The 63,528-nt window shown below is 50.2% G+C and overlaps 22 protein-coding genes across 22 annotated transcripts in view; 11 read left to right on the top strand and 11 right to left on the bottom strand.

The window, feature by feature from the left end:
• BP01DRAFT_365702 (sphinganine-1-phosphate aldolase DPL1) overlaps window positions 1-441 on the bottom strand; it is a gene marked incomplete at both ends in the record, with an annotated part of 1,958 nt that extends 1,517 nt beyond the window's left edge. The window contains 2 exons of the mRNA XM_025576371.1: window positions 1-223; window positions 347-441. The exon at window positions 1-223 is cut by the window's left edge and continues 255 nt beyond it. Of these exons, the coding sequence (XP_025431204.1) occupies window positions 1-223; window positions 347-441 (318 nt within the window). The remainder of the gene's footprint in view (window positions 224-346) is intronic.
• A 269-nt stretch (window positions 442-710) lies between these two features.
• Window positions 711-2,962, bottom strand: hcsA (homocitrate synthase). The gene is made up of 6 exons (XM_025575017.1): window positions 2,861-2,962; window positions 2,663-2,788; window positions 2,369-2,598; window positions 2,220-2,300; window positions 2,091-2,158; window positions 711-2,026 (listed from the first exon to the last, which is right to left on the bottom strand). The coding sequence occupies exons 2-6, from the start codon at window positions 2,724-2,726 to the stop codon at window positions 1,075-1,077; spliced, it is 1,395 nt and encodes a 464-aa protein (XP_025431203.1). The 5' UTR covers window positions 2,727-2,788; window positions 2,861-2,962; the 3' UTR covers window positions 711-1,074.
• Window positions 2,963-4,476: 1,514 nt separating this feature from the next.
• On the bottom strand, window positions 4,477-5,232 carry BP01DRAFT_415862 (DUF4448 domain-containing protein; the record flags this gene model as incomplete). The annotated part of the gene is made up of 1 exon (XM_025579171.1): window positions 4,477-5,232. The coding sequence occupies one exon, from the start codon at window positions 5,230-5,232 to the stop codon at window positions 4,477-4,479; it is 756 nt and encodes a 251-aa protein (XP_025431202.1).
• A 1,186-nt stretch (window positions 5,233-6,418) lies between these two features.
• BP01DRAFT_365699 (aminoacyl-tRNA hydrolase) lies at window positions 6,419-8,542 on the top strand (the record flags this gene model as incomplete). Its single annotated transcript, XM_025576370.1, has 5 exons — window positions 6,419-6,745; window positions 6,842-7,239; window positions 7,434-7,442; window positions 7,678-8,066; window positions 8,238-8,542. 5 exons carry the CDS (start codon window positions 6,419-6,421, stop codon window positions 8,540-8,542), a joined length of 1,428 nt encoding a protein of 475 aa, XP_025431201.1.
• A 986-nt stretch (window positions 8,543-9,528) lies between these two features.
• On the top strand, window positions 9,529-11,894 carry BP01DRAFT_356693 (U4/U6-U5 snRNP complex subunit SNU66). The gene has a single exon (XM_025575016.1). The coding sequence runs from the start codon at window positions 9,696-9,698 to the stop codon at window positions 11,712-11,714; it is 2,019 nt and encodes a 672-aa protein (XP_025431200.1). The 5' UTR covers window positions 9,529-9,695; the 3' UTR covers window positions 11,715-11,894.
• A 1,220-nt stretch (window positions 11,895-13,114) lies between these two features.
• Window positions 13,115-14,684, top strand: BP01DRAFT_296312 (putative aspartate aminotransferase; the record flags this gene model as incomplete). The annotated part of the gene is made up of 5 exons (XM_025571837.1): window positions 13,115-13,234; window positions 13,298-13,376; window positions 13,475-14,115; window positions 14,183-14,470; window positions 14,523-14,684. 5 exons carry the CDS (start codon window positions 13,115-13,117, stop codon window positions 14,682-14,684), a joined length of 1,290 nt encoding a protein of 429 aa, XP_025431199.1.
• A 3,967-nt stretch (window positions 14,685-18,651) lies between these two features.
• On the top strand, window positions 18,652-19,131 carry BP01DRAFT_356690 (uncharacterized protein). The gene has a single exon (XM_025575015.1). It carries the CDS (start codon window positions 18,685-18,687, stop codon window positions 18,901-18,903), a length of 219 nt encoding a protein of 72 aa, XP_025431198.1. The 5' UTR covers window positions 18,652-18,684; the 3' UTR covers window positions 18,904-19,131.
• Window positions 19,132-22,434: 3,303 nt separating this feature from the next.
• On the bottom strand, window positions 22,435-22,726 carry BP01DRAFT_46143 (uncharacterized protein). Its single transcript, XM_025579877.1, has one exon. The coding sequence runs from the start codon at window positions 22,662-22,664 to the stop codon at window positions 22,500-22,502; it is 165 nt and encodes a 54-aa protein (XP_025431197.1). The 5' UTR covers window positions 22,665-22,726; the 3' UTR covers window positions 22,435-22,499.
• A 415-nt stretch (window positions 22,727-23,141) lies between these two features.
• Window positions 23,142-25,313, top strand: BP01DRAFT_365696 (uncharacterized protein; the record flags this gene model as incomplete). The annotated part of the gene is made up of 1 exon (XM_025576369.1): window positions 23,142-25,313. The coding sequence occupies one exon, from the start codon at window positions 23,142-23,144 to the stop codon at window positions 25,311-25,313; it is 2,172 nt and encodes a 723-aa protein (XP_025431196.1).
• Window positions 25,314-26,830: 1,517 nt separating this feature from the next.
• BP01DRAFT_46119 (RMD1 family protein) lies at window positions 26,831-29,321 on the top strand. Its single transcript, XM_025579876.1, has 4 exons — window positions 26,831-27,008; window positions 27,095-28,691; window positions 28,753-28,938; window positions 29,022-29,321. The coding sequence occupies exons 1-4, from the start codon at window positions 26,958-26,960 to the stop codon at window positions 29,291-29,293; spliced, it is 2,106 nt and encodes a 701-aa protein (XP_025431195.1). The 5' UTR covers window positions 26,831-26,957; the 3' UTR covers window positions 29,294-29,321.
• Window positions 29,322-30,302: 981 nt separating this feature from the next.
• On the bottom strand, window positions 30,303-30,696 carry BP01DRAFT_46098 (uncharacterized protein). Its single transcript, XM_025579875.1, has one exon. The coding sequence runs from the start codon at window positions 30,611-30,613 to the stop codon at window positions 30,389-30,391; it is 225 nt and encodes a 74-aa protein (XP_025431194.1). The 5' UTR covers window positions 30,614-30,696; the 3' UTR covers window positions 30,303-30,388.
• Window positions 30,697-30,778: 82 nt separating this feature from the next.
• On the bottom strand, window positions 30,779-32,170 carry BP01DRAFT_382659 (putative C2H2 finger domain protein; the record flags this gene model as incomplete). The annotated part of the gene is made up of 3 exons (XM_025577385.1): window positions 30,779-31,549; window positions 31,614-31,753; window positions 31,807-32,170. 3 exons carry the CDS (start codon window positions 32,168-32,170, stop codon window positions 30,779-30,781), a joined length of 1,275 nt encoding a protein of 424 aa, XP_025431193.1.
• A 3,024-nt stretch (window positions 32,171-35,194) lies between these two features.
• On the bottom strand, window positions 35,195-35,652 carry BP01DRAFT_46045 (uncharacterized protein). The gene has a single exon (XM_025579874.1). The coding sequence runs from the start codon at window positions 35,482-35,484 to the stop codon at window positions 35,251-35,253; it is 234 nt and encodes a 77-aa protein (XP_025431192.1). The 5' UTR covers window positions 35,485-35,652; the 3' UTR covers window positions 35,195-35,250.
• A 3,492-nt stretch (window positions 35,653-39,144) lies between these two features.
• BP01DRAFT_340452 (3-demethylubiquinone-9 3-methyltransferase) lies at window positions 39,145-40,621 on the top strand. The gene is made up of 2 exons (XM_025573404.1): window positions 39,145-39,234; window positions 39,294-40,621. The coding sequence occupies exon 2, from the start codon at window positions 39,375-39,377 to the stop codon at window positions 40,476-40,478; it is 1,104 nt and encodes a 367-aa protein (XP_025431191.1). The 5' UTR covers window positions 39,145-39,234; window positions 39,294-39,374; the 3' UTR covers window positions 40,479-40,621.
• A 7-nt stretch (window positions 40,622-40,628) lies between these two features.
• BP01DRAFT_45771 (putative RING and UBP finger domain protein) lies at window positions 40,629-43,178 on the bottom strand. The gene is made up of 2 exons (XM_025579872.1): window positions 42,075-43,178; window positions 40,629-42,009 (listed from the first exon to the last, which is right to left on the bottom strand). Exons 1-2 carry the CDS (start codon window positions 42,966-42,968, stop codon window positions 40,780-40,782), a joined length of 2,124 nt encoding a protein of 707 aa, XP_025431190.1. The 5' UTR covers window positions 42,969-43,178; the 3' UTR covers window positions 40,629-40,779.
• A 1-nt stretch (window position 43,179) lies between these two features.
• BP01DRAFT_45994 (ubiquitin family protein) lies at window positions 43,180-44,674 on the bottom strand. Its single transcript, XM_025579873.1, has 3 exons — window positions 44,481-44,674; window positions 44,202-44,417; window positions 43,180-44,124 (listed from the first exon to the last, which is right to left on the bottom strand). Exons 1-3 carry the CDS (start codon window positions 44,500-44,502, stop codon window positions 43,445-43,447), a joined length of 918 nt encoding a protein of 305 aa, XP_025431189.1. The 5' UTR covers window positions 44,503-44,674; the 3' UTR covers window positions 43,180-43,444.
• An 8,656-nt stretch (window positions 44,675-53,330) lies between these two features.
• BP01DRAFT_45682 (uncharacterized protein) lies at window positions 53,331-53,808 on the bottom strand. Its single transcript, XM_025579871.1, has 2 exons — window positions 53,563-53,808; window positions 53,331-53,486 (listed from the first exon to the last, which is right to left on the bottom strand). Exons 1-2 carry the CDS (start codon window positions 53,662-53,664, stop codon window positions 53,385-53,387), a joined length of 204 nt encoding a protein of 67 aa, XP_025431188.1. The 5' UTR covers window positions 53,665-53,808; the 3' UTR covers window positions 53,331-53,384.
• BP01DRAFT_45502 (uncharacterized protein) lies at window positions 53,478-54,696 on the top strand. The gene is made up of 4 exons (XM_025579870.1): window positions 53,478-53,782; window positions 53,899-54,049; window positions 54,183-54,227; window positions 54,344-54,696. The coding sequence occupies exons 1-4, from the start codon at window positions 53,678-53,680 to the stop codon at window positions 54,490-54,492; spliced, it is 450 nt and encodes a 149-aa protein (XP_025431187.1). The 5' UTR covers window positions 53,478-53,677; the 3' UTR covers window positions 54,493-54,696.
• Window positions 54,697-56,308: 1,612 nt separating this feature from the next.
• BP01DRAFT_296636 (Hpt domain-containing protein) lies at window positions 56,309-56,813 on the top strand (the record flags this gene model as incomplete). The annotated part of the gene is made up of 2 exons (XM_025571851.1): window positions 56,309-56,478; window positions 56,549-56,813. Coding segments are annotated over 2 exons (435 nt in total), but the record flags the coding sequence as incomplete, so codon positions are not given.
• A 1,742-nt stretch (window positions 56,814-58,555) lies between these two features.
• BP01DRAFT_45469 (uncharacterized protein) lies at window positions 58,556-59,279 on the top strand. The gene has a single exon (XM_025579869.1). The coding sequence runs from the start codon at window positions 58,638-58,640 to the stop codon at window positions 59,145-59,147; it is 510 nt and encodes a 169-aa protein (XP_025431185.1). The 5' UTR covers window positions 58,556-58,637; the 3' UTR covers window positions 59,148-59,279.
• Window positions 59,280-60,053: 774 nt separating this feature from the next.
• Window positions 60,054-61,363, top strand: BP01DRAFT_296324 (uncharacterized protein; the record flags this gene model as incomplete). Its single annotated transcript, XM_025571839.1, has 4 exons — window positions 60,054-60,152; window positions 60,610-60,793; window positions 60,881-61,012; window positions 61,254-61,363. The coding sequence occupies 4 exons, from the start codon at window positions 60,054-60,056 to the stop codon at window positions 61,361-61,363; spliced, it is 525 nt and encodes a 174-aa protein (XP_025431184.1).
• On the bottom strand, window positions 61,131-63,242 carry BP01DRAFT_356676 (uncharacterized protein). Its single transcript, XM_025575014.1, has 3 exons — window positions 62,694-63,242; window positions 62,559-62,636; window positions 61,131-62,485 (listed from the first exon to the last, which is right to left on the bottom strand). The coding sequence occupies exons 1-3, from the start codon at window positions 63,046-63,048 to the stop codon at window positions 61,488-61,490; spliced, it is 1,431 nt and encodes a 476-aa protein (XP_025431183.1). The 5' UTR covers window positions 63,049-63,242; the 3' UTR covers window positions 61,131-61,487.
• Between the last annotated feature and the right edge of the window lie 286 nt (window positions 63,243-63,528).

Here is a 63,528-nt window from a genome sequence, read left to right as displayed (position 1 = left end):
ACCACTTGCAATCAATTTTGACTCTAAGCCCTCAATCGCCGTTGACACTTGCTTGTCGACTTGACCCTTGACACCGGGGAACCGCAGAAAGACAGAGTAGCAGAAGAGACGAACAGCAGAGTAGACATTGCGGATGCTGCCGAAGAGACCGTAACCGCGCAGTGAACGATATACCTTGCGAACGTAGCGAATAATGAAAAGAATGAAAACGATATTTCGGATACTATTTCGCACATGAGTCAGTGGTTAGTGAGACTGAAACCAAGGGTAAAATGCACGCCCCATGGGCTAAGGACCATCCGGAGCTGCAACGCGGGGAAACGCAATGCGGTGCAGATGAACTTACACATCCAGTTGCAGAACTGCTAGTTGCGTGTTTGGAGCCCTGCTATAGCCCAGAAGCTTGTTCTGCAGGGCCACAGGAAGAACAGACGGTGCCATTATGAATAATCAGTTGATAAGAAGATGGAGAGGACCGACTGAGGGCGACCTCCCGAGAGAATGACGAAGGTGGGAATGGGAGGAGAGAGCCTCCCAAGGAAAAGGGCACTGCAGGTAGTTACCGTACTTAGTTCGGTCGGATGATCCAAGCGATAAGGGCGGCCGGCCGCACGGGAGGCTGCCTCGGCTTTTCAGTTCCACATGCCATAATTTGGCATACGGAAGCCATCGTCTAATGAAATACATTTTGCTGGGATTTGAGTCAAGCACTCAAGTCAGTCGTATAAAATGCAGTATGAATATTTGATGTCTGCGTATGTACATGGTCCAAAAATAAAAGGACCCAGAATGTCTTTCCCAACACCGAATAACCTTCTTTTTTTTAGAAAGTCAGGGACAAAGACTTTTAAAACCCCGTAGTAAAAAAAAACAACCAAATCAGGATCCTTGACACATAAACGTGGAAATCATAAGGATGGAGAGTAAAACGAAAACATTTCCCCTCTGAAGGGGAGCCCGCTGCAACACGAACAGGATTAAGAAATTCTAGGACAAAAGCAAAACCTCTAGTCCCATTAAAATCTTTCAATGGCGGCGCTTGCAAATGAAATAATACGCAGTCAAGCCAAGGGCTTAAGCAGTAATTTGCTCAGCAATCTCCTTCTCCTTGGCAGCGAACTGAGCCTGCTCATCGGCCGTGAGGTCAAGAAGGGGCTTGTTCTCGCCCGACTTGAGGTTGCGATAATAGGCGCGGATAATGCTGTCAGCATCATCAACAGCAATGGGACGAATGTCGGCAAGAGCCTTGATCTTGGCAGTGCACTCCTTGTACTGGGCGTCCGTCATCGTGATGTTGAGCTGTTGAGCACGCGACTTGATGGCATTCCAGCCAGTCAGGCGGGAGGCGAAGTGAACGTATCTGCTCATACCAAAATCGGCAGGGTTGATGATTTCATAAGTGCTAGGGTTGTTCAAAATGGCCTTGGCGTGGATACCGGCCTTGTGGGTGAAGGCGCAGAATCCGGTGATGTAGTTGTTGAAGGGGATGTTGACTTCAACGGCCTCGGCCACAAGGTCTTCAACCTCCTTGAGCTTCTCGAGCTTGTACTTGCTCTTAACGTACTCAGGGTCCGCAACCATCATGCGGGCCATGAGACCACCAAGAGGGGTGATACCGTTTCGCTCACCAATACCGAGCACGGAGGTATCAATGTGAGTAGCACCAGCCTCCAGGGCACAGTATGCATTTGCAATGGCACAGCCTGTGTCATTGTGGAAGTGGGTCTCAATATCGCAACCCACGACACCTCTCAACACACGGACGAGCTCGTAAACCTGACGAGGAGAGGCGCATCCAACCGTATCAGCGATACCGACACGGTGAACACCGACCTTGTCGACAGCGGAGTAGATGGACAGGAGGTCGACCAAGTCGGAACGGAAGGAGTCCTCGCTGGAGAAACGGATCTCAATACCCTTGGACTTGACGAATTCGATGACTTCAATGGCGGTGTTCTTGATGTAGGTCATATCCTTTCCGTGAGAGTGCTCACGGAGGTAGGAGGAGGTTCCAATGACGACATCACTATTTTTCAGGAAATTGTTAGGGTTGATTCGCTCAGTTGAAGAACGCCTTGAAAGCAGCTTACACTCCATCAACACCGGTCTCAACGGCAACTCTGGCATCGTCCATGTGGCAACGGATGTGAGTGAGGATCTAGGATGTATTAGACTTGCACGACAAGACATTGAGCCATAAACGATCACTACGAACATACCTTCGCCTTCAGGCCAAGCTTGCAGATAGCCTCGCAGTCCTTTCTGGACTGTTCGGAAGCGCAGGGGCTGGTGAGTTCAATCTATGAGATATGGTCAGTGCACATGCTCCACGACGGCTCAGCCTTCTCCACTACCCAATGTGACTCACGTAGTCAACACCGAAGTCATCCAGAGCCTTAGCAATTTCAATCTTCTTCTCGGTGTCAAAGAAAGCGTTGGCAAACTGCTCTCCCTCACGGAGAGTGCTCTCGATGATCTTGAAGCGGGAGACGTTGCTCAAGAAGTCGGTAACGCCGACGTTGTGGCCGTAGGGATTGCGAGAGGCGGAGGGGTGGGGATTTTGGCGAGTCTCAATGCCGGTGAAACCTGGGTGGTCACCTTGAAAACATGTCAATGCTCGATGGTACAATTGATAGCAGCAGATAATGCGATCTCAACTTACCATTGGCATTAGTGGCAGCGCCGTTGGCATGCCCATTGGGCTCGTTGTCTGCACCAGGACACATTGTGGACGAGGGTATGGCGGGGTAGGTTTAGTAAATAAATTGAAGTATGTAGAAGATAGAGGCTGCGGAAGGTAAGAGCAAGGCCAGACGACAGCAAGGATCTAGGAGGATAGGAGTGAAAAAACTTTACTAACAGGAAAAGTTATGGTCAAGGTAGGATGAGTTGAAATAGTGAAAAGATCTAGTAGGGGAAAGAGAATCAAAGTAAGAGTCATAGGCTCGAGGTCGACTTAAAAGAGGCGGGCGGTCTGGTCCTTGAGAAAGTATGACTCTTTCTTCTCGGGCGGAACCCCCCTTTGCTGCTGCGGCAATGATGAAAAATTCCTCGCACTAGAACTACCTACTACGCCTCAGACCGTGAGTACCTCTTTTTTTGCCATCTCCTTCCTGGCTGGATGTGGGGAACCTTGACCCCCGGCTGGCCGTTCACGACGCCTCCGACCACCCCAATTGCTCAGCGCGAGGATCGTCTCCAGTTTCCGATGGGGTCCAGTCAATATGCAGTAGTCATCATCGTTATTAAGGTGGTTCCTTAGTTATCCAAACGGGCCTCTTTACGTAGGTTGGTTCATCTGGACATTTGCCACGGAGAGAAAGAACCATGTCAAGTGAAATACTACTGCTGCCGTACTTTGGGTGTGTCGCTAATTGGGCTCCTGATTGAAAACCCAGCTGAGGCAGATCTTCGTTTATGCACCCTATCATTGCTCGTGGCCCAGGGTTTGCCTCTAGGGCACTTCCTCGATTGATCGGGGCCATCCAGCGCCGGATTCGGGTTGCATATTTAGAGGGTGGCTGCAACCGACATCGGCACGCGGCCATTTAGTTATGCTTGAGAAAGCGCCCGCATCATGATCTTTAGCGTCGGCCGCAGTGGACAGCCAGGCTCGACCGACACGAATTGATAATCAGATCTCAACTACGTAGTCATTCTTTCTACCAATTATACTAGTGGCTCTTTCTATAATGGTCTTTTCACTAGCTTGGCGTTCTTGTCATGGTAGACGACATTTCACTTCATTCAACAATATGCACGGCTACTTCTACACCTTAACTATGCCCGGCCGCCGACCGCTTGTCCCAGGCAGACCCTCCGGCATCGCTCCTGATTTTCATTTCCTGGCTTCTTGTTGGTCAGCCTGCTTACGTGTTACTCGACTCCCGCCCTTCCATTGGGGGTCTGCGGCCGCGGATCTCCGAGTCATTCTCCAGTACCGGTGGCCTGTGCGGCCTCAGGTCAGAAATCTTGGAAGGTCCTGTGGCTTGGCTAGGCTAGAATTAGTAAGGGTTGAAATAGGCTTGAAATTGTGGAGTGCCTGTGTCGTCGGAGTCATATCTCAACTTGGACGTGTTGTTACTATCAATTGACTATTAGAGTAATAGTGATACTTAGTACTTCGCAGCAGTAGATTGCTGCAAGGTGTAAAAGAATATACGAATAATCTATTATCTACACTAAAGCTTGCATTTTGCCCGTTACTGGGTTCTAGAAAGTGAAGACAATAAAGCGCTGTCAAGTATATTCGTAATTTTCCACTTGCGCAATGCTGCTAACCCAACCTACATTGGACCTAGCACCGAGCATCAAGCATAAACAAATCGACGGGCCGTCTCTCCAACATGTTAGTTAGGCACGAATGAGACCACACCATCTTTGTCAATGGCAGGACAGCACGGGACCCTTCCTGCACGTAGACCCACAGTTCGCTGTCAAATGCTCCATAAGAATGCGCCTCTCTGACCCGGAGGCTCAAACTTGCCAGCTCCTCAGCTTGGATGAGTCCCGCCTGAATGTAAAGCTCGCACTGTGTTCAAGATCGCAATGATGCTCGGGCTGGAATATCTCTGACATGCCAGTGTCAAGGTCATCAGTGTATCTTCCAATTCCCGAGGACGCTTCTGATCCTTCGCGAATGTCTACCTTCGAACCCAGACGCTGATCTTTGGATTTCGCAATACCATAGCCTTTCCCACGGGACACCTTTATTTTTGCAAGGTCAATCCGTCTACTCTCTCGCATTCCAAAATACAGACCGGCAACCACAAGTACAACAATCCCAAGGCTGACAGGAAGACCAATGTACAATGCGAGTCTGTTAAATGGCAGCTGGGGAGAAGGCTTGTGGTGCTCCGTGGGCCGAAGGTGGAGCAAAATAGTTGGTCCTTGTCGAGCACTGGCTCGCTTGTCTGACACGGCATCTAACTCGATGATATAGAGCGTCAAAGCATTCCACTGCTTTCCTTGCAGCCATTCTTCGCGCATATGTATATGGGTATAACCATAGCTGTTGTCAATTCTCTCGGATGTGTATGCCGAATCGCCTTCTGAAGAATTAAGGTATCTCAGTTCAATGGTGATGGTGGCATTCAAAGGATAGAAATCGGCATTCCAGGTCACGTAGTAGGTAGCATCCACTGTCACTTGAGTTCCGTTCCTTGGAAGACAAAATGGCCGAAAAGAGGCACCGAGATCAGTACAAATAGGAAAGTCGGTGGATGATGCCATGAGGGATCGCTTGGGGACGGCTGTAGGGGTGGCTTGACTGCATGCAAACTCAGTGACTAGAGTAGTTACTGCTTCCATGGTTAAATATGCTCTTCATGATCCTTCAAGCGTACGTTGATGAAGCTTCCAGCATACCGAGCTCAGTATTACTGCTTGCCAGGGCGCTCATGCTCCATAATGACATTAATAACAGCACTGCTGCCAGGATAGTCCTAGAAAAGGATGATACGCGACCATAATGCATCATTGTAATAGTTGGCGGCGCGTCACAGTTTTAGTAAAATCCAAACTATAGTGCAGTTTTCGCGATGTATCTATACAATGAGAAGTGAAGTGGGAGATGGATGAGGAGGAAAGAGTCCATGGCTACCTAGCAGTATGATATTACATTATGTGCTACGGAGTGCTTCGCTCCACTTGAGGTCTAGCAGGTGCAATGGGTAAACCGAAGGATGAATTTGGAAGCAGCAACACTTGGGGATGTTAAGTCCAGCAGCTTCATAGTACGGAGTAACTACCGGAAGGGAACTTCAATTGCATTTGGAAGCTGCAAGAAATTTTAGAATTGTTCTAGAACGGAAGGTCGCAACCCGGTCCCGATCGCGTCTTCCCCGAGTCACTGAGACACTGATATTTGCTAAAGTAATTGTCTCGGTAAGCAGATGATCGAGTCATAAACTTAACACATTCCAGTAGCATCAGGATAGCTGCCAGCGCGCACACAAAAGACTTTTGAGGTAAGGTATTGAAGTAGTTAGACCTCTCCGTACTTTGTCAGCGAAAGGGATTCCGAAACTTGAGGTGAGGAAGCGAGAATTCCCCGCTTCCCGCGGCAGCTCCAATTAGACCTTAGGCCACCTGTCGCGGAGACTTTACTAGTCGTAGCAGGACTTAAGTTAGGACTAGGGACAGTACTGTCAGTCACTTCCGTCCATCGTGGCTGTTTCACCCTAACCTCTTGTCAACACAGGTTGCCTGTTTCCCTCCGCCGCCTGCTGTCCGCTCCCTGGCCATACCATCCTCTCCAACCTTTTTTCTTCCAAATTTGAGGTGCGCTTGTCGCGTGATATACATAACAGACCATGTATGTTTCCTCTCTCCCTCACTTCCCGGCGGTCGCGGCTGCGAGCTTCCTTGTCATCCACAAATTGCCCTAGTACTGACCACGCGTCGTCTTGTCAGCATCATGCGTCTTATCCAGGTCCTCGCTCTCGCCCCTGCGCTCGCCGTGGCACAGGAACAAGTTCCTCTTGCGGATCGTTTTCAGGGTTGGCTCGACAAGGCCAAGGCTTATCTGCCAACTGCTACCCCCGTAGTGCCTGCTGCTGTTGAGAAGGTCCAGAAGGTGGTTGAACAGAAAAAGATCCAGGAGAAGCCCGTCACTCAGCTGAACCTGACCAACTGGGAGTCGATTCTGGAGCCAGCCTCGGATCCTCAGGACTGGTTTGTCTTCGTCACTGGTGGCAATAAGACATGCTTCGGACGCTGTGATCAAGCGGATAAGTCTTTCAACGTAAGACAGCCCCGAATAGGAGAGGACATAAGCGGGACCCCCCCCTCTCCGAGGCTCGTGCTCATGGCCACTAAATATGTCATGTCAATCTTCTAGGAATCCGTCATTCTGTTCTCCGCCGATCCCACCTCTCCGAATCTTGCACGTCTGGACTGTGAGGCGAACCAGGTTCTCTGTGCTGCTTGGTCTGCGAGTGCTCCCTCAATTTGGCACTTTGAGGTTCCCCAGGCCCAGCTGGGTGAGGGTCGCGCTCCCACCACTCTTCACACTGCACACCTCAACACGACCACCGTTACTCCTGAGACAATCTATAAGCTTCACTCGGAGAAGCACTTCGAGACGAGCCCGGCCTACGAGGGTGTCTTGCACCCCACTGATGGCTTCTTCGCTAAGAACGGGCTTCTTCTTCCGCTTGGCTATGTCATGTGGGGTTTCGGCTCTATCCCGAGCTGGCTCTTCATGCTCTTCATCAGCTTCTTCAGCAGGACCTTCATGTAAGTCTTCTGGGCTTGTCTCCGGAATGAGCAGTCACTAATATATTTGACCAGGGGCCGTCGTCTTAACCCCAGCCCTGCTGCTCGTCCCAACTAAGCATCGCTGTTCATGAAGTAACGATGGTGGTACTTCATTTTTTCGTGGATAAGGATATATACATATATATAATGAATCAGCAGTACTTCGTGTCTAGTCAATTGGAGTACGTCGGCTTTTGGGGTGGACCGTACATTTTGTAAAAGGCATACAAATATCCTGCGCTGCGTAATGACAAAACACTCAGAAAGCTAAGAGATTTATCTGCCTTCACACGGTGTATTTAATGTTGCTCTGAACCGAGGCTGTTATGGTCATGAAAATTACCCTACTTAGACTACGCCAGTCACGTCTCACGTCACCCGCCCACACCTCAAAAAGTAAAAAAAAAAAAAACACAGCTTGTCCATCTGCCATACAATTAACCACTACAACCACGTCACAATCCCCCCAAATCGGTCGAAAACTTACCATACAATGGCCGACTTCGAGCGCGCAACCCCTTCAACGGCAGCTTACGTCGTCGCGACGGCCATCGTCGCCGGAATTACGGGCTACTTCATTGGCCAAGGCTCCTCGCTCGGCCTCTTCTCCAACAGAGAGAAAGAGGGGTGGCCGAACAGCTACAACGTGAAAGTGCACCGCGATTCGTCCGATGAGGAGTTCGAGGAGGATGAGGAGGAGGAGAGTGAAGATGAGGGCGACGGCTCCGAGTTGGCGAGTTTTGACGACACCGCCGAGGAAATCAAGTTGGTATTGGTCGTGAGGACGGACCTGGGCATGACCAAGGGTATGTCTCCTCTTCACTGTCTTCATGCAGCTTGAGTAGCTGCTGCTTGGCTTCTCGTTCGACTACTTTGTTTGTCTCTATCCTTTGTCTTTATGTGGTTGCCTCTTCATTAGCACTTTAGTTCGACTTAGAAGTCCTTTAACTGACATGCCATTCTGGTGCTTGATGCAGGCAAAATCGCCGCTCAATGCTCACACGCCACGTTGGCTTGCTACAAGTACCTCACTACGCACACACCGAACTCGCCCTTGCTCCGTCGGTGGGAATCGCAGGGTCAAGCGAAGATCGCGCTGCAGGTCAAGTCCGAGGAGGAGATGGAGATGATGTATGCGCAGGCGATCAGTCTGGGACTTTGCGCGCGCGTGATTACGGATGCTGGGCGCACACAGATTGCTAGCGGAAGTCGGACGGTGTTGGGTGTCCTGGGCCCCAAGAGTATTGTGGACGGGGTGACGGGGCATCTGAAGCTGTTGTAAATCTACACAGCACTATTTACTTGTCGGCGTCATCGTGGAGTTTGTGGTGAGGAGGGGCAGAAGAGCATGGAACGAAGCATGTGCAATACGATCCTTTTAGACAACGTTGTCGAGCATGATAGCTGGCCAGCGTGGGATAGCTATGGACGGCATCAGCCAGCCGGAGTGGTTTTGGGTGACCCAGTCTGAGCGCCTCGATACTGAATGCTTCACGAGGGGCGGGCGTGGTCACTGCACGTAGCTCCATATGCTCGTCTCGTAGCGGTCTTGCGCTTGACAGCTTACAAGATGGCTGCAATATTGACCTGCACGGCACAACACAAGACGCTGAACAGGCAGTATGTTTCTCGACAGAGATGGGCTAACATTCCACCAGCGTAATGAATTACAAATGAGGCTACAACTGCGCGGACTCACGTCAAAATCCGAGGCTATACATGTGGAATGTTGGCTGGTCATGGTTTTTCCCTAACCTCATCGGCCGACGGCCAAAATCGGTAAAGAGAGTAGGAATATGACGCCGTCAGCAAACCGGGAACTCCGGCCGAGCTCACCAAGTCCTCTCCCTCGATGAGGGAAGAGAACAAGGGAGCTCAAGACCAGAGTGAACCCCCAGTGCCGACTTTCAATCTGAGATCTGTCGACCGGATAATGTAAGACCACCAACTAGACAAGTGATGGCTCCTTAAGTCGTCGAACTGTCCGGTAATCAACCGTAACACAGAAAGAGAAAGAGAAACAGCATGCTGCATTCTTCCCCCTCCATGAACAGGATCGCCTGACACAGATCCGTGATGTGTTGAAGAAAGAAAAGAAGAAAACAAAAAAGAAGAAAATCGACACACGGGTTTTATTGGTGGCGCCAAGCCCGCACTAAGAGAATTGCTCGCGCTAAACCTTACCGAGAATTAGACTGATTATGTAACTTACTGCAGCTCACTCGCCGCCTTCCCTTTCCCTTTCCCTTTCCTGCTGGCGGGAGGCGATTGCGCGGGACGGCGATTGAACCGAGTTGTCTTCGTACTGCTCCAAAAACCGACCAAGTACCGTATCCATATTTGTCGCCCTCTCCCTTACCGGTACTTCGACCTTGCGCATACATTCGTCTACGTTCTTCAACCTTAACTCCCAGCAGTCTCCCGCTCGCCTCAAGATGGCCGACGCTGTGTCCATCGAGCAGAACAATAAGATCCGAGCTGCGCTCGGTCTGAAGCCCCTCCCTGTCCCCGGCGCTCAACACGATGATGACTCGGATTCATCTTCCGGAGATGAGGAAGAACCTGGAAGTACCCTTGAGTCGCGGGAGGCGATGGCCTCGGAGAACTGGAAGCGAATGCAAGACGAGGCCGAAGCGAAGCGGAAACGCGAGGAACGCAACATCGCCATCAAGAAGGCTAGGGACTTAGCTCAGCGGAATGCCAAACTCGAGGGCGCCACACTCGGAGAGGCAGAGACAGAAGATACTAAGACCTGGCTGATGCAAACCAAAAAACGCCAGAAGAAGATCGAAAAGGAACGGGCACGTCGTCTGGCGGAAGAGCTGGAGGAACGCGAACGGGCAGCGGAGTATTCGGCGGCAGATCTCGCCGGCATCAAGGTCGGCCACGAAATTGACGACTTCGGCGGCGGCGAGGATCATATTCTGACGCTCAAGGACACGACGATTGACGAGAACGAGGAGGAAGGAGATGAGTTGGAAAACTTAGATCTGAGGGAGAGAGAGAAAGCCACGGAGCGGTTGGAGCTGAAGAAGCGGAAGCCAGCCTACGATCCTACGGCAGAGAACACTGGAATCTTGGCACAATACGACGAGGAGATCGAAGGCAAGAAGCGAAAGCGGTTCATCCTCGACTCGAAGGGATCAACCGCCGAGGAGCGAGAGGCCAAGCGCCAGGAGATAACGGAGAAGCTCAACAAGAATGTCATCAGCTTGGATCTTGATATGGAGACTCCCACATCCGACTATATGGACATCAGCGAGGTCAAGATCAAGAAACCGAAGAAGAAGAAAGCCAAGGCCACTAAACAGCGGGCTGTTCTGGATGACGATGACATATTTTCCACACCCGCGTCGACAGCTACACCAAACGAGAATGCTATGGATTTGGACTCCAGTAATGGGCAACCGGTCTCTGCACCTGCGCCACGAAAGTGGGAAGATCAAAATATCTCCCTCGTCGATGATGATGACCTACAGGCCTCTTTGACTCGCCAACGAAGGGCTGCCTTCAAGAAGCGGCAAAAAGTTCGCCCAGAGGACATTGCCCGGCAACTCAGAGAGGAAAGCTCGCAGACACCGATGGATACCGGAACACCTGCTGAGAACGGGGAAGAACCTGGCCTTGTCATTGATGAGACCTCCGAGTTCGTCTCCAATTTGCAGAAACCTATGCTTCCCGAACGCGCCGAAAGGCAAAGCATCACACCTGCCGAAGAGCTTCGTGCCAAGAGCGAGGGACCTAGTATCAAAGAAGAGGTCGAGGAGGACGGCGATGTGGACATGTCTCGGACATACAATGATATAGAGGATGAAGAGGATCTCAAAGAACGCATCAAGCGCGAGGAATCACTGGCTCAGCAGCAAATCAGCACTACTGGTTTGGACGAGGAAGCTACACTTGATCAGGGTCTCGGTGCTACGCTCAATATGCTGAAGCAACGTGGCCTAGTCAAATCATCCGATGCTGCAGACCACAACTCCCTCCTACGCGATCGTTCACGTTTCTTACAGGAGAAGATGCGCATGGAGACCGAAGCAGAGAAACGAGCCCGGCAGCAGCGTGAACGCGATCGAGCATCGGGCAAGCTCGACCGCATGTCTGCCCGAGAGCGAGAGGAGTACGCTCGCTGGGAGAACAAACAGCGTGATCAACAAGATGCGCGCCATATGGCGGAAGTGTTCAACCGTGAGTACAAGCCTGACGTTCAGCTCAAGTATGTGGACGAATATGGCCGAGCAATGAACCAGAAAGAAGCATTCAAGCATCTCAGTCACCAGTTCCACGGCAAGGGCAGTGGTAAGATGAAGACGGAGAAACGTCTCAAGAAGATTGAGGAGGAGAAGAAGCGCGAGGCCATGAGCGCCTTGGATAGCAGTCAACACACGGGCATGAACAATGCCATGGGGGCGACTGCTCGAAAGAACCGTCAGGCCGGTGTACGACTGGGTTAGGGGCTACATCTTCGATATAATTTCTGCCATGGTTGTCGTCGTCGTCGTCGCCGCCGCCAGTTATGATACTATTCAGCTCTATGGCTGGAGATAATTTGATGAATGGTGTGGTTGAGAACGCAGCCACTCGTTATGCTGTATGTACAATTATATTTATACCATTAGAGACAGCGTGGGATTTTCCATTGAAAGGTCATGAGGAATCAAGCATCACTACTGCATTCACTCAGGAACCTATTTCGAGGTATGGAGACTAGGACACCAATCTGGTCTGATGCAAGTAGTCCTTTGCAGCCGTCTGAGATCGGAGATCGTATTCCGGAGTAAGGCTTACATGGTGTGATTACATGTCAGACTTGGGAGTGTAGGGGAATTTAACCGACTACCCAAACTGGTTTCTTGCCGACACCGGCTAGAGACCACTCACGCCGGGGGGGGGGGTTTCCAAACCCGCCGCCGCCCGCAGAAATGAGTTTCTTGTTACTCCATAGAAGTACGGAGTATCGTACACACAATGAGATCATTGACACTGTCGGGGCGATAGTTAACATATGCATTGAACCACATCTGGAGGCGAATGACTGGGGATACTTGTGCTCCTACGGTATGGTTTTTTTTTCTTGCCTTTTATTGTCTTGTTTCGGTGATTGAACGAAGGTGAAGTAGTTACAATGATTACCCCAATTCTTCGTGAGGGGGAAAGCAGGGCCTCAGACCATTCCTTCTCAAACAGTTCACCGAAAGCGGGACGTGGTCACGGGAGAGGGGAAGCCAACATCATCCCGAATCTACTCCGGAGTATGATCTGTCACCTCTCAAGCTGGCAGGGTAATGCAGTAGTTACGTAGTCTAAATTGGTAGCCGGCCCGGCATCTACTGCAGACTGACCACCGCTATCCGTAACTGTACGGTCTGTCCAGTTTCCTCCGCATCGGTTCTATTAATAAGCACCACTACGAATGTCAAGGGGAGAGATGAATAAATCAATGAATTGTAATGGTAAGGTATAGGTATAATGTACGAGTCATTCAGATTGACTTGACTTCATTGGCATGCCATGTTGATATGGATGTACAGTTTCCCGTAATAAGGTAGATACCCAAGTCAGGTTAGTGCTGCAGTGGGAGGCTGTCCATGCGCTTTTCCCCAACCGGCTGAGGGTGCGGAGGACAGGGCCAATCCGAGCCCGCCCGCGTTGCTCCCCGGAAACTCCCTAGTTAGTTCACATGAGTCAAAAATAAAACACATCATTGCCCATTCTTGAACCTTCCTATTTATCCTTCATCACCTGTGCTCCGATCTTCTTCGATCCTGCATCTCTCTCAAGCCTTCCTGGGTGCTTGCTTGTCCCCTTTCTCTCGGTTGATTACACACCTTTGCCTTTATCACCATACAGCACAATGTTGTCCACTCTCCGAGTTGCCAGCCGTCAGGCTGTTGCGCGTGATGCTAATATGCGCACCGTTGTCGTCGGTGCCAGACATGCCTCCGCCTGGTCCAAGGTTCCCCAGGGTCCTCCGGTAGGTGCTCTGACAAATGAGAGGCTGTTACTTAAAGCCATTGCTGATGCATTGAGTCCCTAGGATGCCATTCTGGGTATCACCGAGGCCTTCAAGGCCGACACCTTCAAGGAGAAGATCAACCTTGGTGTTGGCGCTTACCGTAAGCAATTCCCCGTTATGACCGACTTCGCCATCATCCATAGCCCCACAAATCAGCATCGCTGTGCAGCAGTAACTAAAATCCGGTGTTTCGCCCAGGTGACGACAAGGGAAAGCCTTACGTGCTTCCCTCGGTCCGCGCCGCTGAGGACAAGGTTGTTGCCTCCCGTCACGACAAGGAGTATGCCGGGATCACCGGTATTCCTTCCTTCACAAAGGCTGCTGCCGAGCTCGCCTACGGATCCGACTCCGCCGTGCTCAAGGAGGACCGCCTTGTCATCACTCAGACCATCTCGGGTACCGGTGCCCTGAGAATTGGTGGTGCTTTCCTCCAGCGCTTCTACCCTCACGCGAAGAAGATATACCTCCCCACCCCCAGCTGGGCCAACCACGGTGCTGTTTTCAAGGACTCCGGCCTCGAGGTTGACAAGTACCGCTACTATAACAAGGACACCATTGGCCTCGACTTCGAGGGTCTCCTTGCCGATATCAAGGCTGCTCCTGAGAACAGCATCCTCCTCCTCCACGCTTGTGCCCACAACCCTACCGGCGTCGACCCCACTCAGGACCAGTGGCGCAAGATCAGCGATGTCATGAAGGAGAAGGGTCATTTTGCTTTCTTCGACATGGCCTACCAGGGCTTTGCCAGCGGTAACGCTGACCAGGATGCTTTCGCTCCCCGTCACTTCGTCAAGGAGGGCCACAACATCGCGCTCTGCCAGAGTTTCGCCAAGAACATGGTAAGGCTCGAAAACGTGTTCTTTTTGGATAGCGATTGTTCATTGCTGATGACTTATCCACATATAGGGTCTCTACGGAGAGCGTGTTGGTGCTTTCTCCCTCGTCTGCGAGTCTGCCGAGGAGAAGAAGCGCGTTGAGTCTCAGATCAAGATCCTCATCCGTCCTTTTTACTCCAACCCCCCCATTCACGGCGCTCGCGTCGCCTCCACCATCATGAACGACCCCGAGCTGAATCAGCAGTGGCTGGGTGAGGTCAAGGGTATGGCTGATCGGATCATTGAGATGCGTGCCCTGCTCCGCAAGAACTTGGAGGAGCTTGGTAGCAAGCATGACTGGTCTCACATCACTAGCCAGGTGAGTTTCCAAGGGAAGTTTAACACAACAAGCGATGGCTAATCCGGAATAGATCGGTATGTTCGCCTACACTGGTCTCAAGCCCGAGCAGATGGATGCTCTGGCTAAGGAGCACTCCGTCTACGCCACCAAGGATGGCCGTATCTCTGTGGCTGGTATCACCTCGGGCAACGTCAAGCGTCTTGCGGAGTCCATCTTCAAGGTGACTGGCTGAATGGTTAGTCGGCTAAAGAGGCCGGGCGATCATATACGTAGATTTACTGGGGATGACAATCCCTCTGTACTGATATCCATGTGTTACATTAGCATATCTAAGCATTGAATTGTATAACGAATTATTTTGCACTAGATCCTCTTTGCAACGGAACATCCATAAGAGGAGCGACGGCCTCTTGTGTTGTTGCGTCTCATGCATTCACGCCGTGAGCTGCATCAAGGCATCTAGCGGTGAAGCGGAGAGGAGTGTGCCAGCGACTTGGGGACACGGTTCAAGGTTATCTGCATGAAAGTGCCATCTCCTGGAGTACTCGCTACCGCTTCTGGAATTTCGTGTTGCAGGGAATGTGGTTAGCTGTCACTCGGTGGCGTGGTTGACCAGGACTAGTAATCTTCCAGCACAGCCAAGCCAGTGTGGTTTTGCCCAATGTGGCAATTAGTGAGTATAGCTGGAGCTTATTGTAGGGTATTTGAAGTTAGCCAGCGGTGCTGTAGTCAGATGGTTGTTGATCTGCGTACGGAGTACAGGGGTCGGCCACAGCACATTTGACTAGCGAGAGATATAATCAGAGACTACGGAGGGAATAAGCCCTCTTCCCCTGCGTGCCAGTGAAACTACCCACAGAATTACTGTAATGTACTCCGTACTTCCAACAGTAGCTTACTGAATCCTGATTTACCGGTAGCTCGTGGAATAGCTACCGTCTATACGTTACCTTCCTGTCTCTCTCCCTCTGCTTTATATTTTCTCTAGCTGCACTTCCCCTTTCCATAACCCTCAATGCATGGGATGTAAGTCTAGTGTAGTACCTATGAGGTGTAGTGGCCGACCTTGCTGGGCCGAGCCCCTCAATTTCCCCTAATTCTCAACCCTCTCACAATTGAAGAGTACAGTACATACAATACACTCCCTACTCCCTAGTAGCCTACGGAGTCAAGGACTACTCCGGAGTACTGCCACCACCACTAGAGCCTCTAGACTACGTACGTGTCATAGCCACTCAGCAGTACCAGAGTACCAGAATGGGGCCATCCGAGACAGAAGCAACCCACAAATTCACGGACGGGAGTCCCTCATCCGCGGAATTTAAGCTAGGGGAGGTTTACGGGCTACGGAATTGGGTGGGTGCAGTGGGGAGTGGAGAGGTGCCCTCCTCCTCCTCCTCCTCCTCCTCCTCTCCCTTTCACACACACACTCTCTCTCTCGGCGATGTCTCCGTACTGGCGTGAACTCCACTACTCGGGATAAGAATAAAACGGCACCGACTACCTATCTAGTCTTACCCCGTCTATCACTCTGGTAACATATGGTTGTTGTACCGAACGCGGAGGTGAACGGGGCGGGAATCAAGAAAATTCCCACTTTGTTCACCACCTAGTTTTGAGTGTAACGAAAGCGACAACGGAGGAAATTAAAAGGCCTGGATGAAATCATGTGTTGTTGTTCTAGATCTCTCGCAATGCATGCATACATACTACTACCTCCATGTAACGGATTTCTTTCTGGTGATCTGGTACTGGACGTTATTGCTGCGGTGGCGATGGTGGCGTAGCGCGGCTGTGTCGCTTATTCCAGTCTGATAACTGGGCATAGCTGCTGACCACTGACTACGGGTTCCAGCCCTGGACTGGGGCTTGAGGTTCCTGTCAATTCATCTTGTAGGCTCTTGGCTGAGCAGCTCGATCCTCGACATTGGCAGATTTTATGTATTGCTGAAATAGACTACTATGATCCGATACTTTTTCCATATTTCGGAAAAGGGACGATGAGAAGTGACAGGCGGCTGGCTACTTATGTTACTGCGTACAGTCAGTCAAATTCTATGTCTCCACCAGTCAACCAGCATAATGATGTTAAGTTATCTACGGGGTAGAATTGCTATTGCTGGTGCCAAGTCAATACTGGTAGTCCCAGGTAGGATAGCCAAAGAGGCGCAGAGAACGGAATCGGAGCAGGTCAACCATCGTAGGTAGTAGTAGCAACTCTCTGCAGCGCATAGCCAGTCCGATAATAGGCTAAAAATGGAGGAAGATCGTTCTGCCCAGTCGTGAGGCGTGAACTTGATTGAATCGACAACCGCGATCGTGCTGATGATGCACCACCGCAAGCGTGCAGCTTGCAGAGCGACTTGAGAGCATCAATCCACTCTCAGTATAGGCCACTCAATCCTATTTTCCCAATCTACCTTCTTCTTCTTCTTCTTCTTCTTCTTCTTCTTCTTCTTCTTCTTCTTCTTCTTCTTCTTCTTCTTCTTCTTCTTCTTCTTCTTCTTCTCACAATGCTGCTTGCCGGCTACTGATAACGACACTTTCTTGCGGACATCGCGGCCCGGGGGGAGTGGGCGCAGGAATATTTATTTATAGAGTTTGGGCCCAGGTATGCTGACTACCACTACAATCGTGTGTAAGCTAGACCAAAGCCATCTATCTAATGAAGACGATTGTCTGTGGCACAGAGTCGTTTGAGATCCTGTGGTGGCTTTTTTTAGTTAACTCCAGATCGTGGGTCGTAGCAATCTCAAAGGAACTCTGATCAGCGACAGGGTATGGACAATTACTGGAACCTAAATACTTGTAGATTAGGGAGGGGGATGTCTTCAAAATCTTCAACTCCTTGAGTGCTGGAAACATGATGAGACAGGGGGAAGTCGAAGTGATTTGAGCTTTGAGGACTAGGCACGTTTCAGCTGCTTCCTCCCGGCTCGAACTGCGAACTGCGAACTGCAGAACTTCAGGTACGAGGTTAGGGGAGGGGAAAAAAGGGGAGGGGGGGGATGGAGGGCAGCGGTTGACTGCCACTCGGGATTGTACTTTAGATTGCTGTATTTCCGTTTCGCTGTCAACCAGATGATGACAGGCAAAGGTCTTGAAACTCGGGAGGGAAAGGATTACCTTCTAGTGGGGGAACTTTTTTGTTGCAGTTCACATACTACTGTTGTTCTAGGAAGTGTATGGTAGGAACCCAACGAATAGACAGAGTACGAAGTACTGTGTAGGTGTACTGAATAGATGTGTTGGCACCGGCAGGTAAGCCTTGTATCGTCCATCTTACTGTATGATGCTGGGTTTGTACACCATAGCAATACTGTACCACTAGTAACTGGAGTGATACGAGACATGTTTTGTAGGTAATATCCTGTCACCAAAATACTGAGTACAATACTTTTCAGTAGACATCGGTCGGGAGTCCCCTTCCTCCCTCGCATAGATCAGGCCCACAAGCCAGCCAGCCATCTGGTAATCAGTTCCAAGTCGCTTCGAGCATTGCCCATTTGTTGAGGGTTCAGTCAAACTGACAGGCATGAGTTTGCTTGATCTAGAAGGCAAGACATTAACAAAGACTGGTTGTTCGTGCATCTTGAACATCCACTGAACATCGCTTAGGTTTAGCGTATAGTATGTACGTGAGTCCGGTACTGCGCGCAATCAACATTCAACAGTACATAACAGTCCTGTCGAGTTCGATTCCCAGCCAGCAGTAAAGGAGGAACCCTCTTCTGAGCAAGACTTCTCTGCTCATAATAAGGCTGCCGTCAGACTCGAGTGAATATTGGCAGTCAGTCCGTCTTCACTAAGAATGCGCGCCCTAGCGGTAGAGGTGAACACGCGGTGAGGCCAAAGTGCTATGCGAGCGACCCTCACAAATAGAGCGATCTTTGGCAGGGCAATTTCGGTTACGTCACTTGTCCTCGTAGTTTGGCCCAGGTTACAGAGTAGAGAAAAAAGGCATTGAAATACGGTATATGCATGAATTCAGCCACTACAGTATATATGCTAAACTGTCAATTTCTTTTGTTACGGTGGTAGGCACGGTAAGACGGGCAGAGTGTGTCTGCCTTCCTCCTGCTGCGCTACGCATTGTAGTAACTCCGATAGTAACTAAGGCGAAAGCTCACGGCAGGGCCGGATTTCCCTGAATAGTGTGGCAACCGTTAGGCATTCTCCCTTGGAATACTGCGACTTGCCTGTACACTGCATTACCCATAGGTATTGATCCCATGTCTCTCAAGGTTCCCTTATCCCATTTTGCTGTGCTGCCATTGTTCGTTTGTCCTGCTCGTCGCATTGCAGGTCTAAAACACGTGGATCGCCTCGCCAATCATCGACACGCAGCTCAGGGACTGTTCACTTGTCCAGCAAGGTGTGAACATCGTACAAAGCTGATGCGAACCAAGTACACCTTCAAAAACCATACCATAAGTCTGTCTATCGGGTAATAGAAGGCAACCAGGGGGGCTTATCGAGGTATGCTCAGGTAGCGTATATGCATATTCTGGAGGCTGACAATTCAAGACGGGGAAGGATTTGGGGGTCCGAGTGCCTGTGCACATAGTGTTTCCTCACCTTTCTCTATTCTCACCCTATCCCGTACACTTAGCAAAGTTAAACCATTTCACTGTTTCTGGATCTGCCTCCATTCACCTTGATAACTTGAGCCTGATCTTCTCGAGTATGTGGCAATGTGCACAGTTGGCAATAATGGCCTTGTACCTTGACTGAGCATCCGATTGTCAGCTGTCATTATTTCGAAGGGGAGCAACTACCGGTATCTTATCGACTCTTCGTAACTCGGTATTTATTAGCACTTCACTGTAGCACTAGTTAATCTTCCATCCCTTCATTACTGCACCGGAATGGTCAGAGACTGGCACATCCGGTTCTGGGCAGACGCGAGCCAGGAACTAGGCTCATCCATCAAAGAAACTCTTCTGTATTATTCAGGCTTTATTGCCCTAAGCCTTTTACCGTGAGGCTCTCGCCTGACTGGAGCAGCTGGAACCATATTGCCATTACAAGTCTTCAGCAGCACAAGTAGAAGGGAAGACCTGCTGTCCAATAAATCTCTAGAGAGCCTCCTAGACGAAAGATCAGTCGGTTGGTCTGTCTTGGTTAGACCTCGGCCGACGTGCTGCAAGCTGAGGCTGGGATCCTTGTCTACCTGGTGGGAAAGTCAATCAATGAATCTATTTCCGCCCCACGATCTACGGAGTACCTAGTGACTGTTGCATTCGAACCATCAATGCGACATCACTCGCTCTTTGGCTGTAACGCTGCCTGCAATTCTTAACTACAATATGCTCTGCCAGACTATCATATATATAAACTAAGCCGTAGACAAGTTTGTCTAACCCGTTGAACTTGGTCCCGGGTCGGGTTGTTAACTCGTGTGGTTTTATCCTCAGTCATCTGAAAGTCCGAGAATGATCACCAGTGAAACCCGAGCTTCCGCGCTAAAGCTATCGCGGATGCTCTGTCTCTGTTCCCGCCTCGGTCTGCACGAGATGAATCTCTAACATAGCTCTTCTTCAAGCCCTCCTCTTGATCCTGCTCTTGATCCTGCTCTTGATCATGTGCGATGTTGCGCGCGTTTCTCAGATCCCTTTTCAGACTTTCTGAGAGGGGCGAATCCAAAAAAGCTTGGAGGGGAGAAAGGGCGAGGCTGGTCGGCGGATGATCTACCGTCATGCTAAACCAGTGGATCGAGTGAGGTTATGTGATCCTGTGACAGCATTGGTACCTTGTATTAATTTATCATGGGATGGCTGCCGATGACGACCGGTGATGATCCGTCAATTGACCATGGAAACCACAATCAATCTCAATTCTGAAACATGTCTCCTGAATGAGTAGCACCAACGACTCTCTGATTGTAGCCATCAACTAACAATCCCGTTGTGAGGGTTTCTCCCAGAAGGGGAGAAGTACTAGTCAGTCAATTAGAAACCCACTCGATGCATTCGCATCCATACTTTTGTTCTTTCTCACCAAGTTAAGTTAATTATTCATTTGCCTTTATTCCGTGTCACCCTAACATAGCTTTCCAGATACATTGACATGTATTGGCCGAACATCCCTCCTTCTTTGCCAAGAAATGGAAAGACGTCCCATGGAAATCATGCTACCGCTCGATCTGGACTTCGGCATCTGGCCCCCGCGCCATTTTCGAGTAGGATCCTGACTTTCCCTGGGTCATTCAGTGTCGATATCAAATAAAAGTCAAAACTGTACAAGGAGGAGGCTCTCAAACATTGTTCCCTTAAGAGAGTACAAAGATCCATTTTACCAAGGCATCCAGGCAAAGGTTGATTTGGATTATCTGGAGACCTATCATTTTTGTCGTCGGGTGGTGGTGGGGACGCCCGATGGCCGGAGACATGGCGATGGCATACAGTCACTAGTAAAATATCTATAAGTTACCTTACGCTTGGTTCCCGGCTGAGTTAGCAACGGAGATCCGAAAGTAGTCAAGGCACAGGTCCTTTGATTCCGGGCAGCACCGTTTCATTCCGTACATGTACCACACCACCTGAGTTGGCTCGCTGTACGAGCCGGAGTCACGACACGTCTGGTCATGTATGGTAAACCCATCTCCGTACAGATCATCTGCCAAGATAGGCTTCTTGCCCAAGGGAAACGTCAGAAAAACAGAAGGGATCCGAAATCAGTCATTCGACCTCTGAGTGATGAGATCATACATTCCTTCTGAATGAGCTCAGAGAATCAGGAGGGAAACAGGTTAGATGGAGGATGTTCTAAGAGCATGCATACAAAAATGGAAGGAGGATGCACTGTTGATGGAAAAAGAAATAGTACTTTTAGAAGTATTAGAAGAGGCAGAAGAGTAAAGAGAGGGAAAGGCCTATTGAATCAAGTCCATCGACCAATGTAACTTGGAATCCATCCTGTCTTGCCCGATTGATTGTTGGTAAGGACCAATTGTTCCAGAGCCCCGACCTTCTATTCATTCATCACCTGAAGCCACTTCAAATCGGGATGGCAATGTAGACAGTACAGTATTACCAGTAACCAGCTCGTAGAACCTTGTTAAGTACGATACGCATGGTTTGCATACCCACTCTGCCCAGCCAGCAACGACCGACTTCTAACATACACGCATCCCTTCTCCGCCAGTTCAGGATTCGACTACCGCTGTCGACTTGAGAGATCAATTTAGACGATGGCCTACTTACCGGTACTACTTCTCACTGCTTCATCTGAGGGGCTTGGACGATAGGCGGGGTTGAGACGCCCATGATCCGTATATTCATCCTCTTTTGTCTTTGAAATGATTGTCTTCCAGCTTACGGCGTAAGGAGACAATCAAATCGATCAATGTATGTCATCTGGAAAGATGAGTTATTGTGTCCAAGGACCCCGTAGCCAGCGCTCACAGACGGGCTTAGACCTTTCTACCCCCTCTCAGACTTTATTGGGAATGCCATAGTAAAGGAATGAAAGCCTATGGTTCTTCGCCTTGCGTTGAGGTGCTTCCCCACTTTTTTCCTTCCCTCCGCCTCTTTTGTCCTCCCGGGATTGTCTTTCGGGTGCTTCTTTGAATCTTGCATGCGATCAGACTTGACAATAATTTTGGCCAATTTGATAGCCCTTCTTGGAGCACTGGATATTTATCAGATTGGGAGCATCATCAAGCTATGCTCCTGTCTAACATACAGTCTCATCATCTGCAGCACAGATTCAAAGGTCACTGAATATTCAATTTAGATTGGTAACTCGTATAATGGATGGATGGCTCCTAATTACCTATGCTGTTGTGCTCTAGTTCGTACCTAACCTTCTCCTAGTCTCGACTTCTCAGGCGTAGTGGTCTTTTTCCTTTCCTTTTTCCTTTTTTCCTTTCAAAGGAAAAGAAAAAAGAAAAAACCAAGAGAAATAATAATATTTTCAATAATAATAATTATTATTCTTTCTCTCCTTTCCCTCCGACTACTACTATTATTAATGGTTCTGTTTCTTCAGACCTCTTTAATTAATTCCTGATTATTGTTCTTTGCCGGGTGAGATTCGTTAATCTTCAGTGGGCCTTACCCTCCTTCACTCTCTTTGAATCCCCAGTTTCTACACTCCTTGTCCCAAAGAGTAATAAACAAAAAGGGAAAGGAAAAGGGACAGAAAAGGTACAATACCTGGTTTCCATTACCATACCGCCGTCCGCTTTCTCCCCACTTCTTAGTTCCATCTGGTCCTGACGCTCTCTTTACGCTCTCCGCTCCAAGGCCGCCTTACACTCTCATCCCCGTTCCTTTGGCATCATCTCAGCTCATCTTTCTTTCTCTTTCTTTCCTGCCCCCTCCTCTCCTCTTTTCTTCTCACTTTTGACGCTCTCTACATACTCATATACAGTTAATCCAAGACCATCTTTCTTGCCATGGGTCTTGTTAACTTACCATTGCCGTTTGCTCTCTAGCCTGCAAACTACTCTTATCCTCTCTTCCCACTCTTTGTTGCTCAATCTATGGCGGATTGTCCTGCTTCGCCTTCCCGTGCATTCGGCCGCTGACCTGCAGCGCCCTCGCTGCCATCCGCCTCTATCTCGGATCCCAGGGCAGCTCGCTCCCTCAGTGACTACTTACCGTCAACAGCTGGGACGTCTCTTGTCCCGTTGAACGTCGCTTGCCTCTCCTTATCCTCATTGCTTCTCCGATAGCGCCTCCTCATGTCCGCCCTGGAGGTTCCCGAGACTGGGTTGTCTCTCTGCAGAGACAACCACAGCAATGATCCGACAGCCAAACCACCTCAAATCATGCGATTGAATCTCGCCCAGAGCACCCTTGACGAATTGATTCAAAGCCTTCGGAACGATCAGACAGCTCGGCTTCGCCTCGGAAAACATCCGTCCCTCCACTACGGCACTAAATCCCATTCGTTCCATTCCCGTCCTGAAACGCATCGATCCGAGTTCTATACTGGCAGTGCCGCTGATAAAGAGAACCTCTACTTTTCGGGTGTTTTGAGCCATAGCTTGGAGGTTCAGAAGGCTAAGGAGGCTACCGCAGCTACGGATCAGGCGCTGGCAAATCTCGAGCAAAGCCTGAACGCTTTCGAGAGGGGGAAGGGCAAAACTCACTTCATCAATGGTAGTGATGATGTGCGAGCTCTCCGGGCCGGTGACAATCGGACCAGCACCGGCAAACAGGCCGCCCGCCTGGCTCGTATGCCTGCTACCAAAGTGGAGCTGGAGAAAGACCGATTGCTCACTGCTGCTAATCGGTCGGTGTCGTCGAGCCCAGCTCTGGGAGTGGCTCGATCTCCAGGAGGGCCTCTCACTCCCCTCACGCCCACGTCCGTGCCCTTTTCGCAAAACAAAGATCGTGTTCGCCTCGAGGCCCTCAAGGTCCCCTTCATTCACCTCCTCGCTATTCGGGCTGTATCTGCCCAGTTTCTGGCGCGCCAGACCCGCTCCACCCTCGAAGACTGCGAGACCTTGGCTCGGAGATACGGCGTGGAGAATCGAATCAACCCGGAAAAGTACGACCTAAGAGATAAAACGTACAAGGATCTCGATGTCTGGAAATTCCCGTACCCGTCCCAGGAGGACCGACAGGAAGCTATCGAAAATGCCATTTCTGCGTTCGATCGCATGCGCATATCTCGCACTGACAAGCTCTGGCAGATGCTTCTGCCGAAGGAGGAACGGGGCAAGGGCAAGTGTCTGTCGCGGTTGGACTTGCGAATAGGCCCTATAAAGAAGGCCTTGACCCCTCGGATACAAGTGCAACCTTCCGAGGATACCGGCAAGGATGGTTACACCACTGGCCAGGACACCGATAAAGGCACTGCATCCGGCTTTACGCCGAAGGCAGGAGAACCCACATCGGCTCCTAGGTCTGTGCCTACTGTGTCTAAAAAACGAGTCGCTGAAAAGGATGCTTCGATGAAGCGCTCGACCACCAAAACAAAGACTGCAGCCAACAGTACATTGACCGGTCGGGTGACAAAGAAGGCTGAGCGTAAATTCACTGGGAAGCCGGAGGCCAAGTTCAAGTCGGCTGAATTTGTACATGATTCTGACGAGGATGACACGGATATGCCTGAAGCCTCTTCCTCGGAAAAACCTCCGGCGGAAGCAACCAAGCTTCAGCCACAACCAAAGCCTACCACCAAAGCGGCCGAATCAGTTCACAACAGGGAATCCTCACACGTCCCAACACCCAAGGTGGAGCAACCCGAGCCTACCACAAAGCCCGGCCCTTCTCCTCAAGTCGCTGGCAAGCTTCCAGCTGCAAAGAGACCACCTTCGACGCGGCCACCCGCCCAAAAGTCCCCTGCGAAGCCGTCACCGCTCGGATCATCACCCCCGACAAATGTTTCCGATGTTCAAAGTCGTAGCCGCTCCTCGAGCCAGAACAATTCGTCCAGCTCTTCCTCTTCTCCGCTCATCTCACAGATTTCCAAGCCATCCCGCTCACTTACCGCTGCCGCGCCCACAATCCGGAAAGTAACCAAGCCGAACGGTGCGACCAAGGGGACTGAGTTGTCAAATCCATTGAAACGAAAAGCGGAGCTAGACCGACCTCCAGCTCAGGCTCTAGGCCAGGGTCGAACAACTGGAAATCTAGAGCATAAAAGGCGACGGGCAGTAAGCACGTCCAGTGGTAGCACTGGCAGTGCTTCGCCACCACTCAGTCGTGAACTACTCACTCAACAGCTGCACGAGAAGTCGCGGAAGTTCAAACAGTTCTATGCCAAATATTACGAGCTTCATCGATCACTAGCGTCGCAGCCCAAACCGTCTCAGGTCGACCTAGACCGACTTCACAAACAACATGTTCGCCTACAACGGATGAAAAAAGAAATTTGGGATGAGGATCGACAGTTGAGGGATTGACTATAACGACAGAACATGGCGTACCACAGAGGACTTGATGTCTCGCTCATTGTCTTGGTTACAAAGCCCGGATCGTCCACAGCGTGGGCTTCTGGTACATATAGGATCTCTGCTAATTCTGATTGTTGCATGTTGATTGCATGACGAAGCAATATGGTTCCATGCTCCGATGGCGTCTGCAATGCTTGATATTTTTCCTTGCATGGTTCTGATGTTTTTCTTTTTATCTCTTTTTCCTTTGTTCTGACCATATGCATATCTGCATCACACAATCGCAATCTCTTCGAGACGGCGCGCGTGCATGTACTTGAATGATTTATTAATATTATGTGAACCCGGCTGCCGGACTTGTCCTGGCGGCCAGGAAGCCAGGAAGCTGCAAGGGGTCGCCCCTGCGTAAGATGAACTTGCAGCAGCCTCGAAGAGGAGAAGAGGGGCAAACTACTACACGAGATAGGAAGACTCAATGAGAAGACCAATTCAAACGCCAACATTCATCAAACTCGGCGTCGACTAGTAAAATCATACAAGTACGTAGACTGAATATACGCACCAGCGGCCGAGAGGATCGGAATTGTCTGTGGTCATCAGTTCATAATTTTCAAGGCAATTGAGGACGTCCACTCATGCATGTCATTCAGTATGAGCCGCGGGCCACTTACCCCTCGTGTGTGGCTGACAATGGGGGGTGATTGTTGGTTGGGTTCCTCGCAGCTCTTCAACCCCACCACGAAAAAACAGAAGGGAGAGAGGGGTTTCGGGGTACTCTTGTTCCCAGGGACGCACTTGAGTACGTATATTATTGCTCTTCTTCTTTCCCTTCTTCCACCATTCTTTCATACGTACCAGCCCCTATTGCACCCCGTCACATAGGTTGTAAATCAGCTAAGTTATTCAAGTTATTCGCAGTCAATCTTACTTCTGCTGAGTGCTCAGCAGTACGGAGTGACTTACGGAGTGCCTTGGTAACCTTCGAATTTACCCCGGATCAACCCTGAATAATGATGGACCGGAAGTTAGGCTAATCCTGATCAGGAACCAGCCCCCACCCCAATGCACGTGGCGGTCTCATTCGTCTCTGTACTGTCTAACTCTTGGTAATTCCAGTACTGTTATCTTTCAATTGGTGTATATTTTACCAGTATTGTCATTGGTCACAGTGTCTGTCACGACGTCATTCTCCCGGTGCTGCTACCGAGTCGCCGGCCCTTTTCGACAAGGCGGTGAGTGACCCCAGCAGCTGCTTCTGCTTGTGCTTCTGCTTGTGCTTGTGCTGTATCGGCCACTCCAACTGACCGACCACGAATTTATTTCCCGGGGGCAAGCCAATTATCACCATTTCAGTCATCAACCCCATCTATCGTCAGGCATTTCTTTTTGTTACAGCTGAGGTCTATCAGCTGGTTCAGAAGTGCTGTTACTTGGGCTGACTCTTCCACGGGTGATAACTAGTGGCATTGGACTTTCCAGCTGCGCATTGCGGATAATTTCTTTAACCTCCCCTCTTTCGCCCCCGACCGGGCACCCGGTTGTCCTCTACAAGACAATAACCTTCTTGGTTCCAGCTGTATCATCGGCGGACTTTGCAGGAAAGAGGGTCTTGAAGTGAAAGCTGCCTTCAATACACCTCAACCTCGTGATATCATGAATCCTTCAAGAGGCCGCGGGCTGGGTCAACGAAGTCCTCATGTCCTGGTACGGTCATCATCATTTCCAGCTTTGTCAGCCAGCGTCTCAGCTCACTGTAAATACTGACTCCATTGCTTCTGTTATCGGACTAGGTAACCGACTCTCGCGACCAACAGACATCCTCGCAACCCCGCCGCCGGCGCTCGCCCGCAACCCGCTTCATCACCGTCGACAACGTCCTTCAATACACCTCCGATGTGCCCTCCATGCAGCAACGGCATCCGCCTCAGGGCACCCGGACGCGGCCGCGCTCTCGTATCGCATCGGCCGCCGGCGGGCTGATCGGGGCCGCGGCCGGCGGAGCGGCCTCCTCCAGTGGGGGTAGCATCGGCGCAGCCAGCGGCAGCACCGCAGCGGCAACGATTCGACGTCTCGCGGCCCAACCGCGCCTTCCACCTCGTACTACCAAGGTCAGTGAGAAGCTCGTTCTGCTTCCCGAAGCGGACGGGAAGTTACCTGAGGACGACGAAGGCGAAGAAGAGGATGAAGAGGCCGTAGATGAAGAGTTCGTGCAGCGCGTCGCCAAGGATAAAAACCTGGACCCCGAGGCTGTGCGGCAAACCCTACTGGCGCAGAAGAAGATGCGCCTGGATGGGGCAGACTTTGGCGTGGACAACGATATCGCGCCACTGCTAGCGGATGAGGAACTGCTGCGTAAGCGGAAGGTCGCGCCGGAGAAGGCGAAAAGTTATGCGGAGCGCCTGCCCAAGGCGCGCCGGGCCGAGAAGTTGGCGCGCGTGACGGCGTACTGCACCGCGCAGGCGTACAAGATGAGCTCGTTGGCGTCTTTTGTGAAGGAGAGACATGGTGGCCGCACGAAGCTGTATGATGACTGTCTGTACACGGCGTATCATCTGCCGCTGTTGCCGGGGCTGGATGGGTACAGGTTGAGGAGTAGCCCCATGGTAAAGAAGCCGGGAGGGAAGTCGATCTTGGACGAGGAGATCGAGCGCAATGAGCTGCGGGACCATCATGAGGATTACCTGGTGGATGCGGAGGAACATTCGGTCATTGGAGGACGCCATGAGCACAGGTCCTCACATCAGCAGCACAGTGAGGCACCTAGAGACAGGGATGAGGAAGGGCACCACCAGCAGGAGGAACACGAAGAAGAGGAGCATCGATCCGTACCTGGCTCTGAGGCGCAACCTTTCGTAGGTGGCATTGATGGTTCTGGTAATCATCATGGCTCGGCAGACGCTGCGGCGGCGACACCAACCGCAACACGTCTGCCGTACAATGTTGCAGAAATGTTCGTTTTCAGCTACGGAGTGGTGGTGTTCTGGAACTTCACCGAGAAACAGGAGAAGGATTTACTTGCTGATTTGGCGTTTGCGACTTCGTCCGCGACCGGGACACCAATCCCGCTGGCTACTTTGCCCTTGCAGGAGGAAGACTTCGAGACGGAGGAGTTTCATTTCGAGTACTCGACGGAGATCTCTCGCCCGCGCGTCTACAATGATATGATCACTCTGCGTAGCGGTGACCACATGATCAAATTGGCTATCAGCCACGGCATCGCGCAAAGCACCAAACTCTGCTTCTTTGAAGAAGTCATGGCTCGACAGATGGCTGAGGCTAAGGATGTCCCTCGCCGACTGGCCATGACAGGCAATCTCGGCATGAAACGAGACGAAGTGTTTCGCATCCTCGGTAGTCTTTTTAAAAGCCGCGTGGAGGTCAATCTCTGTACGTTGTACCCATATGTTTCTAGCCCCACGCCAAGTATTTACGCTAACGGCCAAACCAGCATCCAACGTCCTTGATGTTCCCAATTTCTTCTGGGAAAGCGAACCGACCCTATATCCCCTTTACATTGCCGTGCGCGAGTACCTCGAGATCAAGCCTCGGATTCAAGTCCTCAATGAACGCTGTAAAGTCTTCTTAGATCTGGCGGAGATCCTGTCCGACTCCATAGCCGACAACAAAACCTCCCGTAAGGCTGCCTTGCCACCATTCTGCAGAATAGCTGCTTCCACTGCTTCATATCTGATGCTAACCTGAGAATGAAAATCACAGATCAAACATGGATTATCATCGTCCTCATCTGCGTTTCCATCCTGGTCACCACCTTTGAAGTTTTCCTCCGGTTCGGCCTCCTCTCCTCCCGCGAAGGAGGTGCCTCGACGGCAGCTACCGCCCCTATCAGCTCCTTCGCAGCCACGGTCCTAGCCCGGGCCCTAGGCAGCAGTAGCAGTAACAACTCGGCCTGCGCATGTTCATGTCCTGCTCAATTACCAGGCAACGGGATGACGAACACAACATCTCGAACAATAGGAATGCTGTCTTAGAAAAGCAACCCTTTTCTGATCTCCGATTCATCCTTTCTGAAAATCTGCCAGTGCTCTCATCTCAATTGGGAGGAGTCTGGCAACCAGACCGTCGAAGTACTGACCCAGTCAGTGTTCCAGCCCAATCCACTGACGGATGCTTCGTTATATGACATTGCCACACCTCTACTGTTCCTTGCTCTTAACTGCACATCACATCCCGATATTATCCGGCAACAAGCCGACTCTGGGCAACTAACACCTCTAATTTGTATCTCACCATCCCCCCAGCCGGTGCGAGCCGTGGGAGCGAACGGCAGAGCAGAAAGGATAGAGTATACATCCTGATAACCCTGTCCGCTTCTCCCCTTCTTCTTATTTCTCAGGCGCCATCTGTTTAGATAACTTATGCTGCTGTAATTCATCCAATCAAGCAGTTATCACAGCCTCTCTTTGCAACTTCTTCTAGGTCTATGAGGATGAGTAATACATTCATTCATCGAATCTGCCCAAGGCGGTGGGTGGTGGGTTGGAGTGGGTCTCTTTTCATCGGTCACCCCCCTGATCGCCGTGCTTTGTTTGACTACCTTGTAGGTAGCACTATTTTTTTTTACAGCGGTGACCGAAGTAACAGGAACCCCCCATGCTTGATAGTACGAGGGCTTGCCGGTACTAGGGTTGCCTAAATATGAAATGACGCCACCATGGACCGTGTAAAATGACGTGTCGCACATTCTCAATACTATTGACTTTTTCATCTGTACAGAGGGAGATTCAATTCAAGCTTCTATATGCTGTTGGATTTTCTGATAGTAGACCTGATATATGTGTTCAGGCTTTATATCTACAAATCGGGGATTGATGCCAATGAGTGGGGGGAGGAGGAGAGGTTAGGGGCTGAAGGAGTGACAAAGGGAAGTGAGGTAGGGGACCACAACAAATGAAACAAGGGTAAAACAAATCTGCAGAGGAGGATTAGGTATACAACAATGCAAATTGGAGGTTGAAGATTCCAGACAGAAAAAGACACAAATGACAACCATAGAAACCCCATACGGCCGAGCCTGAGCCTAAATGATGAAAACCTTTTCCAACTCTATCTATGCTTCGTCCGATTCATTTCGCCATCGGGAAAGAGAACAACAACAAACAATAATCAGAATGAGAAAGGGAAATAACGACGATAACGAACAGCCAGGACTCCATCCAGTGTTCCTTTTCAAACCCACACTGGTGTATGCTATGATGATGTTGATGACAGGAATATCGAGAAACAAACACGTGCCATGATGATGATGCTCTGAAGGATGAAGAACAATGTGAAGATGCTAGGGGATTCATCGGCGCAACAAAGGAAATGTGACAAATGAAAAGGGAAAAAAAGCAATTCAGGATGTTTGACTTCACTTCCTAGAGTGTAGTCCAGTCATCCTTTGCGCGACCTGGTGGCCTCTGATTCCTTCAATTGCACGGCCCTGCCGTATGATGAAGTATCCATTGCCATTTTCAAACTGGAGTGGACCATGCGCTGTCGCCAAGTCTGGGTTTCATTTCATAGTTGTCCGGTTCAGTGCTGGCAGGCCGTCTGAGGGTCGAGTTGGGGAAGTACATGTGGGGAGGCATAGAGCTTGGATACGCCGCTCCGCTCTGCTCAGGGTACCCAAAGTCGGTGGCAGAGCCAGGAGAAGGAATACTAGAATGCGATGGGGAAGCCCAGCCCAAGCTAGTCATATGCGGGCTACCACTGACGCTGTTGGGCCGGTGATCGTTGTTGGCAGGCGGCTCCAGCGGCTGGGGGGGGCCATATCCCGATGGATGCGAGGTCATTGAGGGGCGAATATGCGGAGCACTGCCGTAGCTGGACAAGGAAGGTGATGTAGCCGTGGGAGAAGCTCGGGGGCTGACTTGAGGAAAGCCACCCCGGATATGAGGTGGAATGGAGCCATTGCTCATGTAGTAATCAGAGCGCGGCATATTCAACGGAGGCAGATCGCCAACGGGAGAGATGGGGTGGTGTGCTGGCGAAGGAGTTGAATGAGCAGAGCCATGGTCAGAGAACATATCTCCCGAAAGTCTTGCCCGTTCCTTGTTTTGCCTCAGGTTGGCTTCAGTCTCTGCGGCGGCCTCTTCAATGGTCCCTGTGTGGTGATTCTGATGCCGCGTCAGCGTGGTGCGGCGAGTGAACGTCTTCTGGCAATTTGCGTAGGGGCACTTGTAAGGACGCTTTCCAGAATGGATCCGGCGATGTCTAGCAAGAGACGACGAATCGCTGAAAGGCTACATAAAAAGAGTAGATATTAGCGAGAGTGGGATTTATTCCGGGGGACCAAATGATCCATACCTTGCCACATCTTTCACACATGTGAGGTTTCTCGCCAGTGTGAACACGAGCGTGCACTGTCAGAGCTGAGCGCTGGATGAATTGTTTGCCGCAACCTGGCCAATCACATGCATGGGGCCTAATACCCGAGTGAATGCGCTCTATATTGGTGTTAGGGTCACCGGCGAATTGAGCACTGTCATGATGTACTTACCATGCCGTGCCAGGTCACTACGACGAGCAAATCCCTTGCTGCAAGTCCCACAGTGAAAGGTCTTTGGAGGAGGATCCGCCCGCGCCTGAGGGGCAGTGTTCGGGATTTGACTAGCGCCAGTGTAGGCACCGGGGATAAAGGTATTCTGCAAAAGAGGCAATCCTTGGTGTGGATGTGTCTGTGGTGCATAGCGTATATCTTGCTGCATATTCGGCATCTGGCTCAGTTGCGCATGAGGAGGGTACGAGAGAACCTGCTGGTCGCTAGACTCGGCGCCAGGCTCTGCCTTCATCTTTGGCGAATGATCCATACCAGGATTCGGGACCAGGTGCGCTGGATCGAAGGGTGTGTCCGCGGCAACCATGGCGGTAGAACCTTTCCTGTTTAAGATATTTGTGATGTCCATGACCCGACCCTGCGGGGAAGTAGAGAGATGGTGGTCAGGGACGAATTAAGATCTCCCACGGAAGACCGTCTGCTGCTGAGCCGTAGGTTTTCTCCACGGCGCTTGCCTCTCGAAATGTTTGTAAGCGCTGGTATTTTCTCCACAGACGCCCTGGCGCTCAAATTCAGGTTTTCAATAAGCAATCAATCCACAGGACACGCGCTTGTCGTCAGGGATCGTCAGGGATCGTAATCTAGGCAGCCGCGGTATCCGGAGGGCCACGACAGAGTTCACTAGAGTGCAATATCTAGCACTGATTGGAATCTTTCCTGAGGACTGCAGAGGCACCGCGAGGCTTCAGAGAATTGAATTATGATGCGCAAGTCGAAGAACTTCGAGGTCGTTCGGACACACTAGGTTGGCTTGGTCACCAGAAATTTGTTTCGCCACGTCTTTGCCGCGAGTCTGCAAGGATCCTCAAGTCACCGGGAGAGTTGGCCGGGGATACCCAAGGTAGGCGCACTCGGTTTGTTTCGGCGGATTTCAACGAACAATGCTCACCACGCCTGCAACGAGGGAGGAGTCTGTCGGAGTGAGAATAGCGACGAGGTGAATTGTTTCTGCACTGTGTAACAAGATCGTAATACGTTAGTAAGCTGCGCATAAACAATGATGATATGATGTCAGATGAATTTCAAGCGCCTAACTGGACCAGTCTGCAACATTCCTCGTAAGAAACGCGCGAGTGATTGGAGCTCGTTATGCTGTGTTTCTTTTTTTTCCCCTTCCTTTATGCAGGCAAATTGATGGGGAACCAACAAACCATTGCGCGCCAAACCAAAAAAAGAAAGGAAAAAAAGAAAAAAAGAGAAAAGACACAGCAGTAGACGATGCGCCAGGGGAGACTGCAACTGTGCGAGAGCGAAATCTGGTAAGTGTGCACCTCGAGTATATACACTTTGAGGATAAGTTTTGAAGACTGTGCTTTGGAAGAATTTCCCCCACAGGAAGGCGGCAACGAGCGAGATGGATGGTGGGCGGAGCGCCATGAGAGCGAACGAAGAGAAACTTACGGAGAGAAAGGCTGACGGGTTGCAGAAGCACAGCTCGTTGCCAGCAAGTACTGTGCGTTGAAGCAGGGGTTCGTCGGAGAATCCGTGGGCGTCAAACAAAGTGCACCAAAAGGCGTTCTTGACGGGGCTTCTCGGGGATATTCCAGAAACTGAAGGGAGAGATCGGGGACGATCGCACCACCGCAAATGAGATCACGTAGGGAAGACCTCGATGGACAAGGAAGTAAAAGAGGCTCTGAGTGGTTTGATAGAACTGTGCTGGGAGAAGGAATTGAGGGGGACGGTCAGCTTCGGTATGAAACAGAGAGAAGGACAGGGAGAACGAGAGTGACTGAGATAGAGAGAGAGAGAGAGGGAGAATGAAGTACCAGGTTGATGGAAGTAGAGAAGAATAGAAGACGCAGAGTGGAGGAGGAGAAGTAATGAATGGGTAAAAATGAGTATCCGGATGGTATTGAGTATACTGCAAAACCCGAAACTCTGTATTGCTTGTCCTTAACTAGTATTCTCTCTATCTTCTTCACAGAGCAGCATGAAGCAAAGCAGAGGCGGCGCGTGTCTCTCTTTTCTTATTTATTTGTTACTCGAAAGAATATCCTTTATTCCCTCCCCCCCCCAGGAGAGCCGAATAATAGTGGTAGTTTTAGTTTAGCTGGTTAGTTGAAATTAATGTTTCTTATTATTAGTAGTTGCTCCTAGTGCCCGGCAGTAATAGATTGGGAATACTTTTACAGAGTAGGAATAATTCAGGATGATTTTTTTTGATTATTGTAATTAGTCGACGGAGGCCATAAACCGAGCGGGACTAAGCCCTGTTGGTCGGAGACTACAGCTTCACACGTTTCCACTGCGTGCCCCAAGTGGCTCCAGTAAACTCTCACGCCCGAAGAAGCTGGCGGCACCAGAAGGTCACCGTCAGCGCGCTCGGCTCCACAACGTGGCTTTCATTTCTCCTGGCCGTGCGCGCGCAAAAGAGGGGAAAAAGAGGGAGAGAGTAGACCACTCTCAGACCTCTTTTTATTCTCTGAAATGAAAAAGAAAAAGAACAAGAAAGAGAGAAAAAGATAAGAGAAAAGAGCATAAACATGATGAAAGAAGGAAAGAGAGAGAGAGAGAGAGAGAGAGAGAGAGAGAAAGCCGCGCTCCTTTCCTCTTCTCCTTCTTCCTCCTCCTCCACCTGATGATGGTAGTGGGTGGGTACTGGGTACAGTACGGGTTGATGCCGATCCATATGGACTCGGATAGACCGTTGGTGGTATTGGTGTTGATTTCCTGAATTTTATTTTTATGCTGAATCGAGTTCTCCGAAGGTCACACTCTTTTTACCTTTCTTCTGGCAACACTTAAATCTCCTCATCTCCTCGTTCGCCTTCAAAATCTCCCGGTTGCTGCCATGTTGCTAGACGATTCTGACAGAAACAGGAACCGTGTCGGACAACGCCCTACTCAGGAGATTCGATCCGCTAGGCCCCTAAAGTATCTCGGCATTCTGACCTATACCCTAGCAAAGTATACGATTAACGTAGAGGTCAAGGTGTTCCCGTTCTCAAACCACCCCCCTCCCCCTCCCTCTTTCCCCTCTCCGATCGTGCATGAAATCGAGACTAGGGACTAGACTGGTGACCGCATCACTGTCTCGGAAGCTTAAGTTGTGCTTACCCCGGGGGCGGTTCTCAAGGCAATAGTTCCTGCAGGTGATGACACCTTCACAGGGGGAGGGGGAGAGGAAGGTCCGATTTCCAACAGGTGACCATTCATCGTACAATCTGCAGAAAAGCGCCTCAATTCTGTATTTGGTCGCGATCAGGCATCAACCGCGTGAAACGTTTGCCTGGGATCCCCCTTCTGGCCTCTTGGTCTTTCTGAGGTCATAATCATCATGGTCGGACAAGACAGTTGTGCATCGGGAGAATACAAGTGTGCTCATTTGTTGATGGAACCCCTCCAGGAAATTTCAGGAGAGGGAAAATAAACCGTGGCGGGTGACTAACCCCAGGCGACCCGGCTTTGCAGCGGACGGAGAGTAAGAGTAAGAAGTAAGAAGGAATTCGAAAGCCCCCTTTCAGGCCTTTCGGGCCTTTCGGGAGAGGGTCCCAAACCTGGCCTGTGATTACGGCAGAGCAACGGCTTGAAAGCTAATTTCCTTCTAGAAAGGTTCGAATGAGGGGTGGAAAGCGCCCGGAGACTCGGAGAGGGTAAGGAAAAAAAGGGATCGGGCATGGTTCCCAGATTGGCAGATTAAGCCCAAGCCCAGAAGGAGCTTTGAACACACCATTGCCTGGTTCAAGACAGTTCGCTCCCCCACTCTCATTGCAGCTGCAGGGACAGGTCGCCCTGGACCTCTCACCGATCTGCATGTCACGTAAGACCGCATGCTGACTGTCGCGGCAATGGGGGAGGCACGGTGGGCTAAACTACTATTCGCAAAAGCAGACCTTCTGACGGCTTCATCATAAGATGAGTTGAAAAGGGACTAAAAAATAAGAGCAAAAGGGAGGTTAGCGGCTGATGGGCCGTGGAGCTAGAGTCGACGACTCATCAGGAACAAGTGATGTTTCCTGTTACTGTGTAGTTTCTGCGACTAGTCGCCTAGTCCGCCTTGCTAGTTGTTGACGGACCTGACGGAAGCAGCAGCGAGGCGACTTTCAGTGCTCCAGTTCCAGTTTCCACTGACTGACTGCCTTTCCCTTCTCCTCCTTTTCCGGCTCTTTCTTTTCTGTTACCAATCACTCTTATCCTCCTACCGATATCCCCATGCGCTCGGGAGATGATTTTCGTGTTAGGTGATGCTCCCATTACCTCATACCTCCTCTTTTCCTTTTTCCTTTTTTCCTTCTATTTTTCAGATAGATGGAATTAGTTCCTGTTACCCTCTATTGACATTTGTAACATTGATGCAGGGTATACCATCCCCCAAGTGGCCTCTCCTTCTCCCTGAGTCGGCTTCTCCTTTCCCCTTCTTGACTTGGCCTGTGTTTTCCTTTTCCCTTGTACAGAGAATGGTTCCACTGCGAGACACGCTACTGGTTTGCCAGTAACCGCACGAAGACCAATCCAGCCAATGAAGGAAAAGTGCCAAGGGGGGGGGGGGGGGGGGGACGGACTTCCGTCGAGCTTCTAGAAGGAGTCGGTAGGGGGGCATGGAAGGTCACCAAGGCTTCTAGAGGCCTTTCCTTCCATGTGCCAGTGCGGCTGCGTCACCCACCTTCTAAGCCGGTAAGTGGCCGGTGGGTGGCCATGTCTTTCCTCCTGACGCTCGTGTCACATCCCTGTCTGGGGTTGAATTATCTGTATGATGTGTGTGTGTGTGTGGTGTGCGCGTTCATGTTTGTGGTTGCGGGCCAAGCGCGGATTGTCACAAAGCAACGCCGCCCCCCCTCATGTCATTACTACAAGTTCCAGCACAAATATACGCTGGTCAGAGAGTCATACTGAATCGCTTAGGCGTACCAAAGAATGGGATTATTGTTATGATCCTGATCCGTTCGCATCGTCATCTTTGCCGGTCATCCCTGCAGCGTCCGTGTTGGCCGTGGATCAGCATGGAATGATTTTCTTGGGCCCCACGCTTGTATTTCCGTTTCGGGGCGTTGAGCCACCGTAATGCTGGTATTGCTGGTATTGCCTGTATTCACTCGTACGACTAATCCCATTGCGATTTCGCAGATCGCCCTGTCGCCTCTCCTTTCTCTAGACTTGGCACACGTAGATCAACGAGTAACGACACTCAGGGAGCTAGGTTGCAACAGGAAAGGGAAAGGCAGGCGGGATGAAAAGGATCGATTGTTCGTAGTAAAAGTCGGACACGGGGCATGACGTTCTCTGCCGTTTCAATTAACTAAAGCAAGTCTTGCAGTTGTAACAGGGGGAATCAACGGGAGGACAACACGATTGGGTGACCGGATTCAACTTCATTGCGACTGGTCGATTGAGGTTTCATCTGCTGGTTTGAAGTGCGCCAACTGCGCTCAGCGCTCCACTACCCAAAGCAGAATAGGGGCAGATCTCGTGTTGGCTGGGGACTTTGAGTTCGACGAGGGCAATCTGTCTGCCATCAGATTGACGAGAGACTCAGGGAGACATGCAGAAGCATCCTTCTGGTGGTGCTCTGCGCTTGGACCAGGCAAGCATCAGATTCATACTAAGCAGATGACATTGAACTGCAGACCAGACACTGAGAAGCAATGACAGACTCTCATGCACGACTCCCCTTCATTCTTGTCTCTTATGCTTATCTGTCAAACATCATTCGCCGCAGTTTCCTCGTCCTGACTTTAAGGTAAGTGAGGTCGTTGGGTGCCCTTTAGTCATCTTTACCCAAATGAATTCTCATAGCTTCCCAGGCTCAGTGTTCATAAAGTGTAGCGAAATTTCCAACCGATACACTTAGGTTGTAGCCACACTCTCTTCGTACAAGACCTGGTGTCCAGCACGGATCATTGAGCAGATAGGCAAGTAAGTCATGAGCTGCATTCATGTATGCATGACGTGCCTTGGCAACCTTCGCATTTTACTACTCAGTGGCCGTGATGGCTTTGTACCACTCTGTACCTAGAGAGGTATACGGAAATCAGTCTATTCTCTTACTAATGTGGTGCTCGAGTGGTGACCGCATCATAGTCAGGCTAATTCATCTACTTGCTAAATGCTGTAGTACCAATGCATGACATTCGGCTCCTCAAAAAAGGACTATTGCAGAAGACTTACCTTTAGAGCCCTCGGCTCTCCCACACCGTCCTGTCTTCCATCCTATTCTGATCGACACCATGTTGAACTACCGACTTGGAGTCTTCCTCTACCAGGCTATGGTGCACTTCCCTTCTGCTTTGATCCCCATCTCCAACCATCCATCATACCGACTCTGATCGTCATTTTGACCTCCAGAAAATCAAGCCAACTCAACACTAACGGCTGAGAAGTTAGACACTTAGTCTCTAAACGGTAAAGTGAGCGTGCTACTCCCTGTCCTTTTTTCCAGTCTCCTTTCCATCCTTCACCGTCATTTTCTCGAGTTAGACTCCGGCCGAAGCATCATCATTTCCTCCCCGCCCTCCAGCTCGGAGACATCCACGTACAACATTCTTCCGAGGCATAAGTCACCAAAGAAGGAGGCCTCGATTCGATTCGACCCTCTTTGAGCCGAATCTTGACTTGACAGCTCATCCACATTCCCCATTGACACGAAATAGGGGAGACCAGAGCCCCATAACCCTACTTACCCGGGTGGAGGACTATGGTGCTGGACTCCATAGCGCTAAATTAGGAATGTTTCTGGAAGCAGCGTAGAAGACTTTCAGATTTAGGGGAAGGAGGGCTTACGGAGAGGGATGAGCAAGAGAATGGGCTTTTTGGATCTGCTTCTTTCTTCCAATTTACGCCACTATATGTGGTCTGATTTGGGGGTAAAGAGAAAAAGGGGATGAAGATGTTGCTGGTTGAATTGCACATGTTACACCGACACCCACGGAGGTGGCTCCTCTCTTAGGTTTGGCTTGTTTAGTTAGGGTTGAACCAGGAAACTGAATGGAGTCTACTAGCAACGAAAGAGCGGTGGACGTGGATGGACAGAACTTCGCTGATCGAATAGCTGACTCGTCCCTCTTGTGGATTTGATTTTACGGACTAGACAATACGCGAGAATCATCTGTCAAAGAGAATGCTGTGTGTAGCCGAGAGGTCCCAAAAGTGGCTTGCGCAGAAATTCATGTACATGTGGAGGTAAACATGCAGCAGCAGAATGCCGGAGGATTTGCCAACTGGTTAATGTGTAGTACGTGGTCAAACACGAATCGGCTTGGCATGTTTGTTGAATTCGCCGCCTTTCGCAACGGAGACTGTCCCGCAAGCCAAACTTCGGCTTCAATTCTGCCCATTGCAGCAAGCGGTCATCTCATCTGTCCTCTACATCCTAGATACCCATTGCCTTTTAAATCAGTGATAATGAAATTTGTCTCCAGTCAGACTTTATAGGTACGTCTGACACGTCATCAAATTCAGTCTCTCCCAAACGCTAATCAGTAACCGGAAAGTCAACTAAGCACCTTTCCATTTCACCATTACCTCCCAACACTCGATAATACTCGACCTCTCCCAACCAATTGTCAGGGATCATGGCGACCCGTCGCGCTCTACGCACCCTCAACCACCTCACTACCCGGCGCGCTCACTCTACTACCTCTGTCTCCGCCAATGAGCTCTCCCATTTTTCGGCGCTGGCCAGCAGCTGGTGGGATCCTCAAGGCCCGTCGCGCGTGCTTCATCTCATGAACCCCCTTCGCCATGACTTCATCGCATCCTGCCTATCCGAAGCCCTTCCTCCTCCGTCTGCCTCCGCTTCCTCTTCGGCCTCCACCTCCTCAACCATCCCCGCACCGAATCCCAACACCCTGCGATACCTCGACATTGGCTGCGGCGGCGGCATCTTCGCCGAATCCCTCGCGCGGAGCATCAGCGCCTCCCCGACCACCACTACTGCCACACCGACCCGCGCCGCCTCCATCACAGCCATCGACCCTTCGACCACGCTGATCAAGATCGCTCGCGACCACGCGCGCCTGGATCCCATGGTGGACGCGCACCTCCGCGCCGGCCGCTTCGAGTACAAGAACTGCACCTTGGAGGATCTGATCGCATCATTATCATCATCATCATCGCAACAAGCCTCTCCTTCTCCTTCTTCTTCTTCTTCTTCTTCTTCTTCCTCCTCTCTCCCCAGCTCATCTCCATCTATCTCTACCCCCATCGTTACCGCTCCTGCTGCTCCTGCTCCTCAAAAATACGACATCGTCACCCTCTTTGAAGTCATCGAACACATCGAATCCACCCCATCGGCGGGGATTTCGCCGCAATCCTTCCTGACGGACTGCCTTCGACTCGTCCGGCCGGGTGGCTGGCTCATCGGTTCGACGATTGCCCGCACCTTCCCGTCGTGGCTGGTCAATCAGGTGATCGCCGAGGCACCCTGGCCGATCGGGGTCGTGCCCCGCGGGACGCACGAGTGGCAGAAGTTTGTAAACCCGGATGAGCTGGAAGGCTGGGTGCAGGAGGGTTTGATGCGCGGGGCGGACGGAGTGGCCAAGGCGGGCGCTGCGGTGCTGGATGGCATGCGATGGAAGTGTGTTGGAGTGGTGTATGTCCCGGGGCTGGGGTGGAAATTAGTGCCCGGGTCGGAGAGCTGGGGCAATTATTTCTGGGCGGTTCGCAAGGGGATTTGAAGATACTACGAGTGCAGAGGAGTGCCAATTTATAGGAATCCTGCTTGGACTCATGATGTCAGGATTTGATATGTGTGATAGATGGGGTCTATCTATGTATGATATGTATGAATAAACTACTAGGGTTCACTCATGCGACCTTTAAAGCGCGTCTTTCTTGTTCTCCTTTCAATCTCAGACCTTTCGCCTTGCATCTGGAAAGAATGCTGTCTGATTACATTTAGGAGTTGTTCAGAACATGACGAAAAAGACAAATCTGAAGTCAATCTCAGCAAGACGAAAGATCATCGTGTGCACACGGCTATTTCCTCCTCCCCTTCCCCTTCTTTTTGGCGCCACCACCACTCGGCGGATCAGACACACTAACCGTTCCCTCCTGCACATCCTCACCCCGGCCCTTCAACCGCTCTGATCCGCTGATGAAAAAGGTCAGGTCGCGATTCTGCTCCGTCAGGTCCGCGTTCGCAAGCTTAAGGCCCTCCACCTCGGCGCTCAAATGCTGAATCCGCTCCATCAGACTCTCATTGATCGTCTTCTCCTCGCGCCACTCTTTCTCCAACTTGCGTGCCATGGCCTCAAAACGCTCCGCGCGCTTCTCCGCACGAGATTTGTCTCGCTCCAGCCCCGGAATCGTCTCCGTTATTAGTTTATCGTACTGCATCTGCAGCCCTCCCAGACTAGTCACCGCTTGCGACGCAGCTTCCTGCGCGGTACACGCCGCTGCACTAGCCTGTGACGCTTTGTCTACGGCGCGCTCGACTACTTCCTCGAAGTAGGCGCGCTGGCTCTCCAGCTGGCTGGTGAGAAGATGCGTGTATTCCACACTCATGTTCTCTAGTTTCTCGCGAGGTACGGCGTCCGTCCAATCCGGAGGGTCAAGGGCACTGTGGTCCGCCGCGGGGAGCTCAACGAGTTTGCCATCCGTTTTGTTCTGAATGATGCGATGCACGTAGGCATCTCCAACGTAGTCCCAGACGCGTTGGGTGGCCAGGTCCATCGCGAAGGCGTGCGTGGTCTCCTTATAGTGCGCGTAGGCGTGGGCGCCGTCGTACCGCCCGCAGCCGACGCTGCCGCAAATTAGACAGATCCAGAGGTTCATGTCGGAGTGGCAGACGATGCACTCGGCCGATTCATCTCCGGTGGCCACGGGCCCCTGGCTGGCTCGACGTAGGTCGTGCTGGGTGTAGCGGCACACTGGGCAGCCGCTGCCTTTCCATTTCTGAAGGCAGGTGCAGTGAAAGACGTGCTGACAGATAATGGTCAGCAGCCCAGTCGTCTCGTCCATACGTTCCAGGCACACGGGGCATGTTGGGAGCTCGATGAGTGCTGGAGTAGGAGGGGCGAGAGGCCGAGACGAGAGCGTTGCAGACGGAGTAGCGGAGGTAGAGGCGGGAGCTGTACGGACAGGACCGAGAGTTGCATTGTGAGAGGATGAAAGCGTCCTCTGTTCACCGTTGCCCTCAGAAAGTGTCCCGGGTTCGACCGCTTGTATTTCAACCGTCTTAACAAACACGACATGGCACGTTTCAGGCTATTGGAAGCAAGAAAGAGCGGTTAGCATCACGATGCGGCTGCACCACAAGACACTAAACTTACCTCCATGCTATTGAATACCTTTCCATTCCAGTCCCTCTGCCAATCTTTAGCCCTCTTCCAACTGCGGAATTTCATCAAAACCATGTATCTATTGGCTCGAGCTGTCCTAATCATCCGGAAATGGCTGACGTCGTTCATCGTGGTCTCGCCCACGAAACCCAAAAGATCTGACGGTGACATGTACGACGGAACTGCAAGGATGCAGAGTGTTGTGCAGTCTTCATCTGGCATGGTCTCCTGCCGCGACACTCGACTACTGTCCCCCTCAGGTTGTCTCGCCGCGGCAGCAGACCCCTTCAATTCAGAGTGATAGTCCTCCTCGACCAAATATGGCGTCTCCTGCGCATCACGGTAAAGATGCACTATACCCCAGACACTTTCAGACGTACTTTGATCCAACGGGATGTATTTCCCTTTCGTGCGCAATCCACCCAAGATGTCCGTTCCGATCCCGGTCGCGATGGGGTTGTCGCGGGATAACCGCCAGCCTGTCCGGTTCGAGGCAGCTGATTCTTGTTCGGACGGAATCATGTCAATGCACTCAATCGAGACTTTATCTAATCGGAGGTCCTGCTCGAATTCTGATACATTTCTCGAAGATGCTGAGTAGAGGTGTGGGTTAGATGCGTTTGGAGCGACAGCGTGAGTAGATTCAGCAAGATGACTTGGTGAGGAGGAGCTCTGGTGTCTTTTGCCATTCGTAGATTGGCGAGCGTAACGGAGGGATCCGTTCTGCGACTGTCGTGGGCGTTTCTGAAACGGATACAAGGCTTCACATGCGGAGTCGAACGATAAGGAAGTAGAGTGCGAATCCGCGCCTTCACCGGTTCTTCTTAATTTAGAATGAGGCCGAGCGAATAGTTCAACCGCAAGATGATAGAAATATGAGGGCATGCCGGCCGTCGCTCACATTTCATCTCTCGCTGGTCTGCGTCTGCGATTGCCCAGCCTTGTCAAGTGATTGCTTGTACTCTAACTGGCCGGCGGACAGTCTTTCGCCGCGCGAAGAGTAGCCCGGAAATCACGTGTGGGTGGTTCGGGGTGGCAAGTGGGACCCGGTGAAAGCGTCTGAGGTCATCTTTATCTATACGGGGACTATCGGCTCAAGCTGATGGGAAGTACAAGTTTATCGTACTACTGTACCATCTTACTGCCTTACTTTCAAGCTCCTGAATATTTGGCCCAGTCTGAAGAACAGCTATAATCCGAAGATTGTCGTCAATTCTTGATAGAGAGAGAGAGCACCACTAAGATGGTGATACAAAGAGGTATGTACTAATTATCAGTGTCATAACAGCCAGTGAAACCATTCCGAACGCCATGCAGTCCAGTCAACCCGTGAATCTGAGACTGTGCAAAGAACTAACAAATCAGTTTCCACCACGAAGTCGGAGAACCAGATGGAGAGTGCTTTCCTTCTGGATGTTGTAGTCAGAAAGCGTGCGACCGTCCTCCAACTGCTTGCCAGCAAAGATGAGACGCTGCTGGTCCGGAGGGATACCCTCTTTGTCCTGAATCTTGCTCTTCACATTGTCAATGGTATCCGATGACTCTACTTCCAAGGTGATCGTCTTTCCTGTGAGCGTCTTGACAAAGATCTGCATACCACCACGGAGACGTAGGACCAAGTGCAAAGTCGATTCCTTTTGAATGTTGTAATCGGAGAGCGTGCGACCATCTTCCAGCTGCTTTCCAGCGAAGATAAGGCGTTGCTGATCCGGGGGAATGCCCTCTTTGTCCTGAATCTTGCTCTTCACGTTGTCGATCGTATCGGATGACTCAACTTCCAGTGTAATGGTTTTCCCAGTAAGAGTTTTGACAAAGATCTGCATACCACCACGAAGGCGCAGAACTAAGTGAAGGGTAGATTCCTTCTGGATGTTGTAGTCGGAAAGGGTACGTCCATCCTCAAGTTGCTTTCCAGCGAAGATCAAGCGCTGCTGATCGGGAGGAATACCTTCCTTGTCCTGAATCTTAGACTTGACATTGTCGATAGTATCACTAGATTCAACCTCAAGAGTGATGGTCTTGCCCGTGAGGGTCTTCACAACTAGAAGAAGGTTAGCTTGTGCTTCGGTCGGCGTAGCCACCTTAGTGGCAAGTCAGCTTTGCAACAGATGAACTTACAGATCTGCATGCCACCACGAAGGCGGAGCACGAGATGGAGGGTAGACTCTTTCTGAATGTTATAGTCGGACAAAGTACGTCCGTCCTCGAGCTGCTTGCCAGCGAAGATCAGACGCTGTTGATCGGGGGGGATGCCCTCCTTGTCCTGAATCTTGGATTTGACGTTGTCGATGGTATCGCTTGACTCGACCTCGAGGGTGATGGTCTTGCCAGTCACTGAAGAGAGAACAGTGGCGTCAGAAGTCGGCCCGACAGGGCTATGAGAGAAGTATTACTTACGGGTCTTGACGAAGATCTGCATGATGGCAGACTTAAGAAGAGTGCAGTAGACGGTGTGAGATGTTATTGAGTTGATGAGTGAAGGTGTGTAGAGAACACAGATGAAACTGTGGGGAGACAAAGGTATACGATTGATGATAGGAATGAATGGGGGAGAGTAGGAGAAGGAGACTTAAGTAGTCAGGCGAAGAGGGAGAGATGAGGGGAGGCGGCGGCGGTGGAGGCGAAGCGCCTTAGTCAGAGCCCAACAAGTCAGTGATAGGCAACCAGACCGATAACGTGATGCAAGGGAAGGGAAGGTAAAAATACTTAATTAGGTAGTGAAAGAAATAGCTTGGGACGTTTTGGGCTTACATAGTACACACCTAGTTACTGCCTGCGCCTCTCCAGTGACTGGTTAATAAGTACCGAGAGCATTCTAGCATCTCCTGGGCCATTCCTGCCCGTCAATGAATCATAAAACATGGAAAGTGAAAGATTGTCATCTTCATGCGTCATTTGGCTCTTCCAATCTACTTCATTCACTGCGCGCTTAAAGAGGGGGAATCTACTAGAAGCGTGCACTGTAACTGTCGGGTACTCAGGACTCGCCCATTGCTTCCCGAGCGGTTGGTTATCTTCCACCTGAACGCAACCATGAATAGGCAAGAAAACTTTGACAGATTCAGGCAAAGAAAGAATTGCCCTGCTCAGCCACACAGTTGTTGAATCAACGGATAGGGGGGTGGGAGGGGGGGGGAGGAATGCCTGGTATCAGTTCCGGCGGTAGTGAGATGGTCTGGGCAGCGCCCGTCCGCACCCGCCACTGACGCCACCAGTCGGCATCTCCCCCCGGACACAAACTTCCTCGCTCGTGTTATTATTTCAGCCGGCTCCGGTCAAAGATCTAGGAGTACGTGAGACGGTCTATCTGCATCAAACATATTTTCAAATTTGGAAATGTACTTTGTTCCCGCTCTCCAAATCTGAAGCTGTGCAGTGCAATCTGGCACATAACCTCGCCTCGCTGGTGTCACAGCGATGACGTGTGGTCAACTCCTTATCGGAGGCTCACTTGCTATCGGAGCTGGAAGCGGGATAGCGGAGAGACACTAGCGCTTCGAGAGGGTCAGGTGATCGGCGCATCCGGGACCGCCCCCGCTTCCTATTGTCGGCTATACTTTGGGGTAGTCCGATGGAGATCACCTCATGGACATCTCGAATGAATGCCATGACTGTCTCGCAGAGCAAGTACCTCGTCTATTTACACCACCAATAGCATCAACGTTTCCTCTGAGTATACTCATGCTGCCTAAGGATTTGAAATCCGCGCCAATGACTCATAATCAAATCACGCTACCGACTCCCAAGGTTCTCCTAGTCCGCTTAGCGCAGCGTTGCTCGTTTTTGGGGCACCGACCGACTCGGATTGCGTCTTATTGGAACTCCATTCTATCACGAATCTTAGCACCTTTTGAACCAGATGGCAAGCATAACCATTCGTCTTATTCCTTTGAAGTATTCCAGCCTTTAATTATTGACGCTCTGCACATCTCATTCAGAGGTCTGGAAGCGAGGCTAGAGTCGCGCCGAATCAACAGACCCGAGTTCTATACTGACTCACAACAACAAAAAGCAGGCTGAGTATGTATAAGTTTGTCTGAGATAAGTTTCTTTCGCCGTAAATGCCTGTATAGTGTATTTTCTGCGGATATTGTGGCTGCCTTAGCACTGCAGGGAAATGTTCCTATCTTAGGCGTTATGGAAACTAAAGATGCAGTGTCAGAGATCTTGATCTTAGTACTTCTTCTAATTCACCGAAGTTACAAAGAGTATTATGGGAAGTATATCAACAAATATCGTAGTGAAAAAACATTGGTACAAGGGCAACTGGTGCTCTCTAACTATGTTATGGAAATACTCTTACTTCAGCTATACTGATATGGCCTATTATTATGCTGAATGACAGAAGACAAGCATACTTGCTCAGGCGGGATGGATTATAGTTGGGATTATGTGTATCAAACCTGGACACATGGGCTAGTATATCTATCTCTCTGCCAGGGATATGAAGTGATTCTAGGCTTCAAGCGTCTCGATCCAACTACTCTATGCTTTTTAACAAATGATATTCACGGTCTACATGCTCGCAACTTGACGGAACGCTACAGGAAGAAATAGACTACTCTTCTCAAGGAAAATGAAGACAGAGCATGCTATGCTGTGCCATTGAGAGATACACGCAAACCTTTCGTCTCGAGTATTCTTGGTCCAATGGAAGACCCAAGGTCTCTCTTGATCTTGAATGTTCTTTTCACACGAGGTTGATTGTCCAAAATACTTGATATCGAATCTAGAAGTTGAATCCAGACATGTTCTTTTAAGGCTTCATATAACAGCGCCGCCGGCTTTATAGGTAGCTCCCGATTTGTTTTACCAGTGTGGGCTGGTCCGCGCCGCTGCAAAGCAAGGTATCTTGATTAACATTGATCTCCTGGACTGCTCCCCGACAGTCGTCATATCAGAGATTGTCAGTCATGAGGGACTCAAGTCATCAAAGCTCAGCTCGGGAAATCGCAGGCTAGGTCTCTTCCAGTGAATGTAATCTTTCTCACTTTTATCCCCTTAAATGCAACTATTCCCTCGGCCGCCTACACCTCGCTACTAACTTCACATACTTCCAGCGAACTTCTTAGCTTTGACAGAAAGAGGTAGATTCTTTCTTTGTGTTACCTGATTCCTGTCGTAGAGCCCAATCGCGATTCACGAAGCTTCCTCTCGTCAGCCATCAACATCTTCGCCCGCGACAAGTTTATCGAAACCCTTTTCCAAATCATCACCCACGATATACGAATGCGAAACATGTTCTCGTCAGCTTCAGTCATGGTCAGCTTGTTGCCAACATATGAACGCAAAAGAATACCGAGAGACTTTCGATTATGAGGCCTGTGATGAGGTCTTTGACACAGAAGAAGAGACAGATGAGCATATAGCCGACTATGGCCATTACGGTCCTCAATACCCTTGCGATACCTGCTCCAGGGATGTTCTTCAGCTCTCAGGCGGCCAGTCAGCACATGGATGCGCTACAGCACTGGGCTCCCCAATCGAATGCGAGACATGCACTGCCATTTTCTATACACAGCAGGCGGCAAGCCAGCAAATGACCGCAAAGGCACCTCGTAGGAAGTACTGTCCCAGCTGCAATATCCGGGTACAAAACGAAAACAATCCAACAGGCATGAATGATCCTCACAGCTTCCCTGATGATGATGACGACAATCATATCTGACTAGTCCTCTACTCCTGGCATCTGAAATCAAAGACCCACAGCAGTAAGAATATGCTTTGTCCTTTCTGCAGAAACGCGTTCACTACCGCTAGTGATTTAACCCATCACCTTGAAAATGGCTCCTGCGCTGCTGCTCCCCATCTTGGAGTCCATCTATGATCTGGTGCGCCGCCTTGATAAGAGCAGGCTCCATCACAAGCAAGCTGCTAGAGTGGCACGCCGGTGGGGCCGCTGAGTATTTGGCTCCTCAAATGCTGATCACGATGGCGTTTGGGGGTGCTATATGTGCCACAAGACTTTTAAAAGTAGGTACGCACAAAATCAAAACCTCAACTCGCCTACGCATCAGCAGAAGATCTATCATTGTCCCAATCCCACCCAATGTGGGAAGCAATCTCCCGCATTGGTCGCTTTGTTCAATAACATAGACAACGAATCTTGCTGTATATGAGATTTGAGAGTGTCCAGAAGCATGCTCATGGTGTCCTCACCAGAAATAGCCTTGTAAGCTTCTGATCATCTTCTTGACTCTGGCAGATCTGATTGCTATGGCATCTGAAGAATTCATTTGAGCAACTTATGACAAGTCTGCAAAAAACATGTAAAAATAAGCCCAGGAAGGGACGGCTGTTGTGCTGCACGTTTTACCCCTGAATATAACGTTATGTTTGCTTGCTTTCATGTTGTGCATCATTGTTGTCTCAAGATATTTTCATCTCGCTCCGAACTACACTCTGGAATTGAGCAAGCTTCGCTTCCAGCAACTCGTCAAGAAGTATTTTATCTTGGCTGTCTCGGCTGTCTGGAATCAATACAGATAGGAAGGAACCACGAGCACTCCGAACTACGAGCTTAAGCTCAAACAATACACTCAATGTAGCTCTGTGTGAGAGAAGTCGAATTCACCATTGCAGCAAGCCTCAGTCGCCCAATTTCATCCTCTCGAGCAGTAACCCTCCATAACCAATATGAACAACCATGCTACGAACTTATTTCCGCATCACAAGAAGCATGTTCTTCTACAGACCCAAGAAAATAAATCCAATCCGATCCCAAGATCTGCACAGTTTGCTATATTGTCACCTCTAGCAGTATTCTGGCGTCAATATACCTCCTCCTCCTACCGGAGCACCATAACGTTCACGTGGCTTTGTCAACATAATCCTAATGCATCTCAGCGGCACAATGGAGGGGAGAGAGGCGCCATCAATTTTCTCGTTATGAATACTGACCCTCACGGGCAAGCTGCAGCCCTCAAAAGTATATGCATATCTTCGGAAGAGTCCCTCTGATGACTCGAATGTCCGCGCGAATGCCTTGGGCTCTCACCTTCTGTACCACCTCAATGCGAGTATAGCGCAGAGAGACCCACCTATGCTCATCCAAGGACGGCCATGAGAAGAGGAACCGGTTTGAGACATAAAGGATGCATCATGGTGGAACAGTTACTCACATTCAACAACGGGTGATAAGCCATCACAGACTCGGAGGAAAAGAGTATATCGGCTGAAGTATACCCACCGCCTCAGGATAAATTTCACCATGAGATAGAATATCGACCTTTGGCTTGGGGGCACACATTTGACGCAGAGCTTGCATGGGCATGGCTTCTTTCAAAGTGCGTGATCTGTCAACGCTTTACGGTTGCTGCTTATAGAGTTATGTTCGACTTGACAACAGCCGCATGAAGAAGCCCCAGCAGAAGGTAAAACTCAGAAAACAGAACGAAACCAGAGGTCCCCTTGAATAACTCCGAGGATGTATGTCGCCTTCAAGAATTTCGAGAAGCGAGTTACGTTGCAGCGAGGAGTCGCGGCTGTAGGCGTACTCTTTACATCAGAGGTTTGAAAATCCGATATACTCCCGAGTACGCTGCTTCACTGTCCATGATGCACGCAAAGGGACGTACGTCTGCTCCAGGAAACACAGTATCAATCAAGAACTCAAAAGAATTGACCCAACTTGGTCATCCAGTGATGACTGTGCAAAAACCTTGTGCCCTTTGGTAGCGAGAGGCATCAGGTTCACTAGATTTGTAAAGACCATGCATCTTGTTGGGAAGCAATAAGGAAAACTCTTCAAGCTCCCACGAGTGGCGATGGTATGAGCAAGAAGGAATACCTGGAATAGTTGAGATTCTCCCAGAAAGGCATGGAAACCAGGAGATATCGAGGCCAACCTCTAGGAGAGGTTTGAATCAAATTTAACTAGACGCCAAACGTTACAAATCAACACTGCACAGATCAAAATGGCCCTAGTCAATAGCTTTTGCTGCCTGACTTTGGTAGATCGCGAATCCCCCTTAGAGTTCGTCAAATCGATCGATATCAGATCCAGCCGCCCGGTTGCTCCGATGAAGAGAGCGTCCTTAGAGTGGCGAACTCCCTATCGAACCAAGATTTCGCTTAAAGTGTGTGTGTGGAGATGAGTCTTGTGAGTTTCTGTTCTGATAATCCTCGGCAGTTGTAGCCGCAACATGCTTCTACTTTTGTGGAAGGCGCCAGGTAGACGGGACAAGTAGTACGTAGAAGTATTGAAAAGTTTCAGGTCTAGTTCTAGTCCGTAGGTACGTAGTCTCCGTTGTAGTCAAGTTCATGGCTAACTGAGTGAACTACTACCTTAGTACTTGGGTAGTAGTTAGGTAGGAGTACTAGGAGTATTCGAACTCGAAAGAAACAGGTTCCACCTGGCACGGAGAACGAAGCCAGCGAATAGCATGAGGAGGAATCTTCGGCAATAGAACTAGCTTACAGTGTAACAGTACGGCTTAGTTACCCACTTTAGCAGGGGGACTTCATGCTATGTACCATGCTAAGTACAGTACGGTATATACCTGCCTGTATTATACATTGTGGCAAGTGAAAGGAGAGCAAACAGATAGACTACCAAAAGGGTTAGTCCATACTTTGTATGCTCCTGGTTAGACATGGCCGAAACTGTCAAAACAGATACTTGCATAGATGTGCCCTGTCGTATCGACCTATAGGGCGCTGCACTATGGCGGCCTGTCAGAATTGAAGACTACTACGTAGTATGTAGTTGTATACTGCTAGATACCGTTGGAGGTGGTGGGCTGTAGGTTGGATAATTGTCAAAGAGAGTACGGGGGTCGGAGACCGGAGTACATCCCCTAAGTAGGCCATGATCCCTAGACCACATTGTACAAAGTAGATATGCTATAAAATCCCTTTCTAACGTCAAATCTCAGTCAGAAGACTGACTGACGGCAGTGCTCCCGACGGTACGACGTCGGGGTCAGACAAGGTTCCATCGGCTGCACGCTGATGTCATGGCTCGTGGGTTTGGCGGACAGGGGCTAGTGATCCGGTACTCCGTACTGTGGTGATCAGTGATCAGTGATCACACGCTGGGCGGAAGATGGTATTATTCTTTGTGCTCGGAGGACTCGGCTGATGGAGATGTCAAAGCTCAGCTGAAATATAGCCGCAAAGTAAATAAATAGGAGGGTCAAACTAGTAGCTGTGGTGAACTAGAAGGAGATCATGAACCCCCTATAAAAATAGCATCAGCGCGTCCACAGTACTGTCAGAGTACGGGTAGCATCTCAGCAAGCAGATTCAGTGCTTCGCAATCGGTGGCAAATGACCTATTTGCTCCGAGAAACGGAAGGAGAACGTGCGTGGCAGACGCGGACTGTACGTACTACGGTAAGGAGTACGATAACCCTGTGATAGGCAGCTGGTAGGCACTTCACGCCTGGGGACTGAATTAGAAACTTGTGTTCGAACCGTCGCCGGATGAGCTTGACAGCGAGAATCGGCCGGAGCGAGACAAGCCACCTGTACGGTACTGTAGAGCAATCGTTCTCGTAAGGGCAAGAGATTATCCCCGGTAACATTGGGCTGCGCTGACTCGAGCAACCACAATTGACTTCACCCGATGGCACATTACTTGACTCAGGCAATACAACAAGCTCTCACGTTTCTGCCAGTTCTCCTCTCTGTTAGAACATAGTAGTGAGTAGTTTACAATCACCATTCCGCATATAATCCACAGAAGACCAAATAGAGACTTTTTCGCCTCGGAGGCTGAGCCGGAGAAAGAGATCAGTGGAAGACGGCCCAAGCTTTGTCTGTCTTGGCAAGACCCCGCTGGCGTCAGCGGCGGCCATGATTGGCAGTATTTTTACCCCGCTATGATATCACTGCAAAACCTGCTCCCTTGCATCATTGGTGCGTTTGCCCGCCAGGCCCCAGAGGGCTTTCTCATCGGCGTTCATGCGTCCTGATCGTTTCTGGATCGCTTCCATCTTTTGTTTGAAAAGAAAAAAAAAAAAGGAAAGATCGAAATGAACATGAAATCAGATCAAAAGTAAAGCAAAGTGAACCAGGCCAGGGCAACGGCATGTTCAATGACGACTTTCTCCTCCACCGCATCTCGCAAATCGTAGATATATAGATGGGCTTACTACAGATGAACGCCTGTCAATTGCTCGTTGTTTTCCATCGATTTCCGTGAGTGGAATTGCCGATATGCCATAGACCTCGATTCGCGTCCGCCATAACATCAGAACACCAATGTCCCATGCCCTTTATTCTCGCCTATGATCGATCCTTCCCGCAGCGAACGGACGGACCGAAGCATGGAATTCATCTTAGAAAACGATTTTCCTCGTTCCGCGTCCTGATGACCATGAACTTCCCTTGTGTTTGCACCATTGGTACTAGTCCAACCAACACCGGCCGACCCCTGAGAGCCTGAAGGGGCCCAGAACCCTCCTTCTCCCTTCTTCGGGACATCGCCGTGGCGACTGCGCACTTGCACAGGGTCCAAGAATCCTTGGTAGTGGCGGTTGGTTGTCGGACAATTCGTTGTCGACACGGAACGTCGCAAGCAGCATCGTCAACTGGATGGAGACCAGATGCATGGGCCGCTGCTATCCCCGAGCATTTCCAGTCGGAAACATATTTACCTCTTCCCTGGTTTCCAAGGCATAGCTCTATCTCTATCACTACCTAGGTATACAGGTTTGTATCCAGTACCAGGGAAGGTCTCCTAACTACACGTGCCATCAAGCCTGACTGCCTTGCTGATGAAAGTTGGTTGATTTGGGTGTCCTGTGGTAGGAGATCGATGCACAGGCACGAAGAGAATGAATTTATTAAGACGGACTCGCCCCTACGTCAACTGTGGCCCTATGATTTCAGCGTGCATCACCTCCGGGTGGAGCATGCGAATCGGCTGTTCCATCGTCTGACTCTGGTTAAGGAAGCCAGGGAACAAGATGCATCGAAAAAGGACAGCAAGAGCAAGACAACAGGGTTTGTCCAGGCTCCCTCGAACTTGGGAGTTAGCCTGGGCCCCTATTGTCTGTCATGTCTCTGCAATACCATCCCCTCTTGGGGTTTCTTTTCTTTTTTTTTTTTCTCCTCTCTTGCAAGAAGCACGCACCTTGACTGGAGCCCGGAGCTGGGCTTTGGGGAGGTGCCGATGATGGAACTGTGCATTCTTGGTTGGGATCAAACTATCCACCATGGATGGATGGATGGATGGATGGATGAATGAACGCATGAATGAATGAACGACTAGCCTCCGGCTGTTTGTCCTTCCCTTTCTCGATGCCTCTTTTCCCTTCAATCCTTCGAGGTTCTTTCTTTTCCCCACATCCCCTTTCAACCAATCGCTGACTTCATCATTTGTTTTCCTTTCTTTGCGCTCTCCTGTGAATCCTTCTTTCTTCCATCAAATATCGCACAAGGGAAATAGCTGATCTTCTGGAGTTCTGCACAGGTAGTAGGTCTAAGAAATTTGGCTCAGTGGATAGGCAATGGTATTTGGGAAAATACGCACAGCAAGAAAATGGAAGTAGAGAACTGGAATGGCTGGGATGTCAGTCAGTGACCCTCCCCAGGTTAGTGAGAGTCTCGGGATGACGCCAGAGGATCCCGTCATCGGCTGTTTTTAAATGCTTGGGTCCTGCTCCCTCCCTTTTCCACTCAGCACTGATCATCGTCCTACTGCAATAATCGCAGTACTTCCCCCACCGGTCATCCCACCTCCCCGACAATTTGTAAGCTATTCGTTCCATTTCCTAGTAGTTACTTCTCGCTTTTTTCCATCTTCAAACCTTTGATTGCTCGATTCTGTGCCCCTCGTCAGAGCCTCTCCATTGACTTGTCAGCCTAGCTTTCTTTTCATTGGCGTAGCATCATCAACATCCCATCTTTGATGTGGCCTCCTCTACCATGCCTGCTGCAGCCCACTGTGTCGGTGTCCAATGAAGTGACCGCTTTGCATGAATCTCCATCCTGTCACTTGTTCCATCTTGTCTCCATCTGTTAGGTTTCTTCTTCTACAATGCTTTTGCGTCCCTCTCGCTCGAACCCCCCTCCCTTTCCCGCCTTCGGTTCGTTCCATGAGAGCAGATCCACAGTACCAAATCACTAAATCTCAATAATCATAATCTCCAGTCGCTTCCAACCTAACGGTGACTAAAATAAGGAACTTACCCGTAGGTAAGCCCACTTGGAAACCGAAGACACCACTGTCTTTCCTTACCTTGCATCATTTTTGATCTGGTTGATACCCCTCTGAGTATTTTTCTAATTAAGATTCGATTGTCCGCTGCAAGTCGTTTTCATCATCAGGACTAGTTCTGCAACTGCTCGGGTTCTCAGATTATACCTGACCATCAATGAACTGTTTCCCATATACAAGAGAAAATCAAATAGAAAGGTTAAGGAAAATGAAAGGGGGGAAAAGGTGCCTTACCTCCTATAGGTACCATACTGTATCGTTCTTCGTTATTATTTGATCTGTTTATCGCTTGCCCGCCAACCCAACCCACTTTCTCCCCTCCTTTCTCTCTCTGCCCCTCCACTTTCTGGTTCCTCTTTGACGGCGCGCCTAATCGAACTGTAAAGGAAATAAAAAAAAATGCAAAAAAAAGCTGAGGGGAGAAAAAAAAAGTAGCAAAACAAAACAGGAGTGGGAGCGAAAACCTCAATTGCTATCTTTAATGTATCTCTCACTCTCCTCTCTTCGTCTTCTTCCCCTCCCTTCTCGCTAACACTTCCATCAAAGCCACTTGCCCGAATCGGGAGCCCTCCTGTCCCATCGCCTCTTTTGCCTTATCGTCATCTTCTTTTCCCCATCTCTCTTAATCTATTTTAATTTGGTCTTCTACCGTCACAGGTGTGCAGCAGAACTCCAGTTGACTATCCGATACCCAAACTGCTGCGTCGTTGGAAAGGAAGTTGGCTCCAAGGTTGGAAAAGTCCCCTCTTCATGCTTGACGCGGTGTTCTCTTTTTCTTGTGGCTACTGTTGCTCCTGCTTCTTGACATCTGAACGCCTCCCACTCTACCTCTGCCTCTACCTACCTACCCCTCCCCCTCCATTCTATTCTCATTATTACCTTGCGTGGCTCTGTCTCCTCCCGATCTAGACAGCTGTTCTCCCTGGTCTCTAGCTTGGCTCCATTTGGTATATGTTTTATTGTGGAAAGATATCTGCATTCTGCACTGCACTGCATCGCATCCCTTTCCCTTTCCCTTCATCTTCCCACACGCCACTTTTAACCTGGATCTCAGCCTCCGGCGGTTCCCTTCATACCCTACCTCCGGTGGCAAGAGCATATCTGGAGTAACACTGGCAATCCTGCAGCTTAATTAGATTCCTTGTCTGTTTCTCTCTCCCTTTGGCCTCTTTTGAGCATTCCTCAACTACCTCTTCACATCCTTGTCTTTTCTGAATTTCGACCCCACATTCACCACATATCTTACCAGCTGCTTCGAAGTGGTAAAGATACCCTCTGTCGTCTTGTGTGCACTGCTGTTTTGACAGTCTGCTGTATAACTCGATTTCTGTGTGCGGTGCTGGCTTGACTAGCCTGCAAACCTGCCGTAACACCCTCATTGCGTAGGGCCATTTGACCAGGATTGACTTGTGTTCCTCTCGCTCCTGCTGCTGTTACTGCTGTTCTTGCTGTAAAGTTGCTATAATGGAGTGAGAAAGGCGAAAACTGACCAGTGAATCCTCTACAGATTCGTGCGTGTAATATTTTTTTTCTCAATTCCAAGTATACCCGTCGTTTTCGCAGGCTTCCGTTTTGGGCTCGGCGAATATCCGGAATAGACCGACCCACAGCGTCAAAACAAAAGACAGCGCGCAAGAGCCATCCATCCATTCCGGGTGATCGCAAGAGGGCGTTTGGACTTCCCCTCCCCCGCCAACACGAGTCACTTCCACACCTCGATCCAGCCAACCGAGTGACAAGCTTCATCTCATCACTACCGATTTCCACCATGGCGCCCAGCACCACCACTAAGACCGTGGAGGAGTCTGTATGTGCCCGGAACCCTATCCCCTTGTTATCTTCTCAACTGCTGTTTGTTAATGCTAATGGTGCGCGCTAGCCCAAGGAGAAGATCAGCAACACCACCACCGCCTCCTCCAACAACACTGCTGCTGCTGCCAACGAAACCTCCAACAATACCAGCGCCGCCGCCGCTGCTGCTGCTCCTGTTGATACCCCTAAGAGCAGCAGCAGCGGTGCCTCTGCTGCTCCTGCCCCCACAACAGCCACCAGTACCACCGCTACCAATCCCCCCACTACCCTGGCAGAGATGTCTGAAACTATCGACCAGACCACATTTGAACAGATTCTTGAGATGGATGATGAAGGCGACAATGACTTCAGCAAGGGCATTGTGTTTGGGTTCTTTGATCAAGCGGAGAGCACGTTCGACAAGATGGAGAAGCACTTGTAGGTCTCTCGACTTGCGTTCTCAATTCTGTCTCATGGATCTTATTGGACTGACCTTCATCCTCATCAGGGCTGACAAGGACTTGGCCGAACTTTCATCTCTGGGTCATTACCTGAAAGGTTCTTCCGCCACTTTGGGTTTGATCAAGGTCAAAGATGCGTGTGAGAAAATCCAGCACTACGGAGCCGGCAAGGATGAGACCGGTACCAATGATGAGCCCAATCAAGAGGTTTCGCTGGAAAACATTCGCAAGACCTTGACCCAGGTAAAGAAGGATTACAAGGAAGTTGAAGATTTCTTGCGCAGATACTATGGTGAAAGCCCGTCGTCTTAGACCACGAGTTCGAAGAACACCGAGTAGTTCAGATGACCGAGGGGAAAGGTGAGAGAATGAAGAAGCAAGCAGGCCGGATTACAACTGGACAATGCCGCGTAAGGGCGCGAGGCCACACACTCCGTATAAGAAAAATGCAGACCGATATCACGCGAGCGGAGATGTGACCACGAGAGCCAGCCATTCACCCAAAGAAAAAATGATATTCTTTTCGACCAAGGCTGCCAGCAGAGGAAAAAGGGAAGGGAACAACAGCATCTGTTTATATCTTGTCTCTTGCACATTACCGTCAACATCATCATCATCATGAATCATCACGAGGGTCGATCGCGCTTTTTCATTTCTCATCTAATACCCAGCCCTTTCCCATATCTTCGGTTTTGCGTCTTTTTCGCGTTGAACTCTAGCTCGATGTTTGTTTCTTTAGACCCACCTTGTATATGAACCTGCAATCCCTCAAACCCAAGGGTAATTAGCATGAGACAGACAAGCAGACTCAAGGTAGATGATATGCCTTCTTTTCCCTTCTCGTCGCTCTGCCCTTATCTCGCCGGCCTAATGGTAGTTGTTGATTCGTTCTCGTGCAAAGACAATTGGGGGTGGCGAGAATGGGAAGAGGGGAAATGAAAGGCAAAGGTGGATTCGGGCCTGTGACCGTTCGATTCTCGCTGTGCAGCTTAAGCAAAACGGGGAGCAACAGGAGTTGGAGGTGTGCGTGATGCGTATGTGTGTATATGTGTGTGCATGTGGGCGTGAGGCAGTGGATAGATGTGGCCTTGCTCCAACCAATTTCTCCGTTAGGATGTACAAGCCAACGCCTTGTTTGTGACCTTTGACGCAAAGACACAGTTTGTGCAACTGTTCAAGAGTCGATAGTTCAGGGATGGACAGTGACGGCGATTGAGGGAGGGAATAGGGATGAGGTTGGAATTGTGGTCTGGATAAATTGAGTGTTGTGTAGTAGGCAAGGAGATTGTGAATTCAAGGTTCGGGATTGCCGGTCCCTGTGTTTGTCTCCCAACGAACGAGCGAGCGAACGGACTTGATCCGGTCATAGTCTGATTATGGTATCCTCGTCGGAGAGGAAAGGGGGATAAGAGTCGGGAAGACAAAAAAGAGAAGAAGAGAAGCAGACACTGAGGCTTTTCCCTGTATGGTGGAATTTTCCTCCTCCTCAGCTTAGTACCTACTTGATCAAACCTCTTTAGAAGTTATCCTGCTTTCAAGCATACACGATGTTTCTCGTCCTCGTCCCCACCTTCTTTCTTATTCTTCTTCCCTGCTGCTCCCTCAACCTTATTCCTCTCCAGGCATGGATCGCTTGCTTAATTCAAATGTCCACTGTAGAAAGGAAAGCAGCCATGATTGAATCGAATTTCAGATTATAATCCAGACCGGAGTGTTTGTTTTCCCCGTTTCCCACTCCTGGCTGTCGCATATTATTCATCCCACCATTCATCCCATCCCACCCAATTGCTCGCCCTGCCATTCAATCATTCACCTGATGAGTTATTCCCTGATGCGTCCTGCGGCCGGAGAGGTCGTCTTAAGAGTACGGTGTCATTTTTGCTCCTACCTCCTTCTCCATTGTCGGGGGTCCATACCTACACAATTGAAGACCCTCACTGAAGCACAGTTTGGTTACACAACCGACGGTTAGACCAGGGGGATGGAAGCCTGGGAGAAAGTTGTATGGGTTCCACCGTGCACACACTCCCATCTTTGGTTTTCTCTTGTTATCCTTTGTGCGAAACTGTTCAGTTGCTCGAAATCCGACTATCTCGTCTTGGAGTTTTCCAGAAATGTCTAGGTTGATTGCCTACCATGAGTTCACCTACCATGACCTGCAGACCGGAATACGAGACCGGTTCGATTGATTCCGAGATTGACAAAGGATGTTCGCTCTGCCTGCATGCATCTCAAGATGACGAGAAGAGGCTATGTTACATGCCAAACCTGAACCTAGCACCCTCTAAAGTCAGTCGGGTTATGCAAGTAGGGTCTTGGAAGGCATCGCGTGACCCTCTCTTGAGATACAGTATTGACTATATTGTCTTGTGTTCAATGGGTTGTTCTCAGCATAAGCACATTACTGTGAACTTTTTCTCTGAAAACCCAATAAAGGGTGGCCTGACGATTGATCTTGTCTGTAGTTCAGTCGGGAGAATCCAGCCCAGGGTTCCCCTGTCTTCAGATACATCTCCTGACACTCGGATGGATACATACACTCCCCACCATCGTCCCTTGTCCACTAAGTTGGACGGTGGACGGATGATTCCGACCCGAGGCTGCTGGGATTCAAACGCTCCACTAGGTGATCGTCGTTCGATCTGAACTTCGGGGGAGAGACGGCGAGCGATGCTTGGATTCTATCATTGATTGTGGATGAGAACGACAAGACTGCAGCAGATTCCACAGGGGGCCTATTGTGCATTCTACCGTGTGATCCATACTGTCTATTTGGCGTATATAACTTATCTATCTTACTGAAGCGAGCTTAGTCGTAGATAAGTGAAAAAGAGATAGGTCAAAATACTACAGAGCCCCAGTTGTAATCTTGCATGAAATAGATCTTAACTTTTGGATTGAATGTAGCAATGCTCAACGCATCCATCCCGCCTTGGAAATCCTCGCTAAGCTCCAATCAGTCCCTGTTGTACAACTCAACTCACCACCTTACAACCCACCTAAATCCCTAATTTCAGGTCCAGTTGCCCCGGCCAAGAACTGGTCTTCAAGGACAGGGCTATCTGTTTGACTCTCTATTCACCTGTTCATCCATTTTTGTACTCGACTGACCTACTTCACTTAGCAACAGAATCCCTGCCACGCCAAGAAGTCGCTACACGTTTTTGCAATCCTCCCTGTTCTTCCCAACCCGAGACTGCATACGAATCAAAAAGATCTAAGGGAGAGAGGAGGGGGGGCCAGGTAGGGAATGGTAGTGGGCGGGGGTTTATAGGGGAACTTGTATATGGGGCCTATATATCTGAACATCACCATTCTGCGACTTGATGGATAACCTCCATGAACTTGTTCCAACCGCCTTCATATTCCAATCTCTTCGCTTTGACCTATGGTTACTGTTGCATAGCTGCTTTCATTGCTCTCATTCTGCTCTTGTATAGCTTCGAACACTTCAAGGCTTCGCTGCCCTCCATTCCCATTCAACCAGTCACGACTACATATTGCCCATCAACACGCTACAGCTGCCCATACAGAGCATAATTTGCAGACACCATGGCCGTGGGCCCTCGAGCATCCAAGGAAGAATTCATGCAAGCCCTAGGATTGAACTCTCATGATCCGCAGCACGAGCAATACTACCGTGCAATGAGGGTAAGTGTATCTCATTCTCCCTTTGTACTATTTGCAATTGCTGTAGATTTTTAAACATGCAAACGCATGCACACGACGAACCATGCAACTCTATCTCCCGTCTTGAGAACTCTGCCTCCCGAAATGCCGTCCTCATAGTACCTTCTCTGCGCGGTCTGTTGAGAGTTGTACGAAAGAAGAAGAAAAGAAAAGCAGCAAGACAGACCGTTCCAGGCATATACAAATATACAAACATACAAAGAGACAGACAGACAGACATATTCGTCAACCAAACCACCTTGACTGCAATACCAAAACGCATCCATCCATCTACCATGCACTCCCTAGATCCAACCCTCCTCAACTTTCCTAACCACTTTATGCCCGATAATACTTCTACATGAAACAAACCCCAACCCAACCCGACCCAGCTCTGCTCACTCCTCAGTAACTCAAAGACTAACAACCACCCGCATAGGACGAAGCAATCCTAACCTACAACCACCTGAACGAAGACCGGTCCAACCTCCTGGACAGTGTCGCCGCCGACCCAGCCACGAAGCCTCCCTACTTTTGGCACCACATTCGTCCTGAGCGACAAAGGTGGGGTATTCTTGAGATCGCCCGCAACGCAGGCCCATTGACTCGGCCGCTGTTCGCCCGTGGGGCGGTGGTGTCAAACGCTGTCAGTAGCTCCGCGACGGGAGCTACAGCTACAGCAGCAGCAGCAGGAGGAGGAGGAGTAGCAGGAAGCGATGCCCCTAGCGGTACTGGTGGAGGCGAGTATGGACCCAACTGGGTGGCTGGATGGTTGCTGTACAGCGTGTTTCGATCGCGGGATGTACGAAATAACCGGAATCGCAGACGTGGGGAGGATAGAGGTATGTTCTTTTTTTTTTTCTTTTTTCTTTTCTTTTCTTTTTTTTGCTTCTGTCCATCTTCATTTTCTCCAATCGCCTCGAAATCCTTGTCACCTAGGTAGAATCCCACCATTGTTGAGAAAGAGTGGTCATAGATGAAGAAATGTCTGGTTAGGAAATATTTGCAATTGCCAGACTAGACATGTCTATGTGCGGTGTCAAATATATACATTTATTCTGTACAAAAAATGATTATTAACAGATCATCTAGGCCGCTCAAGGTCGCCACAGAGACCAATGCAACCCCAGACACAGACAAACAGCGGTGTCGCGGGCAAGAAGGAATATTATGATCCAGTGCGGAACGGGTGACTGTGGCTAAGGTTGATGTGGATTTTTGGCGCAAGTCGGGGTCATCGACGAGACGGGAGGGAGGCTTGAGATACGAATCATGCGATAGCCTAAGTAGAATAGATATTTTCCAAAACCCAGGCCACTAGTCGTCAGTATCACCATCACTTTTTCGAGATCCGTTCTTCTGAGCGCGCTCCTGTTTCAATGCTTCCGTCACGCGCTCGTCATGCTCGTCTTTCATCTCATCCCACTCCTCGTCGTACTCGGCGGCAATTGACTTGATCTCCTTACGGAGCGAATTGCCCTCGTCAGTCAGCGATTCCCACAACCGCAGATCCACCCCTTTTCTTTCGTAGAGCTTCTTCTGGCGTGCGTTGATAGTAAAGTCGAGCGCAGACCGGTAGGAAATCTCGCGGTTATGATAGAGGAACCACAAATAACCACCCATCAGCGTCGACAGACTGACCAGATACGTGACGGGCTCCATCGTATCCCAGCCAAGATCGGTTTCAAATGTCAATTTGTACACCAGACACCACCAGGAGGCCAAGACACCAAACCCGCCCATGGCCACGCGCTGCGCTCCACGGTGTGCCAGCGCGTCGCATTCATGCTTGATGTCCGCAATGGTCTTGATCCTTTCGGATATCTTCCGCAGACGCATGCGCAGGAAATGTGTGCGTTCGTTGAATGAGGGGACCGCCACGTGAATCTGATGCTGCCCTACCGGGGCTCCTTCCACCGACACGATGAATTCACGCGCTCGTGCGGCGTCGCGGATAAAGTCCCCGATCTCGGTGGATTGTGACCATCGCACGAAGCGGTGCTCCAATGGCTTTTTGCCCGGTTCGCTTTGCCGCAGATACGTGTACGTGTCGTCTTCGGAGCGTTTCTCTGCGGCCGAGTTTCCCTCTATTTGCCCGAGCTCCTCTAACTTGCGTACTTCAGCCTCAGTACCTTCATAGAGCGCTTTCCTTGGCCGAATGGGGTTGTCCTCAAGCTGAAGCGCGATGAAAGAGACGCAGGGGGCTCGAGTTTGTCCATCTTTGGTCTTGATAGGGGGGATTTCGGCTTGAATGAGGCGCTCAAGGTGCGATAGAGGCTGTTGAGGATGGATGAGAAAAGCGATGGGTTCGATATCTTGCGACTGGCGTCAGCAGGGAGACCCTCGCGTGCTAGAGCTGGGAGGGAAAGACAAGAGCTGATTGCTTACCTTTGTGATCACGGTGATGTTTGGTTGTCAACGGAAGAAGTAGCTTGAACAATCTTGACGGCGTAGTCAAAAGTTTACCTGGGCATTGTAAGGCACCTAGACCATAGTTTGGTGACGGGGCAGGAGGATCCATACCTTGGGTCATTGCATCTCCAAGTTTATCATTACCTTTCTGGGTCTTGCCCGAACAAACACTTTCCTCGTCTTCCCGTGACCTCGCGTCCTTGATCTCGAGACGTTCCAGTTCTTGCCTCGACTTCTGTGAGCGACAAACATTTATACTGCTGAACCACCGTCTTCCTCCCGCATCTGCGACAATACTTGTAGCCCTTGTGTCATACTTGGCCGGCACATTGGGCCGGCACAGCCGCATTGGCGCTTGCACCACAGCAAACGAGACCGGTAGAGCAGGGAAACATAACTCGTAGCGGCTTCTCCATAGCAATTGAGGGGGAATTGACTTCGGAATTTGACCTATTACAGACCGCATATTGCGGTCAGGCTTGCGGACAGCAATTGACAAGGGTCATATATCGGGGAGGAACAGCGGGGGAGGAGTGCTCGTGATGCTGGGGAGTTCTGGAAACCAAATCAAGCTTTTCACAAGCAATGAAATAGGATAGGGGTTGGGTCCAAGTTCGACCGGGGGTGTGGATGAGGTTGATATCATGTTGGCTGGATTTGTTAAACTCATGCTGTCACTCTTCGGCCATTACGTGGATTGTGCCTTGACAACTGGAGGCCTCGGTACGTCATGATGTGTCAGCGGCTGTGGCGATACCCTTTAATGCCTCAGGCTGGAAGCTCATGGCTCTTGTCAGCAGTAACTTTATTAACGTAAACAACGGTTAGGCGAGCCACACGGTCAGGCGAGCCATCTGGTAATACTATACATGAGATACTATTTTGAACATAATATATGTCAACTACCAAGGTCTAGAAGAATTAGATTTATCTTATATAAGTTTTA

The sequence above is a fragment of the Aspergillus saccharolyticus genome (assembly GCF_003184585.1).
Source record: "Aspergillus saccharolyticus JOP 1030-1 unplaced genomic scaffold BP01scaffold_15, whole genome shotgun sequence".
NCBI lineage: Eukaryota > Fungi > Ascomycota > Eurotiomycetes > Eurotiales > Aspergillaceae > Aspergillus > Aspergillus saccharolyticus.
This window is presented reverse-complemented; position numbering and strand designations above follow the sequence as displayed.

Bases quoted from the DNA above. Each gene is read 5' to 3' on its own strand.
- BP01DRAFT_45771 (XM_025579872.1), bottom strand. From the start codon at position 42,968: ATGCCCTCATATTTCTATCATCTTGCGGTTGAACTATTCGCTCGGCCT. The intron at 42,010-42,074 runs GTAAGTTTAGTG...TGCTTCCAATAG, and splicing joins AGGTATTCAATAGCATGGAG to CCTGAAACGTGCCATGTCGT.
- BP01DRAFT_340452 (XM_025573404.1), top strand. From the start codon at position 39,375: ATGGCGACCCGTCGCGCTCTACGCACCCTCAACCACCTCACTACCCGG.
- BP01DRAFT_46098 (XM_025579875.1), bottom strand. From the start codon at position 30,613: ATGAATCCCCTAGCATCTTCACATTGTTCTTCATCCTTCAGAGCATCA.
- BP01DRAFT_46045 (XM_025579874.1), bottom strand. From the start codon at position 35,484: ATGCCCGATCCCTTTTTTTCCTTACCCTCTCCGAGTCTCCGGGCGCTT.
- BP01DRAFT_45469 (XM_025579869.1), top strand. From the start codon at position 58,638: ATGAGTTCACCTACCATGACCTGCAGACCGGAATACGAGACCGGTTCG.
- BP01DRAFT_356690 (XM_025575015.1), top strand. From the start codon at position 18,685: ATGTCTCTCAAGGTTCCCTTATCCCATTTTGCTGTGCTGCCATTGTTC.
- hcsA (XM_025575017.1), bottom strand. From the start codon at position 2,726: ATGTGTCCTGGTGCAGACAACGAGCCCAATGGGCATGCCAACGGCGCT. The intron at 2,159-2,219 runs GTATGTTCGTAG...AATACATCCTAG, and splicing joins AGCTTGGCCTGAAGGCGAAG to ATCCTCACTCACATCCGTTG. The intron at 2,027-2,090 runs GTAAGCTGCTTT...CCTGAAAAATAG, and splicing joins GAGACCGGTGTTGATGGAGT to TGATGTCGTCATTGGAACCT.
- BP01DRAFT_45994 (XM_025579873.1), bottom strand. From the start codon at position 44,502: ATGCAGATCTTCGTCAAGACCC. The intron at 44,418-44,480 runs GTAAGTAATACT...TTCTCTCTTCAG, and splicing joins GCAGATCTTCGTCAAGACCC to TGACTGGCAAGACCATCACC. The intron at 44,125-44,201 runs GTAAGTTCATCT...ACCTTCTTCTAG, and splicing joins TCGTGGTGGCATGCAGATCT to TTGTGAAGACCCTCACGGGC.
- BP01DRAFT_356676 (XM_025575014.1), bottom strand. From the start codon at position 63,048: ATGCGGTCTGTAATAGGTCAAATTCCGAAGTCAATTCCCCCTCAATTG. The intron at 62,637-62,693 runs GTATGGATCCTC...TACAATGCCCAG, and splicing joins TGGAGATGCAATGACCCAAG to GTAAACTTTTGACTACGCCG. The intron at 62,486-62,558 runs GTAAGCAATCAG...GCCAGTCGCAAG, and splicing joins ACATCACCGTGATCACAAAG to ATATCGAACCCATCGCTTTT.
- BP01DRAFT_45502 (XM_025579870.1), top strand. From the start codon at position 53,678: ATGCTTGGGTCCTGCTCCCTCCCTTTTCCACTCAGCACTGATCATCGT. The intron at 53,783-53,898 runs GTAAGCTATTCG...TTGTCAGCCTAG, and splicing joins TCCCACCTCCCCGACAATTT to CTTTCTTTTCATTGGCGTAG. The intron at 54,228-54,343 runs GTAAGCCCACTT...GTCCGCTGCAAG, and splicing joins AATAAGGAACTTACCCGTAG to TCGTTTTCATCATCAGGACT.
- BP01DRAFT_45682 (XM_025579871.1), bottom strand. From the start codon at position 53,664: ATGACGGGATCCTCTGGCGTCATCCCGAGACTCTCACTAACCTGGGGA. The intron at 53,487-53,562 runs GTGCGTATTTTC...GCAGAACTCCAG, and splicing joins TCTACTTCCATTTTCTTGCT to AAGATCAGCTATTTCCCTTG.
- BP01DRAFT_356693 (XM_025575016.1), top strand. From the start codon at position 9,696: ATGGCCGACGCTGTGTCCATCGAGCAGAACAATAAGATCCGAGCTGCG.
- BP01DRAFT_46119 (XM_025579876.1), top strand. From the start codon at position 26,958: ATGAATCCTTCAAGAGGCCGCGGGCTGGGTCAACGAAGTCCTCATGTC. The intron at 27,009-27,094 runs GTACGGTCATCA...TTATCGGACTAG, and splicing joins AACGAAGTCCTCATGTCCTG to GTAACCGACTCTCGCGACCA. The intron at 28,692-28,752 runs GTACGTTGTACC...CGGCCAAACCAG, and splicing joins CCGCGTGGAGGTCAATCTCT to CATCCAACGTCCTTGATGTT.
- BP01DRAFT_46143 (XM_025579877.1), bottom strand. From the start codon at position 22,664: ATGGAACTAAGAAGTGGGGAGAAAGCGGACGGCGGTATGGTAATGGAA.